We start from the raw sequence: 52320 nt of genomic DNA, 5'->3' as shown, positions 1-52320 counted from the left end.
CCCAGAGGGGTTTACAGGTCTGCAGCAGCTGCTACTTCTTCACATACTCACTCACGAGCCGTTTGACATTGTTGACTTCATTTTGGCTGAGATCGAGGATGTGATCACTGACGGGATGGGGGTCATGAGGCAGTTTCCTTATGCTCACTGGATCAGCTACATATGCTCTATGATTGTGCCAGCTGAGTCACCTGTCAGTGCCGTATACCGTCAGGATGAGGCTCCCCGGTTCCCAGTTTACCGTCCGACAGCTCCCCAGGACCGGAGGAGGGGCAGACAGGCCGAGAGAGCTGCCATGGCACAGTTGTCACCTGAGGCACAGGCTCGAGTAGCACAGGAGGACGAGGCACTTCTGGCAGCCGAGGCACAGCTTCCCGGAGGAGATGATGAGATACACTGGTCTGAGCTTGAGTCAGACTCCTCCGAGGACCTCGAGTACTTTCCTGCAGCCCCAGCTAGTCACGATCACGAGACAGGAGGGTCCAGAGAGCCAGCTCCAGAGTCTCCAGCAGCTGCCACAGTCACAGAGTCCCAGGTGACTCAGCCGTCCGAGCTCACCTCTCTTCTTCAGCAGCTTGTTACTCAGCAGCGAGAGGATCGGATAGCACAGGAGGAGGCCAGGAGAGCCCATGAGGCTCAGCTAGCAGCTATTCAGAGAGAGGCTGCCCGAGAGCGTGCTGCAGCCGAGGAATGTTTTGTCGGGCTTATTGATCGAGTATCACAGAGGACAGACGCTCAGTTCCAGCATATACAGCAGGGCATGATGGCAATGTTCGGGATGATTACACAGCTTTACACTCACACCGGACTCGCCCAGCAGCAGCCAGGCCTTCAGGGTGTTGGAGCACCTCAGCTTGCAGTCACTCCAGCTCCAGCCCCTACTGCAGCTCCATCTACTACGGCGACACCGGAGACCACGTTCTCGTTGTCCGCACTCCTTGGGTCTACCGGTCGTCCGCTCTTCTCACCACTGCCAGCGACTACACTCTTCCAGGACTCACCGTCGGCAGTTCAGTCAGTCGCCCTCCCCGTTGTACCACAGACACTACCTTCAGGGGGAGGAGGAGAGGAGTCTATACTTCAGCAGTCGGCACAGCCGGCAGCTTCAGCACTCACTACTTCAGATGTTGACACTTCTTCTGCTGAGCCGGCTACCACTTCTACGGACCCTCTTCCAGGCAGTGCCAGCACGAGAGCCTCCACGATAGCTACACCTCCAGTCAGCTCAGACCCTCAGCTCCCGTCCGTCACCGAGGGTTCTCCGTCCGACGACGACGACGATGACCCGGACCGCTTCCTCGCCGTGCCACGATAGCCGGATCAGTAGCTCGTCTTTTGGTGCTTTGATGCCAAAGGGGGAGAGAGTAAGGGGGAGTTGGAATCAGGGGGAGGATAGAGATAGAGAGATAGAGCTCGTAGTTGCAGGATCTTTGATGTTATATCTCATTTGATGTTAGTTCATGGATATGTACATTTGACTCTTGAGTATGCTGTGTTTTGAGACATATCTATGGATTTCGTTTGAGCCGTTGAGCTCCTTGGTTCTCTTTCGAGTTTACTTGAGTTTATCCTGTTTATCTTTCTCGCTCTCTCGTTATTTTTATGTTTGTGTTGTCATCAATCACCAAAAAGGGGGAGATTGTAAGCATCTAGGCCCTCAAGGTATGTTTCGGTGATTAATGACAATCATTATTGTGACTAATGAGTTTGTGCAGTTTATTGAATCATTACCGCTCATTTGGTCATATGTCAAAAGAGGCCCCTCATTTTTGTTATTCAAAAAGGCGATCTCGGTAATCAACTCAAATATATAACAAGACTAATGATCTTTCTAGTCCTAAGTGTCGTAAGGTTGAGAAGGACACTTAGGTTAGCATAGGTTTTATAGTTTTGTAGTGATCGCACTATTAAGAGGGGTTAAGGTCAAGTAACTTGAGCATGGACATGATCAATCAAAAATGGATGCACACTATGGTCACTCAGGTTCTAAAGAAGTTCAAATAAGTGGTTTTCAACTTATATCTCAAGAATATTTGGATTTCACTCAAGACTCAAATCAGAAAAGGCAAAATCAGAAAAAGTCTATACACCAGTTTAACTGACGCTTCCATTTTCCTATACGTCGGTTAAACGCAGTTATCAGAGTCTGGACAGGTTCTATACACCGGTTAAACCGACGATGTTTAAATTAACGTCGGTGCATTAGTCCAGAGTTGGTTTTTTCAGGATATTTCAAGTTCTATACACCGGTTAAACCGACGATGTTTGAAAAGAAACGTCGGTGCAATTGACCAGTGAGATGGTTTTTCCAGGGATTTCAGAAGTTGTACTCACCGGTTAAACCGACGATTGATTTGAGTTAACGTCGGTGCAGTTGTCCAGAGACTTGGTTTTTCAGTTGATCAGTGGACAACTACACTCACCGGTTAAACCGATGATACGTCGGTAAATTTGCCCAAGTTGTAAGCTAGTTTTCAGAATGGGCAGTTTACATTCATCGGTTAAACCGATGCTGGCTATTGGCGGTACGTAGGATTAACTGGCGCTAAGCAGTTTTCTGGCAGCTTTTCTCCAACGGCTCTATTCGTGTGAGCTGCCCATATATACCCCTCCAATGAGTCATTTTGCACTCTCTTGACACCAGGCAACATTCATACACTCATATATTGTTGAGATCCATCTTGAGCTTCATCTTCCACACATTTGTTCATTCAATCATTCAAGAAGCAAGACTAAGGACTTGGGTAGAGAGAAGCTTGTGTGCATCCGTTCTTGGTGATCGGTTCTTGCTCAAGTGAAGGCCCTAGCTTGTTACTCTTGGTGATTGGCAGCACCTAGGCGATCTTGGTGATTGAAGGTGTTTCTTCCGGAGCTTGCCAAGGATTGTGGGAGCCCGAAGAAGTTTGTACGTGGCTTGAGCTCCACCACGCCGGGATGGTGAACGGAGACTCTTAGTGAGCGCCCAAGTCTCGGTGACATGGGAGGTGACAAGACTCTTAGTGAGTGTCACAACGTGGATTAGGGGTGTGTGTCAACACATCGACACCACGGGAAAAAAATCTGGTTGTCTCTTGCCCACTCTTTCTTTTCAAGCACTTACTTTCATGCAATTATTCATGTGCTTGACCTTAGAGGTCATAACTTAGCTCTACCTTGCTTAGTTTGTTATCTTGTTGTATCTTTGATAGCTTGTGTAGTTTGCTTAGTTAGCCGGTTGGTGAATTGAGCCTTACTAGCATTGCATAGGTTAAGGTTGCTTTAAATTGTTTTAGAAATTTGAAAAAGGCCCAATTCACCCCCCTCTTGGTCCATCGATCCTTACAGAAGGGCCATTAAAGATTGTCAAGGTTATCTTCGGGAATTCTTATTTGGTGGAGACGATGTAAGGAGAACGTCTTCCAAGGGGTCTTAATGGAAGATACTTGAAGAAATACTACCGCAGCGTGTGGCAAGAAGCTTGAAGATGAAGACGGCCGGTATAGAGTATCGTCTTTAGCATTATTTTTAGCCATGTATTTTCTATGTAAATTCATGTAACTAGGCTAGTTTCTAGTACTTGCTTTTTGGCTTGCAAAGGGGGGCATATGTTGGCAGCCAAAATTGGCAAAGTGCGCGGTCGACCAGTCTGACCGGGCGGGCCGACCGGTCAGACCGGTCCGGCTCTGTGTAATACGAATCTGGTTAGATTTCCTTTGTAGAGTCCGTTTGTAACCCGATTTGGAAGGGGTATGTCCTCCCCGGCCTATAAATATAAAGGCCACGGCCGATTCAGGTCCTTCTACCCAATCGAATCAATCAATTTACTATATTTCTATTTTTCTCCAAACCCTAGCTTTTCCAATCGCATGCTGTTCTTTGCTCGTCTCGACGGTGTTAAAGGGCATCTGGGTGGCCTGCCGACCCCAAGACAATCCTAGATCTTCGAGCTCCAACGGGGTCCCTCCCGAGCTTGAGGTTCTAGATCTTCGCGAAGTTCTCTGCGCCCGACCGGTCTAACCGGTTGGTGTGACCGGTCTGACTGGTCGCCGGTGTGCTTTGTCTGGTTCTGATCATTGCGATCCCCGCGTTCTAGCGTTTGTGTGTTGACCAGATTTGCGTCAACAGACGGCATGGCCATCTTGGTCGCAATTGGCACTTCAACCATTGTTGCCGGTGCTGGGTGCCTCGCCAAGGGACTCCTCGCCGAGATGAGGAACTAGGCACTACCGTTGCTGCCGCGGCGCCATTGAGCAGCACCACCAGTGCTTCTTCTGAGCATACTCGAACATTGACGCCACCAACAACGTTGCATCATCCGACGCCCACACCACCAGAGGAGCCTCCACACCACCCTCTAGTCCTTCGTCGTCGCCACCCGAGCTGTACTATGTCAGCATTGGGGTCATCCTCAATGATGGATTTGGTCCTCAGTCCGGCCCCTCGACCAAAGATGAGAGCCCTGCCATCATGTCCTTCACTGCTGCCAACACCGCTCGTAGTGGTGCGCCACCATACTTTAACAATATAATGCAGGCCCCACCATGGCTGCACCTCCGGCATCAACCTCATTAGCGGTCCCAGCGGCATCGCCGGTGCCCGCATCACCACCATAGGTGGCCAGCACCTCCACGACATCCATGGCCCCCTCGCTCGCCCGCATCTTCGGTCGTGTGGTGGCCAGGGATCATCGGCCGGGGATCGATCCGGCACGGCACATGGAGCCCCTGGCGGTTCGGTCCAGATCGACCATGCAACTAAACTGGGTTAAATTGTTCGAACTGCCCAAGTTTTCTAAAAAAACGGTATAAAACTGGGTGTCCGAACCCTTGGGCATGGGCTTGCAAGCGCACAAAGGTGGGATGGCTGCACAAGGTGGGGAATTTGGCGCAAAAATGGGTGGGAGAGGGCCTCAAACCTAGGTTGGGGTGTTTAGAGTGGAGAAACAGACGACTACACCACATCACAGCTTGCGTTCATATGGAAAAGTTAACTCTATTTGAACCATTTTGAACCGGTGGTTCAACTAGTTGGACCAATGAGCCATGGAACCGAGCACCCTAGCGGTTCGATGACCGTCCGATCCTAATAACTATGGTCACAAGGCATGAGCGAGATCAGGCTGCTGTGAGTTCCTTAGGCACAAAGTGTTTCAATTTAATCATTTCTTTCTTTCAATAATATTGTAACTAAAGTTTTGTGTTTTATCAGGCCGAGTCTCATAGAAAGTTGTTGCACACTAACCGAAACCAGATTTACCTTGGCGGTCGAATCCCGCCAAGGAATATAGGTAAACCACCAAGGTAAATGTTCTTGGCGGCCGACCGCCAAGTATAGAGAGCCAAGAAAAGTCGATATACTTGGCAGCTTACTGCCAATGGTTATTTTCTTGGCGGTTTGGCCGCCAAGTTAACCTTAACAACGTTAAAATTTCAAATGTGCCAAGAAAATGTTCAAACCGCCAAGCAATTTGTTTTTGTGGCGGTCAGTCACCGCCAATTAAACTATTTTTCTTGGCAGCTAGCCACCGCCAACTTAAATTGTTTCCTTGGCAGCTGATCACCGCCAATTAAACTCTTTTTCTTGGCAGCTGGTCACCGCCAACTTAAATTGTTTCCTTGGCGGCCGTGAACAGCCAAGTAAGTAACTTTGCTTAGCAGCTGGTCTCCGCCAACTTAAATTGTTTTCTTGGCGGCTTTCAACTGCCAAGGAAAAGCATATTTAACTTGGCGGCTAGTCTCGACAAGATAATTTTGTTTTCCTTGGCAGTAAATTGCCAAGTTAATTCATTTTCAACAATTAAATCAGCAAGAATATGTTTGCACATAACCAGGAAAATACAAATAAAACCATTACTTCTGCAATCACAATTCAATTGAGCCAAATTGGATTATATGATTGCACCAACAATGTATGGATCATATATCCACAAGCATTTGCCTCAGTACAAGTCCAGTTTGCATAGGGCAAACATGTCATCACCACATCATCATACCTACATATAATCTAGATGGCAATATTGTATCATGCCTACATGTGTCATCATCAGACACTCACAAAATACTCAGCAAAAGCTCAGCTACACATAATATGTTAGCTTCTACCAAAATAGACCAAAACAAGTTAACTTCACATCCTGCAGGTCACAGTCAAGGTCATAGTCAAGGTCACAGCAGTAGTTATCAATGATCGCCTTCGACCAGATCCAGCTATGAGAATGCATGATCTAGAAACCTGTTTGTGTTTTCAATCCACTCATGAGAAGGAGGCTGCCCACGAGACCAACCACTATACATCCATTCACGGTTTGCCATTACTCTTGTTCTGTGTTAACTAAAAAAGATAGTATATTTCAGTGTCACAACAATTTTATACAAATATCAACCATAGAAAAATGTCGGGAAATAGAATATTTCAGTTTCAAAATAAGTAACACATATCAACAAACAAGTAGCAGAAAAGGATTTTTTTTTGCCAAACTAAAGATGAATATGCAGTTAACAAACAAGTGCATTCAAGACAATGTCTAACACACGACTGCTATTTCAATCAAAATGTATTCGATGAATACTGATATACTTACTGCTATTTAATCGGAGAGGTCTGCAGTTCGTGGGTGAGGGAAGCAGTGCGTTCTTCAAATATAGTCAAATTATCAACAAGATCCCCAATGTGCCACTCAAACAGATGACGAGCTCCTCAGATCCGGTGTCCCTTAAAAAATTGCAAGCAAGAAAATTCAGATTTAAACAGGCCCCCTACGGTCCCCTTGGCTTGCTCAGCTACTGGAGGATTCGGTGAAATCGAAATTCGTATTTTTCAGAAAACTAATCTAGCCTCCATCGATAGAAATCAGTCAAGATTCTAACTAATCTGGAATTGATTTTTCCTCACATCGTGGGAAGCAAAATGAACAGATTGATTCAAGCAAAAGAAGAAACAAGCAAGATAGCTACGAGCAAGAAGCAAGCAAGAAACGCGTACCAATCAGCCACGGGTACCACGGCACCGGTGCCGACCAGCAGCCATGAGTCCCACGAGGCAGTGACCCTGTTTGCGGTCGGCAGTGGCGGTCGGTGGCGGCCGCAGCGGCGATGGTCGGCGGCGGCCGCGGCGGCGGTGAGGGCGCCGGCAGTGGATTGCCGGGGGCGGAGTAGTGGACGGGCCACCTAAACCAACTGAAGCCGCGACGGGGCGGGCCAGGACTGAATCCCACTCGACTCGTTACTGGTCTCCAGCTCCACAGCCCCCATGATGGCACCACCACTCACTCCATATCGCCGCTGCAAGGTAGATGCTAAGGTCGGCGGCGTGGAGGATGCAGAAGATTTAGGAAGATCTGGGCTCGGCGAGTTAGGGGGCGAGCATGGAGGGCAGTCAGATTTGGAGGAGCGAGATTGAGCGAGTGGCGGCGGAGGCCTGTGAATTAGGGTTTCCTCTTATACAGATGGGTACATGACTTGTGGTTTTAGGTTCCATTGCGCGGGAGTGCGACACGGTTGGGCGCGGCCCGTGGGCGCGCTACTTTTTTTTCCCGCGCTGGAATTTTTGGAGCGCTAGATGTGGCAGCTCGGTCAGACAGGCAAAAAAAACACTTTTTCCTTGGCAGCCCGGCCAAGGAAACGCATGATTTTCTTGGCAGCTCATGAAAACAGCCAAAAAAAGATACTATTTACTTGGCGGCCCATAAAAACAGCCAAGAAATTTCATTTTTTTGGTGGTTTGTTGTTATCGCCAAGGAAAAGTTATATTCCTTGGCGGCTCAATTGCGGCTGCCAAGAAAAATCTCGACCGCCAAGGTAAATCTGGATTGGTGTAGTGGCAGCCATGGATTCTGGAAAATTCAAACATGAGATTATTGTCCCTGTGCCTACAAAGGTAAGAGGCATTGGAATTTCATTTCCTAGCCCTCAACTCATTTCAAGTCGACACTAGCAACAGTTAATCTGTTATTTTTTTAACTGTATTAACTAAGCAGTAACTAATATGCTTGTTGTCGGACAATTTTTCAGTCTAGTTATCTAGAAAAACAGAAACTGTTTTAGTGATCATTATTCTTAGTGTTCGTTGACGCTTTCCACATTGTGCAGATCGTTGATCCTAAAACTGGATAGGAGAAGAAAGTTGTGATATCTGTTGATGATGGAATTAGGCCAGGCACCACAGCATCTGGATTGGTTGGCGAAGCTTAAACCAGTTTTAATTTTGTTGGTCCAGAGGCAGGTTTAACAAGGGACATTATTCGGGCTCTGTTTCAGTTCGATAACTGTTTGTTTAGTATGTTAACTACTAATCTATCAATTTAATATTTTTTGCTAAAAGAATCTTACTACCAATAACTGTGACAATAAAGAAGTTTGAACATTGCTTATTTTCTGTTGTGTGTATAGTCTGGATTTCACCTCTTTTATTCATAGACGAAGTTCAAGCACTACTGGAATGATGATTTCCCTGTGGGTGACTAATTTTTTTGACGGGTTCTCAAAAACACACAGGGAAATTCATATTATTCTATCGGGTCTTGAAAAACTCACAGAACAAATATGTAATACACAAAAAAAATAATACATTAATATGTCAGGTAGGATAAAACTCACAGAAAAATTACTCCACACACAGTAAAATACATATTTACTCTGTCGGGATGTAAAACACACAAAAAAAATAAATTAAACGCACAGAAAAGTAGTAATTAACCTGTGAGTGTTTGAAAACACTCAAGAAAATGGCGGCATACCCTCAAATAAATTAACCTGGGCGTGTTCGATGCAATCTTCAGCGCTTATTTTTTCCTTTCCCGCCGAACGCTTCGTTGCTTGGCGCTCAGATTCTGCGATGGCGCGCTGACCGTGAAAAGAAAATGAGAAAGAATGAACTCTCAAACCCTAGAAACCAGTTACAATTGGTGCGCGCAGATTCCGCGATGGCGCGCTGACTGTCGCTATTGGTGCTCAGAAGAGTTCAAGGTGAAACGAAAGAGAGGGCAGGAAGCACACTTGAATTCTGAAGATATTGCTCAAAACCACGGAGGATCTAGACCATTCACCGAGACAAAACAAGTTCTGGTATGTGTGTGTACATTCTTTGATGTATTTGCAAGCATAACTTACAGGTTGTTGTAGCATGTGTACATCACTGCATATCTCATTCAACTGTTGCTGTAGGAAACTATGTATGGACCTGAGAAGGCAACTCCTCTTAATGTATATGCAGTGATGAAATCTGGTATAAAAAGTGTGGATAGCAGTGGTAATAGTGGTGAAATCAGGAGCCACAAAGCTCAAAAGCGCATGGTATGTATGTTCATGTTCTTCTCCACAGGTTCAAAAGATTGATGCTTTTGTTCTATTCATCTTGCTGCTACATGTTAAATATTGATTAATCCAAGTTATATTTTGATGTATATTGGCATGCCACTGATCTGGGCAAGTATTGATAGTCAAATTCCTTGTAGGATGACTATATTCAACGAGCTGGCAGGGCTGCACATCCAGGAGGAGCGGATGAGGACATGGAAGATGTAGAGGGAGAGGAAGAGCATGTGCATGAGCAACCTTTGAATGAGCAGGTGCTGTATGATGTGTCTTCTGATTCGAGAACCCATGGGCGTTTTGCAATAGCAAATGGTGCCGTTAGGGCAGCAGATGTGAGGGCTGCTGCAAGGGAGAGGGGTTTGCGGCCATCAAATCCAGTGTCCTTGCAAAGCATGGCCCGAGAAATAGCACGCCTCCGTCGTGCAAATGCAATGTTACAGCAAGCAAACCATGAGAAGGATAATGCACTGCAGCACTACAAAGTTACTACAGAGTTGGCATTGGTACATATATATGAAGCCCTATTTAATTTTCTACTACTGATTTTTATCCACACTTCATTTTGCACTACATATATGTTCTTGTGCTATGCCTGCAGGGACTGTATCGGGAATTTGGAAAGGAAATTCCAGAGGATGCATTGCAATGCCTGTCAGCTGCCCAAGCAATTGTGACTATTTATGTCACTTTCTTGCATTCTACCTCAAGGATACATCTCTCCATACAGGTTGAAAATATTAGCTGCATATTTATTCCAGTGCTGCATATTTTGCAAGAAATATTGTTACAGCTGTGAAACTATGTGCATGCCATTTCATGATTTTTGGAGAACCCTTTCATAGTAATCATGATAAAATAAATTGTTATTTGCAAATATTCAGCATTCGGTAGCTTATCTATGTTATCCACATGCTGGCAACTAGATCATCTCATGTTGGCTCGGAGTCCACTAACAATAGCATTGATGATGATGGCCATGATGCCGAGGATCTTGGCCGAACACATTGACAGCAATATTGAAGCCAGCAACCAGCAGAGCAAAAATAATGCATATGTGAGGATGCAGCTTGTTTACTTTTGTAGAGATGACAGCTTCATCTTTTGTAGAGTTGTCCCTGTTAACTAGGATAATGATAGTATGACTCCATCTAGCCATCTCTAGCTACGTTGTGCTAGAAATTTATGGCCATACTTTTGTGGGCTCCTTATTAGGTTGGTAGGAGTCTAGTAGTATGACCCAGTTTACTGATCTATAGCTGTGCTAGTTGAGTGTTGTGCTTGTTAAATGTTGGTAGGAGTAACCTTTATGGATGACATTTGGAACAGATGTTTGTATGATGATGGAATCTCTTATATATATATATATATATATATATATATATATATATATATATATATATATATATATATATGCTTGCCCTGGAATTTGATTCAAAGAATGGATATGGTTTGAAATTTGTATCAAAATCAATCTGATTTGGTTCGTGAACAATTTTGCTGTTGGTAAGATACTGACAGGAAAATTTACTCCTCACAGAAAAATTCTCGTTTTCCTGGGTATAGCATGCATTGTTCTGTTAGTTTACTTTTGACAAGAATTTTTTTTTGTTTTGACGGTAAGGTTTGAGTACAGAACCCAAACTTATCGAAATGTATTTTTCTGTCTGGTCTGTATCGACAAAAACAATATTTCTGTTGGTGGGCCGACAGGCATTTTTTATTTCCCTGTCAAGCTAGCCCTATCGGTATTTTTCTGTTAATTTTTTTGTCGGTTTTTCACCCACAGGGAAATCATGATTTCCAGTAGTGAAGGTGTCAAGATGCTAGAATTTTATTTGGGTCATCCTCTGCCTAAACTGCCCAGCAACATAAAAATGACTAGGGGTTGGGACGATGGTTAAAGAGGATGTGTGATTTCCCCTCTTCTACATAAATTCTAATGCTTTTTCTAGGTTCTAATTGCCTATATTTCTTATAGCTGCATTTTCCTTTGAATAATAGGTGGTACCAAGAAGGTTATTATCTCTGCTCCAAGCATGGACCTATGATTGTTGTTCGTGTCAATGAGGACAAGTACAGCTCAGATATGAACATTGTCTTCCATGATGCCCCGGGTGTGCAGGATGTAATCCGTGGAAGATTGTTGGTTCGGTGCATATATTTTGTTTAGGATGCTATTTTTTGTACGAAAAGCAGCACCTGCTCTTGTTATAGGAGACAATTTCCTCTACCTCCATGTCACTCGAAGATAATAGTGGATTTGTATGAGTTCAATAGATTAGGACTGCATTTGTAATATATACAACAGATAAAATATGTGAATTTATGATGTAAAGAATGGATCAAAATATGTGTACATATGATGCATATATAGAAGGATATATTTTGTTATGCTTCTTTTTAATTCATCATAGTCTCCTGTTGAAGGCATAGGAGACGTGGTGTCTCCTATGCGAGGGTCGTTAGAGACGTGGGTTATATGTGAAGGGTTATTGGAGACGCAAGTTGTAAAAACGCATCTCCAATGATTCTTCTGATAGGAGACCCCGCATCTCCAATGACCCTTCTCATAGGAGACCCTATAATTTAACATCAGAGATGTAAATTTGGAGATATGAAAAAACATATTTTCTATGTGCGTTAACCCACATCATCTATGAGACTTTCGTACATAGTGATATGTATATATGTGTGTGTGTGTGTGGGGGGGGGGGGGGGCTGCTGTTGTGGTGGTGCTAATTGTGTATTAATTACATCAAGACGACGTTGGATCGAGAGCTTCTCCAACACTTGTACCGTTGCAATCGTCTAATGGTAACAGTACATGATTATCCCCTACCCACATGATTTACTAGTTGATCGATATAGCAAACTTCGTTTAGCATAGTCGTTCCCAACGTCGACCACCAGCTACACGGTCTTAACCAACACGAAAAATGAAAAATGGCATCTGATGAGAAATCAACAAGCAGAGAACCGATCGACCGTCCAGAGCTCCGCCTCCTACCTTCCAGTATGATCTCGTTAATTTGTAAGCTGCAGAGAATCCAAAACCGACTATTACTAGATTGCTGGCAGCCTTCACCACATGTGAATTGTGATGATCAGCTACAAGCAGGGTAGCTGATGACAGGCTCACTGACCTCTGCAATTAATTTAATTGCTGCCACCCCTGATAAAAATAACATACAGTACACTGATCTGATCCATACGCTGGCCGACATAGAAAGCGTCAAGATGCACGCATGCGCGTATCGTACTTACAACCCTCCCAGATCGGATCGACCACATCATTATTTGTGGCAACTGTCAGGTAAAAGAAGAAAGCCAGCACCTCCTCTTGCAATCTAGCATGCAGCAGCAACTTGCAGCAAAAAGATATAACTCTGCTAAAATACTGCCGAAAGAAACAACGTGGGGGTGTCTCGGTATTGGTAACCTCCACTGTCCTGGGCACCGTATTATACTCCCAATCTGGAGCAACATGTTTTTTTAGATTATGGAATACTCCCTCTGTTCCAAATTATAAGTTATTTCAAGAATTTTGGAGAGTCAAAGTTTTTCAAGTTTGACTAAATATATATAACAAGATAATAACATTTATGATATCAATTAAGTACCATTACACTCTTTGTTAGCTATATTTTCATAGTATATCTATTTGATTTCATAAATCTTTATATTTCTCTCTATAATTTTGGTCAAACTTTGAGATATGTTGACTCTCCAAGATTCTTGGAATGACTTATAATTTGGAACGGAGGGAGTAGTATGGAGCAGCTTGTTTGCATTGTCTACTGTTATCTCATGAAATCTAACAGCGATTTTAATCCTCCGACGTATCTATCCTATCCTCATGTAGATATATAGATATCACATCCTAATGTCTACTACATATTACTACAGAAAAGGTTTTTAGGGCAGGTAAAAATATATTTTTAGGAATGGGTATGGTACTCATCTCTAGTTTTCACAGCTAAAAATGCTATTTTTAAGGGCGGGTAACACGTCCGCCCTAAAAATGCTTTTTATGGGCGGGTCATGGTGTGACCTGATTTCTTGGGGCAGGTTATTCCATGAGCCGCATTACAAATTCATGTCTAAAAAAATAAAAAATATCCCAAAAACTGAAAATAGCAAAATAAAAAAATACTCCAGCCAACCAGCCACCACTACTAGGCTTGTAGTGAAATATGCACACTTGCATCAACTGGAATTCAAACCGTCTACCTCAAGTCTCGCGCGCACCTTTCTTACCACCACACTATACAATCACTTGTGATTTTATGGGGTATGCTTTTCTTTTATATTAACTCTAGAATTGATTTGTAGGGCGGGTGACCGTTTCTAGGGGCGGGTGACACCACCACCCGCCCCTAAAAATATTTTTCTATTTTATCAAAAAAAATATTTAAATCTTTGCATATAGCAAATCAAATAAAAAGTGAAACTTCTATGCTATGGTTATTGTGAACTATAGAAACAAAAAAAATATGCCAAGTATATTTCACTTTATATAAAGATTAAGATTGTGAAAATCTTAAAGTATGACTTGAGTTATATGATATATTATACCTATTAGATAACTTATAATAATATTTTAGACCATTAAATAACCTTGAATGAAAATTTATCAACCGCAAAATTTTAGATCTCATCATTCAGTACAATTTTGATATAAAGTTGACTTCATCCAAGAGCATATGAATTATATGTGATACTATTTGTAAGGGCGGGCCATGAAATCACCCACCCCTCAAACGCCACCATTCACTAGAACGAGTGGTGACATCACCCGCTCCTAGAAATGCTCTTTTAGGGGGAGGTGATGTCATCACCCATCCCTACAATTGAGCTCTATTTTCAGGAGTGGGTGATAGCGTCACCAGCCCTAAAAATTGCATTTTTAGGGATGGGTCAAAAGCTACTGTGACCCTACTCTGTTTGTAGAAACAGATTACTTTTTGTCCGTCCCTAAAAGATGTTGCTAAAAATCATTTTTGTAGTAGTGATGTGCGTAGATCCTATAGGAGAGACTCCCCCTCAACGCAAAGCATATGCACGTGAACAATCAGAGTAGCGTAGTAGAGAAACCTCAAGTAAAACTGTTTTCCCAAAGTACGAAACAAATTTGAAAGAACAGGCCAGAGCTAGGCAGCTCGCAAGGAAGTCAGCCAGGGATCCCGGTCCCATCTCGTGGAGGTTGCATATGATATACAACATTTTTTTTGAATAATAATGCTGGATATATAATTAGGCACATGATTCAAATGCTATTGGTGCGGTGGCATCAGATGCATGAATCTGCAAGGGTGCGTAGCATGATAGCGTCTGTGGATGTTCAAAGCCAATATATCAAAACACCCGGCTACGTGACTCTCCCTTCGCTAGGAAACAAACCGGGGCCGGTCATAAACAATCTGCGTCCTGCGTGTCTGCAACGTGCGCGCCGTTGATCCCCGCGGCATTAAAGCCCCCTCTCCGGCCGGTGAGAGCGCCATAGATTCACAGCACGCGGACACGCCTGCTGCTCGAGCATATCGATATCTTTCTCCTCCGTTTTCCCACTCACCTCCTTCGCTAATAGCTTACCATCTCGATCACTTGGTACAGTTCGATCGATCAATTGGTCGGTCAGGTACGGTTAGAGCCTACAAGCTAGACAGATAGAGATATAAAAGAATGTCAACGCCGCCGGGCCTGAAGAGGAAGCAGCAGCTCAAACAGCACTACGGGCTACGGCCACTCTTCACCGGAGCCTGCGCGGCGCGATGGCAGGAAGAGAAGGTATATCTACATGCATATGTCTCGAAACTGCAGTATCTTCTGAGCTCTTTGTGTGATGAGCGTATTCTGTATTTTCAGAGCCTGAAAGTGCACTCCTGATAGATTTGCTTTCTGTCAGCGATCCACGTTATTAAGCTGCTCTTGTTCGTATACTGAATCTGTCAAATCGCTAGCGTTTCTGCTTTCATCGGCTCTATGCCAATCTGGAAAATATTTGGACAGATAAGGGGATCGATCGGAAAGGGAAATAACAGTACAAAGGTCAGAAATTGATGATAATACACACACACACACACACACACACACACACACACACACACACACACACACACACACACACACACACACACACACACACACACACACACACACACACACACACACACACATGTGTGCATGATATTTTTTTACCCCAAGTGTGAGCCGGGCTATAAACAGAATTTATTAGGTAAGCCGTGTCAAAGTTTTATGTCCACAGGCTTTAGAGATATCATCCACAGCAACATTCAACTTAATGTGCCCTTTCCTCCAAATACACACCGAGCAAATGGGCCTATAGAAATTACATATCCATGCTCTCTGAGTTATTGTGCCCTTTCCTCCAAATACACACCTAGTTATGGAATATTGTTGCTGCAGTAAGGACGAGCATACATGGATCAAGCATACGCTCACGCCTTATTTTCATGGCCACTTGTGGAGAAAGTACGGCCAGAAGGTCATCAAGGACGCTCCGCATCCTAGGTAATTTCATATTAGCTAGCTGCATTCTTATTATACTGTTTGCAATTGAATTTCAAACTAACGAGATGATCCGTACATTTGCGCAGCTAGTATTGATATTCTAAATATATTTTATATTTTTTATTTAATTATTATTCATAAACTGAAATCTTTCTCATCACACGCTACTTGTTTCAGTAATCAAGAATGCTTCTCTGCTGCTAGTGCAGTGATGTGGCCGCATAGCAAGCGCACATCCCTAATCCTGTCACGATTGCATATCTCCTCAATCTTAGCAACTATCATTCGCTGTAGCAGTTGTAACATGTTTCTTATCTGCCAGCCCTTACAGTAATGCTGCCCACTGCTTAGTTCAACTGACTCAGTTGTTCTTTTGCTAACTTCTCTACTTTATGATTTTTTTGGTCATCTGTTGCTACTATATTTAATTGTGTCGTCTGTTGCATGGCGCCATGTCTCCATGGCCTAGTTTGTATTAGGGAACAATCGATCAAAGTTTCTTAATTTTTAGAAGCCAATAACAAATCTCCATAGTGTAGAGCATAAAATTTCGTTTAGAATTTCAGCAACATGTGTTCATGTTCAAGCCTAATGAGCTTACTGTATCAATCATAGCCTGATCAATATTATCCTAGTTCCTGATCTACTTGTGCTGTTAATTTTTTTTGAGTTTGTGGTGTTAATTGTGAGGTGCGGTAGTGTCTTGTAGCAATGTCGGCAACAAACTTTTGGAGGGTGGTAGTCTAATATAATGCAAAGTCTAAAATTATCTTATTTATTTTAACTAATAATAATATAATCGTGAAGGTGTATTTGAGATTTTGGTAATATAATAAGATATACGTATGGTAAAATATGTTAATTGTTTGTGTAGCTAGTATCCTATAGGTACGCACGATATGTAGTTTGATATGCAAAACAATGAATAGATTTATATTTATAAATAGAAATATATTTTAATGGCACTGGTGGGTAATATATAAACATGTATATGGGTATTTTAGGCTATTTTTTCATAATGGCAGTTGTGTGTAATTAATTGTGTCGTCTGGTGCATGTCGCCATGTCTCCATGGCCAAGTTTCTGTTGGGGAATAATCGATCAAAGTTTCTTGATTTTTGAAAGCCAAAAAATCTCCATAGTGTAGAGCACAAAATTTCGTTTAGAATTTGAGCAACCAATGTTCATGTTCAAACCTGATGAGCTTACTGTACCAATCATAGTCTGATCGATATTGTCCTAGTTCCTGATCTACTTGTGGTGTTAATTTTTTTTTGAGCTTGTGGTGTTAATTGTGAGGTGCGGTAGTGTCTTGTAGCAATATCGATAACAAACCTTTGGAGGATGATAGTCTAATATAATGCAAAGACTAAAATTATCTTGTTTATTTTGACTAATAATAATATAATCGTGAAGGTGCATTTGAGATTTTGGTAATATAATAAGATATACGTGTGGTGAAACATGTTAATTGTTTGTATAGCTAGTATCCTATAGGTATGTACGATATGTAGTTTGATATGCGAAACGATGGATAGATTTATATTTATAAATAGAAATATATTTTAATGGCATTGGTGGTTAATTTATAAACATGTATATGGGTATTTTAGGCTATTGTTTTCGTAACGGCAGTGGTGGGTACATTTTTTTTTCTTCAACGTGGAAATTTTTAGATCTTGAGAGCGAACGTAGAGGCTCCATTTATTGGCCAAATAATAAGATAATAGATATACATGCTTTATTTGTCCCCTCATACATTAATTTACATTGACCCTGTTTGTTGTTTGCTCCGCGCTGCTACTCGTGCTAAAAAAGAATCTTCCATGCATGGAGCACTAAATGAAGTTTATTTGCAAAACCTTTTCATGGATGGGTGAAATTTTGCATGATATATCTAATGACGGTAATTAATTGATGATTGACTATAGTGATGCTACAGCAACCATTCTCTAATCGCACGGTCAAATGCTTCATTAGATTCGTCTCGCGAAGTAGCGCATGGGTTGGGGAGTTGGTTTTGTAAAATGCTTTTATTTAGTATCTCTAATTATTGGTCAAAATTTATACAATTTGTACTACTGATGAAACCAAATTCATGAATTCACCGCAGGCTATATTTCAGATGTTCTTACCGCGAAGATAGGCACTGCCAGGCCTCCAAGCTGGTGCAGCAGGTGACCCATGACTTCCCGCCACTGTTCGAGGTGACCTACATGTACGAGCACACCTGCAACGCGGCGCCCGTCCCAACCCCAGGCGTCGAGGCCGAGGTCGAGCCGCCGCCGGCAAGCGGCGGCGGGCTGGTCCTCATGTTCGGTTCTTGCTCCGGCGGTGGCCACCACCATCGTGACGCGGGGGTGCAGCTGCAAGAAGCAAAGCGGCAGCAATACCACCACCGATCTCCGAGACCGTCCTTGCTGACGAACCCACGAGATCATTCGAACAACAGCCAGCTGCATGCCTTCCCTTCGACTGTCCCGCCGCCCACAACGTCGTGATCGTCGTCGTCCCCGTCTTTCCCCATCATCCAATCGTCGCCGTCACCGGCACCGCTGCGGACAGACGATGACGGCGACATCTTGACATGGGACTGGGACTCGTCCACATATGATTTATTAGACGGCTTGCAGCTCGGCGATCATGTGCAATTTTCCGGAAGTTCGTTTTCGTGGAACACTGATGGAAGTGCACTGGATCTCCAGAGCATGGGTATTGAAGTGGAGGGTGTAACTTTCTAGCTGGAAAATGGAAACAACTAAGGCCCTGTTTGTGACCGCAGTCCAAAAAAGCACGGCACGCATAAGCGATAAGCGGTGCAGACCTCGCTTCTCGCGATTTTGGGACTCCACGTTCTAACTGCCGCTTATTCAGTTGCTTCTCGCGATTTTGGGACTCCACGTTCTAACTCCACGCGAAAGAGTTTGGCGGGATTAAACTGATTATTTGACTCAGAATCGAAGCAATCGCGGAAACAAACAGGGCCTAAGGACCATTTCTGGAGCGGCAGAAGGTGGAGCTCTTCGTTTTTGTTTCTCCATGCGAAAGTTGAAGGTGGAGTTCCATTGTGATATACATATCATGTAATTCATGATTGAAAATGGAATGGTCGTAGTCATTTGCATGTGAATGATCAAAGATCAGAACTTTTTATAATTTAAAAATGATTGAAAATGGAAATAGAATTATTTATGTTCGGCATTACAAGATCTTCAATCTATCGCTATGGTTGTTCTGTACGAGTAGTGATGATCGACATTTAGTGTAGAAAAAGAAAGAACCCACTTACCGGGCCACATACAGGCCACCTTCAAGCCCAATTCCCAAAGGATCGGTTGTGAGATCAACAATCATAGCGATTGACAGCCCAAAGGCCCGCCGCCTGCCAACCACGGATCTCGCTTCACCGTCGAGCGCGGTAGTCTGGCGTGTGTTGACTCCAAACCATGCAATTTTCTGATCAGCTACGGTCTGGGCAGACCTCTGACCATGCATACGCAACTTGCAGCCAAAATAAATGTCAAGCTGCTAAAATAGTGCTGAAAGAAACGTGGGCCGGAGGTGTCTCCTCTCTCGGTATGCTAATACCCCCACCCTGATCGAGCAACTTGCATTAGTTTGCTTGTGTACTGTCATCTTATTTTTACCGGAATTATATTTATCGCGTGAGCTGCAGCGATTCGAGCTATCGTGGAAGGCCGCCGCCGCCGCTACTGTGCTTATTCCCCGGCGAGCTGAGGCGGCCGCACTTCAGGAGGTTCAGGTTGCCGGGGGCACGGTGGTCACCGACAGTCTTAGAAGAAGGGGAAAGGGTGGAAGAGAAGACCAACGACGGTGGTGTGTTGCGGGCAGAGGCAGAGAGCCGCCCGCAGAGGGTAACGGCTTGGCATCCGGTAGGTTAGGGACCGGACAGGCAGGAGAAGCTCGGTTTGGATGTGATTAGCGGTGGCGTGGGTGGAGGAGCTGGGGAAACCGGAAACCAGAGGAGTTTTGTGTGAATTGTGATGAATCCGCCACAAATCGCATCCGCGATGAATGGAATTCCTCGTATTCCTACACACGGCTAGCCAACACAGAGCAAGTGAGCAAACGCAGCAGAGCAGGAGTAGAGGCAGCCTAGCGCTCACTCCAAGCTGGGGGCGTGGTACGGGCTCGAGAACATGCCTAATCGCCTCTTACCCGACCACGCTCACCATTCGAACCGGAGCTAAGCAAGCCATCTCGAGCTTCCAGCGATAGCAGAACCAAGATTTTAATATTGAGTAGTCCTAACAAGTACATGTGTTAATATTTTCTATGTTTTATACAAAAATTTGTTAAATTATTAATAAGTACTAAAGGGAATTACAAAATTTAGGGTAGTCCTAGTACCGTGCTATCCTGCTGGTTTCGCCACTGCCAACGACGAACCAGCCGAGCTCGGTATTCAGCTCGTGATGATAACCAGCCAAGGCAGCCGAAGTGGCTCATTGTCACCAGCGGCGGATCCAAAGGGTGCAGGGGCTTCCAGTTTCCTACCCCATGAAGTCCCCTAAAATCCTTCCTACAATTTTCAGTCATGAATGAAGAGGAGGAAGAAGAAAACAGAGAAGAAAGGAGGAAGAGGAAAATAAATTTTCTCTAAATTTGAATTCTAGATCCACTATTGGTTGTCGTGAAGGTGTCGTGAAGGTGAAGGTAGATATAGAGGAGAGAACGAAAAGGTGTAAAAGTAAAACATACTCGAGGTGGCGTAATTAGCCGTGAATCCCGTGTGGGCCAAACTGGGGTCTCCCTAGTTTACGGTCAACCGTACGGGAGGCTCCCGTACGGTCGATTTCCCAACAGCAGTTATTTTTCCATTTTTAGAAATTCTTTTGTCGTTTTCCGATTTTAGAAATTTTTTCTAAGAGAAATTTTGGAGAGAAAATTTTTTGACGAGAAAAAAAATTAGAAACAAAAATTTGAGAGACAAAAATTGAGAAATTTTGGAAAAAATTTTGCATTCAGAATAGAAAAAAATTGGTAAAAAAAGTTTGCATCCGAAAAAAAATGCTTAGAATAAAAAAAATTCATCAAAATCAAAAGAAAAAAAGTTTGGGTAAAAAATTTGGTCGGTAAATTTTTTTGATATATATATATATATAAAACCTACTCCGGCGTGAAGGGGAGCGGACTCAGGGGAGCGAGCGGCGGCGCTCCTTCGTCCTCCCTGGCGGCGGGATCCGGCTCACGCACTCCTCCTCCTCTCTCCGCCTCACGCACTCACGCGGGGCCGGGCCCCCTACTCCGGCGGCGGCGCACGGCCGCGCGGGGCCCGGCCCCCTACTCTGGCTGCGGCGCGCGGGACCGGGCCCCTTCTCCGGCGGCGGTGTGCTCGGGCCTGGGACTGGCGGATCCGGCTCCCTCGGCAGATTCGGTGCTCCCTCGGCGGCGGCGGCGCGTGGGGGCTGGCCCCTCCTCCTGCGCCGGATCCACGCCCGTGGCGGCCGGAGCCGCGGCGGGGGAGGCAGCCCCCTCCCGGATCGAGCAGCGGCGGGCACGGGGCAGAGCCGGCGTCGCGGCGGCGGCGCTCGACCTCCCCGATGGCGGCGGATCTAGGCGGCGGGGCGAGGCCAGCGGAGCGGGACACGGCGGCTCCAGGGAGTAAAGGGGAACGGGCTCGGGGGAGGGGAGGGAGCGCGGCTCCGGGGAGGAAGGGGGGCGGAGAGAGTGTGAGAGGGAAAGGAAGAGGGAACGGGGAAGGAGAAAGGTGCGGGGAAGGGGGAAGGAAAAAATCGACCGCTAGAGGAGGAAGTTACGGTCGACCTTAAACTCAGCATTGCGGCCAAACTGACAGCTTCCGTACCAAGAGAGGGCGGTGCGAGCCTGCGGCAGCCGATGCGCGAGCCACGAGCCCACCGGCACCCTGCCCGCTCAAGATCCCAACCTTCTCGTTCTAGATGGACCCACTCATCATCCACCACGTACCCCAAAGAAAGGCAAAGCGCCTTTGATACACGGATCCGGGCCGTTTGGTTTCTTGTAGCGCAACGAGAAAATTTTATATGCATGCAGTACTAAACGAAGTTTATTTGCAAAATCCTTTCATAGATGAGCATAATTTTTCGCGACGAATCTAATGATGATAATCAACCTCTAATTATGCGGTCAAAGACATTATTAAATTCAGCGTAAGACTATGGAGTTAATTTTATAAATTAATTTTATTTAACACTCTTAATTATTAGTCAAAATTTGTGCTACTATACTACCGAGACAACCAAACAGGGCCCCGATCCGCTGCTCCACCCGGGTCCCGGGCGCCTCCCCAGTGGCCCAGTCCCCCCAATTCGAATCGAACTCCGCCCCAGAACTCACCGACAGGTGGCTCCAGCGTTCTCCGGCCCCGCAGGTCAGCCGTACCGTCACGTTATCGGGGCGGGACAGGCGTGGATGGGTACCTGCACAAACCCGCCGCACCGGCAAATCTTTTCGAAACGGGGTGTCCGGGCTGACGCCGCCATTTCGCTCTGCGAAGAAACCGCGAGGGGGAGCGTGCCTGCCGAGCTGAGCAGGGGCAGGCGGAAGCATCCCTCGTCAACCCTGCCCCGCAGCCGCTCCGCAGGAAGGAGGGGAGGAGCACAGTGCAATGGAGAGGGCGGTGCCGGTGCGGAAGCCGCACACCTCCACGGCCGACCTGCTCACCTGGTCCGCCGCGGGCCCCGACGCGGCCGCCGGGGCCTCCCGCCCCAGCCTCAAGGTGCGCTCCCGCCTACCCCACGCCCGCCGGTCAATCGATCCCTGCTTGCTGCATCGGCGCGCGGCGCGGCTGACTTGTGTGGGTCGTGGTGTTTTTTTTTTTTTGAGCAGCCGGCGGCGGGGATCACGCCGGCGATGTTCGGCGCGCCGGTGAGCGAGCAGGAGGCGGAGGATCTGAGCAAGAGGTGAGATCTGGGGGGACTCCCGCTCCCCGCATTCCGACCTGATCCGCTCTCGATCTGTGCCGTTTGCTCCGTTTCCAGCTTGCTTTGTCCGACTCCGATCCGATCTAGCGACGTCCGGCGCTTGCTCTGCTTGGAGGCGTGCTCAGCTCGATCCGGTCGAGTTCAAGCCCAGCACCTACCAACCCTGTTCGGGTTGCTCGGGTTTTAGCGAGAAAGCCATTTCGTGAGAATGGGCTTCAGCCTTTAGCGAGAAGTGGCGGCTGCGGTTTAATGCGGGCGACGCCTTCCCATGGTGGCGGCTGGAGAGCAGTCGCTCGCACCTCGCAGGTGGTTGGTTGATGCCAGTGATGGACTGTGTGTGTGACGCGGCTACTGTCCAAATCCGTGGCATCAGCTGTCGATTGTTGGTGGTGCTACAATACAAGTTTTTTAGCACTGGCTGAGAGTGATTTCTGCGATGCAGAACACAAGCGTCTGATTTAAAATTTGGATATTTCTATCACGTTGTGATGCCAGGCTGTGCACACCGACATCCTTGACGTAGGCTGTAGTTTTATCGCTGCTTGTTTGGTACGATGTTCCTTTTGGGAGTTTTTAATGTATCACCAATCTTGTTTTACATGGAGTGTGTTACAATATTTCAGGCAACTGCAGTGAATCTTGTGTACATTTCTTTTTAGAAAATTTATGTTTTACATGAAAATATGTAGCCAATAATTCTATGAATGGAGTTCTTGCCATGAATGATGGCAGCCAAACAGCTGGGGACTTTCCTCATTTCCTGTTAATGTAACTTTCAGCATTACTTCCAATATTTCAGCACTAACCTTCCTGTTGACCTGCTGTAGTGAAAGGAAATTTTGTTCTGGCTCAAAGTTGAAAGAAATGAGTGGGAGTGGCATCTTTGCTGAAAAGAGTGAAAATGGTGAGTCAGAGGCTTCAAGTTATGCAAACAAAACTTCAGTAAGGATGTACCAGGTACTAATCCTATTTGAATCCTTCTAACCAAACTTCTCCTTTGCTTATCGGTATTGATATACAGTGGTTATCAATCCTAAATCATATTATATGTTTAGTATGTGGACAGAACGCTAAGTTGAGGCATGTTTTATTCCATTTATGTTAGGGAAAGGCACAATGATTGATATTTCAAAGGAACTGCATCTGCTATAGCACATATTTCTAATGTTGTCTTAAATTTATGTTAATGTAACTTCCATGCTCATAACCTTTCATGTTCCCCATTAGCTGTATAAGCTTATGTTTCTCTGATTACCTTGTGTTGACTAATTGTAAATCACATGAGTATGGCTTTCTTACTATGTGATTCACCTTTTATTGGCAGCAAACTGTGACTGGAATAAGCCAAATCTCATTTAGTGCTGATGGAAGTGTTTCGCCGAAGAAGCCATCTTCTATACCTGAAGTGGCTAAGCAGCGAGAGCTTAGTGGTACTCTAGAAGATGCTGATGCTAAAATCAATAAGCAGCTTTCTGAGGCCAAGACCAAGGAGCTTAGCGGGAGTGACATCTTTGGTCCACCTCCTGAGATTCCTGCCAGGCCATTGGCTGCTCGTAACATGGAGCTACAAGGAAATGTGGACTTCTCACTTCCACATAGGAGCGTCCACACATCGGTTAAAGTATCTCATGTAAGTGATTGACTTCTTGTTGATGTTTTTATGTACATTTTATTTGTTTCTTGGCTGTATATGTGCTACCCCAACTTGCTTGGGAAAAAAGGCTATGTTGTTGTTTTTGGCTGTATATGTGCTACCATTTTAAACACCTACAGGCCTATTATACAAAAGTTGGCTCTCTTCTCTTGAGATATGTCAAACAGATATCAGCTCCTACTTTATATGTTTTATTTATACATTGCTGAATATGTACAATCTAGTATATCATTCTGCACTGTTCTTTATATGGTTTTATTTGTTTTATGTTGTTCGAATGATTCAATTATTTGAGTTGCTAGCTATTTTAATAAAATTGCAATATGCTGGTAGTTCACACTGTTACTTTTTATACAAACAATCAAATTGGTCTATGGTGAATGCCTGACCAACTGAGAATTCGGAGCTGTGCTTATAGAGTGTTGTTTGAATCTTCCTTGAGCCTGATACCGTGCTGATTTGATATGCTTAATAGTTATTTCTACTATCATCATTGTATAGGATAATCTGATAATATTTAATGGGAAGTTTTAGAATTTCGGTTGCGTTTATGTTACAAGGAATGTGTTTGTAAGGCTTTCATATGAAATGCACCAGCTAATCTAACAGCACCGCATTGGACAATCTCTCATCATTTCTAAATACTGTCCTCTTACGGCTTGAAGTTCATGGAAAACCAGCTAGCTGCTTTTCATCATGTTAGCATGAACATCTTAGGTCTCTGAGTCTATTTGTACTGAATGGCTTTTGCAGCCTGCCGGAGGACCAAGCAACATCTCCTTCAGCGAAGAGCCTGTGGTGAAGACAGCAAAGAAAATCCACAACCAGAAGTTCCAGGAACTGACAGGCAACAACATATTCAAGGAGGAAGCCCCTGCCTCGGCTGAGAAGTCTCTGAGTTCCGCGAAGCTGAAGGAGATGAGCGGCAGTGACATCTTCGCTGATGGAACACCTGCTCCTCGAGAATACCTTGGTGGTGTCCGGAAGCCCCCTGGTGGCGAGAGCAGCATTGCACTGATCTAATTGTTGTCGTCTGCTCTAATCCGGACTGGCTAGCTCCCGGATCCCCCTTGACCTCCCAGTTCTTAATTGTGCTTGGGGATCTTAATTTATGCTGGGTATCTTTAGTCTAATATAATATAATGTATAGTCAGCAGAATCTGACTCGATCACTTGGCTCGTATCTGATACGCCTGTGTTATCTCATCTTCTGTTTGTGCTACTTATATGTATTCCTCCCTCCGAACTGAGAACTTGTGCAATAATTATTTTGAACTCATTTCTATTTCCCTCATTGGATGTTTAGATCATTGCTTGTGTTAACAAATATGATGCAAGTCTGTGTAATGCAGCTGTGCCTTCTGCTATCTGCACTCAGAAACATTCTAAGATATCTGAAAACTATAGTTGCAATATCCGGAGTAGGTTTCTGCAAATACGTTTGCTCCAAAATATAAATATTTCCAGACGTTTTTGATGCATTTCTAAATTCTAGCTAATGGCAGGAGAAAAGGAGAAATTTTGACTCCACTGGAGATCGAACCCAGAATCTCTGGTTTCGTAGACCAGCGCCTTATCCATTGGGCCACGGAGTCATCGGTACAATGGAAAGGATTAAACACATCTTGTCATTATTAACCTTGCATCACGTTTTTAAAAGATCACCAACATTACTGAGCACCTGCGGTTTTTACTTTACACAACTATCGGTAGGGGAATACATACATTCTAGTAATATCTAAAGCCGCAAAATCAAACACTGCAAGATTCAGCATAGTAAAGTACAACATATAGAAGTGCGGGTACAAATAATCATATAGTGAACAAAATATAAATAAAATGAACGTACTAGAGAAACATTGTGAAGATCTTGAACAGAACCACAAGCGACCCCCCGACCCCCGCGTCGCTCCCAGCGACTCGGGGGGCCTCCGCGCCTCCGTCCGTCCCTCCACCTCAGGCCGCCTCCGGTGGCCGCCGCCGCCGCCGGCGACCGTCCGGACGGCGGCGGCGGCCTGCTTCCCCCTCCCCTCTCTCTCTTCCTCGCCCGTCTCCCTCACTCCAGCCCTCAAACCTCGACGCTCTGACGCCGCTCCGCCGGCCGCCGGGGCCGGTTACGGCCTCCTCCTCGCCGGATCCGCGGCTCCACGAGCCGGATCCGTCGCCGCCCTGTGGTGGCGTGGCTGGGGACTCCTCCTCGGCTTCTCGTCGACGGTGGCGTGGCGCCGCTCGCCTCGGGGCTCGTCCTCGGCTTCTCGTCGACTGGTGCTCCGCCGCCGGGGCCGGATCCGGTCGCCCTCTCGCCGGATCCGGGGTCTGCTGGGCCGGATCCGGCCGGGTCGCCGCCCCCTGCCCCCTCTCCGTCTGGCCCTGTTCTGGCGGCTTGATGGTCGCGGTGGCCACGCCGCGCCGACGCTCGCCGCCACGGGTGGCCGTGGTGGCCGCGGCCGGGGGACGCGGGGGCACGGTGTGACCGTGTGGCCGCGCCGTTCGGTCGCTCGCCGCCGCGGGTGGCCGTGGTGACCGCGACATGCTGGGCGCTCGCCCCACGTGTCCTCGCTGCTCTAGGTGGCCGTCTAGCCATGGCTGCCGCTTCGCTCTGTGATCGTGCCGCCGCTTGCTCTGTCGGCCGTCGGCTCTGGGTTGGAAAGGGGCAGTGGCGAAAGCCTTGGATCCGCTTGCGGACCGATGACGACGACGCCCTCGGGCGCCGTTTACCTTCTTGAAGGTGTCATCTTGCTGCCCTTTTCCTACCTCTCCAGCGAGCTTTCTCGGTGAAAACCTAGATCATGTTGATCGGACAACGACGTCGCTTGTGGCGTCGTTTTCTTCCTGGAGACGTTGTCTTGGAAGCTTTGTTGGTGGCGGTCTTTGCTCTCCTCGGAGAGCTTCTGCTTCTGCACCTGCCTTCGTTTCATTTCATCTGCATCGTCCGGGTCGCGCTTGGTCGTCGGCTTCTCTTCACTGGCGGATGCTTTGCCGCTGTCATCGCGTTGGTTGAAGTTCGGGCGGATGCTTTGCCACCGTAGTTGGTTGTTTGGGTGGATGCTTGGCCACCTTTGTTAGGGCGTTGACCTTTGCCCCTAAACGGTGTTTGTTTCTGCTTGCAGGTTCAGTTATAGGGTTGTGGCTTGAGGTGTGGACTGTGCTCTTTGTCTTTCCTGTGTTGCTTTGCTGATGTATGTGTTGTCGTTGTGGGTCCTTGTTTATGTGTGCGTTTTTTCAGTGTTTCTTTAGTTTTAGTCCTTTGTGCTCTTGTGTTGGTCAAGTTCTGTTTGGCCACATCAAAATTATGTTTGTAATTGTTTTCTTCTTAATGAAAAACGTGCTCAGACACGGTCGCGAAAAATGAACGTACTACTATAAAACTGTTTTTTGAGTTGTTTCTTATAGTTTCAAAAGTTGCCTTACAATGCTGCATGCTTTGTTTTTATGTAGAAAAAAAATAGACTGTTTATTTGACCATCCGATGGGGAACGTCCATCCACTGGCAATACCCATTACAAAAATCACAAAAAAGAAATAGAATATGTACTTAATTTCGTTTTTAGTTGATACACAAGTCTTCCTCCGATGACGAACACACAAAGAAACAAACTGAAGCCATTCACAAACAGAACAAGTCCGAGGAAGTTTGTCACCGCCACAAACAAGAAGCGTTGCATCTTCCGTCAGTTCCCATCAGGGTTCCTCGTTGATCTTGGTTGGCGGCTGCACGAACCGGCCCCAGTACCAATGGCGCTCCCAGACGGCGCCCATGGCCTCGAGCGGCACCCCCTTGGTCTCCGGCAGGAACGCCACCACGAAGGCGGTCATGACGGCGACCCAGGCCGCGTAGTAGATGAAGGTGGCGTACTTGAGCGCGCACAGCGTGGAGAGGAACGTCTGCGTGAGCAGGAACGTGGCGCCGAGGTTGACGGCCACGCTGATGCCCTGCCCCGCCGACCGGATCTCCACGGGGAATACCTCGCCGGGGATCACCCAGGTCAGCGGCCCCCACGACCACCCGAACGACGCCGAGAACACGCACGTCAGCGCCAGCACCGCCAGGGAGTAGGGCCTCGCCATCGCGGACTCGCCGTCGCCGCCGATCTGCGAGCCCATGATCCACGCCACGGCGACCTGGCAGACGATCATGACGAACCCGCCGGTCAGGAACAGCGGCCTGCGGCCGTACCGGTCGACGGTGGCGGTGGAGGCGAGCGTGGAGCCCAGGTTCACGGCGCCGAGGATGACGGCGCCCATGAGCGCGCCGTCGCTGCCGAAGCCGGCCGTCTGGAACAGCACGGGCGCGAAGAAGGCGATGACGATGACCCCCGTGAGCTGCTGGAACAGCGGCACCGCCACGGCCATCGCCAGGTGGTGGCGGTGCTCCCGCCGGAGGATCCTCCGGAACGCGCCCTCCTCGTGGGCGCGCGCCGCCTCGACGGCGCGGGCCACGTCCTCCAGCTCGGCGTCCACGTCGGCCTTGGGACCCCTGACGCGCCGGAGCGCGGCGCGGGCCTCCTCCGCGCGGCCGCGCACGACGAGGCTGCTGGGCGTGTCCGGGATGAGCAGCGCCCCGGCGAGGATGACGGCGGCGGGCGCCGCGGCCAGGCCGAGCGAGAGGCGCCAGCCCCAGGTGGAGACGCGCGAGGTGCCGTAGTTCACAAGGTTGGCCGCCAGGTTGCCGATGCTGAGGAAGAGCTGGAACCCCGTCGTGAAGGCGCCCCGCCACTTGGGCGGCGCCGTCTCCGCCAGGTACACCGGCGCCGCCTGCCATTGCCAGCATGCGAGGACATCACGTCACGTCGTGATGAGCTCGTGCGTCCAAGTTGTGAAGCACGTAGTATGACGTATGCAATCATCATGATAGCTAGATCACTCTACTTGCATAACAACAGGTGTGGATTAAATTAAAGGTGATACGGAAAGGACAGGCAACTACTCCAAGAAAGCCGGATGGATGATGCCTCACGAGTTGCATTGCATTGCATTGCAGCTACCGATCGAAAGGTGACGCGACTGTGCATCCACTATTCAATCAGCTGGACGGGCCGGGCTTGAGAGCGATGGGTTGGCTCAAAACCAGCCACGGGCTCTAGCTACCCTCGAGGGACAGGGACAGGGACAGGAAGCAAATGAAGCAGGACGAGCGTCAGCACACGCCGCAACAAACCCTTCCAATCTTGATGACCATGGCCACTTACAGGCTACAGACCTACTCTCCGTTCGGTTGCATGGTATTTGTAGGAATTTTTTCCCGAGAGTAAAATCATCAGTTCTCAAAAGAAACGTTTTCAACAAAGTTTTGGAGCTGGATTTAACTCATGTCGATAAGAACACTACGGCTCGAGTTTGCATTGTGATAGATTTCCAAAAGTAAAATCTTATTACTGGAACTATAGTAAAGAATACTACAACAAACTAAATTCCACACAGCATAAGACGAACTATATATTCCTAAGACGTCTTGGTTTCTTTAGATGTAGTATAAGATCTGTACATATGTATTAGTAAGGGGTAGGTTGGGTGCGTTCGTCGAAGCTCCTAGAACTGATTCTCTGCTGAATCCAGCAGGAGCTTTGCCAAACTGTTTTTTAGAGAGATTCTCTACTGATTTAGTGAAGTGATTATGTGAAGTAAACTAAGAGGTTGGGAGCTGAAAAAAGTAGCTTCTCCTGATTCTATGAAATGATTCTCCATCATGATTTCAAGAGTTTACGCTAGTGAATCAAAGAGAATCACTTTCAACTACAGAATCACTTCTCCCGGATAGCTCTATCTATACCTAGAGAGGTCCACAACAGACATTAGAGCCACATGGAGTTCATGAGTTTATCCGTCACTTCTTTATTGCACAACGCATACACTTGAATTGCTCGTCGAGATCCTGAGTAATGGTTGTTACTTTTTTTTGTTGCAAAATGAAAGCTTACTCTTCGTTCATCAAGTGGAGCCACCTAGCTAGCTTTATTTATAGTGCAAATGTGCAATGGGCCAATGGGATATTGTTTGCTAAGCTAAAAGGGTATGTTACATATTACTACTATCTCAAAGCAATGTTTGTATCTCAGTTTGCATAAAGTTATAGCTAACGTTTTGCCCCTGAAGAGCCTTTACGATTCTGTGTACGTAGGGCCCATAACCAGGCTCCAACTTAATGCCAATTTGCCATATCTCAGACCAAACCAAAAATGAAACAAAAACGGAGGTACTAGTACTTCGGTACTTCCGTTCCAGTTTAAGCAGCGCGAAAGAGAAGTAGACTCTCTCCTTCAACTTGAAAGCAGCTTATAATTGTACTAAACAGAATAGTTTAATAAGATTGATGAATTTGAGATAACCGTTTCAAAGATTGCAGTAGTAGTAAAACTCTACCTGGTTGGTGAAGCCGATGCCGAAGCCGAGCAGCATGCGCCCGACGATGAGCATGGCGATGTTGACGGCGGCGGCGTTCACTGACGCGCCGGCGAAGAAGAGCGCGCCGCCGGCGAGCATGACGGCCTGCCTCCCGACCGCCCTGGTGACGCGGCTGGCCACGAGCGAGGCGGCCAGCCCGGCCAGGTAGAGCGAGGAGGTGAACGCCGTGAGGGCGTGGCTGTCGTAGACGCAGTACTGGTCCCGCCGCGCCGCGGCCATCCGGCGCAGCACCCCCGGGAAGAAGGCGGACAGGAAGGACTCCATGGCCGTGACGCCCCCCGAGATGCCGATGTCGTAGCCGAAGATGAGGCCGCCGGACGCCGCCATGAGGCAGGTGACGACGACGGAGAAGGTCACGCGGCCGCCGTAGTCGGCGGACGGCGCCGCGGCCGCCACGGCGAACCCGCCCCCGGCCATTCTTGCTGCTCGATCACTCGCACGCGCGCGCCGGCTCACCTACTACAAGCCGACGGCTACCACCTGTCGTCAGGGAACAGCTAGGCTGATGCACTGCAGCACTGGGGCAGTGAGGCAGGGACCAGGTGCTGCAGCACTGCTATATATACAAGTGACCGTTCTTCTTCAACGCGAGCATATATTTTATGTTAGGTGAGCGCCCTCATTGCCTCACCAAATTATTCAATTCTCGAGCAAGCTCCCAGTGATCTTGGATCTGTCAGTCAGAAGCTCGTAGCTACCCCGCGGATCGCGACGTGTGAAGCAAAAGAATGAAGCGCCTGCCGAGGTTCTGCGATGCTTGACAGGGGGATCCAATCGGCTGGCTGCCGTTCGGAGCGACAAAACTAAGCTTTCTCTGTTTGCTTGGCTGCATGCATCCACAAACCTCTCCATGTACTGGATTTTTGTTTTTCGTTTCATTTACACTTTTCGTGTGTCTCTGACTGCTAGTGCATCTGCCATCAGTGATTCAAGGAGGTCCTCATACCACGTTGCTTCAGCACAAACTAACCAGCAACCAGGTGTCCACGCAGCACAGCACCAGAGCTCCCGGCCGGCCATGTATGTGTTGACACTCAAAATTGATATGAGGCCAAAATAGCCATTGTGCAAGACCTGAAGTAGGCAACATATTAACTCTTATTATTTTGCAAGTTTGGCATGTATAATCATTGTGCAGGATATGGAGATCGTTTTGGAATATTCTGGATATGATTTCATCAATGAGACAAAGATGGACACAAAAAGGCATCAAGATGAGGTCAAATCATAGGTTTGAATGCACCAAGACGAAGCCCTCATCGAGACGATCGAAATGGACATATGGATCACCTAATTCAGAGTCCGGGTGTAGGAGTTATGGCGCCAGGAAGTTCGCCTATCTGGGCAAAACCGGTCTGACAGGATTTGGGAACCGGTCTGACCGGTTTTGCCTGCTGTGCAGCGCGAGGAGTCCGGTCTGACCGGATTTGGTGACCGGTCTGACCGGTTTTTAGCAGATTAGTCCGAATTAGAGTTATAATTTGATTCTAGGTCGGTTTGTAACATATTTTTGACCTCCCACGGGTACAAATCTTCCCACCCTATAAATATAAAGGGCTATGGCCGATTGAAACACACCCAATCGAACAAAACATTATGCATCTACTTTTTACCTATAAGCCCTAGTCTTTTCCAATCTCTCTTGCTGTCTATCGTGATCTCCACGGCCATTGATGGCGTCCTAAGCTCGCTGGTCGACCTAGGGCACGTCCGGCGACGTTCACGTCATGACGGGGTCCCTCCCGGGCGAGAGCTTCGACTGCCTTTGCTAGTTTGCTCGTAAACTAGTCGTTCTTTGTCACGTAAGCGTGTTGGTTATCCTTTACTGGTTTGCTCGTAAACATTGCCGCTCTTCACCACGTAAGTGTGATACTTATCCCTCGAGACGACCGATTCCAGCAAAACCCTAGAAAGCGGTCTGACCGGTTTGCTCAACCGGTCTGACCGGTCTACGCAGCCTCGTTACTCTTCGCACGTTCGAGTGCTCACGTGTGTTGACCGAAACTTGCGTCAACACATTTTGGCGACTCCGCTGGGGACGATAATTCTGGTTATTAAAGCAACCGATTTTTTCTACCCTAGCCCTGTGTTAATTGATCTACTATTTTGGTTCGCCCTTGTTATTTCATCTGGTCTCTTTAGACCGATTGCAAATATAATTGTGGTATTGCATCAGGCTGCTCAAGCCGATTGCACTCTACTTTGCTTACTGCTGCATATCAAAGATCAAAAGAAAAGGCAAAGTGTTGGTTATTGATTGCTTGGATTATCAAGTATATCTGGATTTATTGATTACAAGACCAGAAGCATCAAGACCTACTAAGAAGTATGCATGGCGGGTTATTCATATGCACCACAACAATATTACTACACCACGCCTGAGGTACATCATGCAAGTATATCACATGTTTCTAATGATTATTTTGCTAGTACCACAAATTCTCATGTTGATGTTGCTAGTCATAATAGTGGTATACATATTGCATCGGCTAGTAATTATTCAGATGGTTTTAATTATGCTGCTTATAATTCTAAAAATTGCTTGCAACAGCCCATGCCAAATAATATTCATAATCTGAATTTTGATGCTACTAGCAACATACAACATACATATTTTCATACATCGGCAGCAGAACAAGTTCACATGCCGATGAACAATTATCAAGGCCAAACTAACATGGTGAGTTCGGCCGATCTTTATGAGATATCATGTGCTAATGATTTTAATATTGTTCAGCAAGGCGTTTCATATGCTTATTCATCGGCAGCAAATTCACAATATTTGACTCAAAGCATGCCGATGAATGAGAAAATTGGTCATGCTGATTTTAGATATCCGGCCAATTATTCTCAACCATTATATGATAGAGTGGAAGATGCATATATAAATTCAGCACCATATACAAATGCTAATACTCATATTTCGGCTCCAGATGTTTTCAATACTTATAGCCGAATTAATGAGAATTCAGCAAGATCACATTTATCTCCACATATTAATTCTTCATGTGTTTCATCTCATGCATCATCACATAGTGTCGGTACTACTCATTCTTCATTACCGAAAGTTCATGCTTGTGATTTTGCACAAAAGGCTGCACCGAATAGTGTTTCTACTGTATTGCAAAAGGCAAATATTTTTTGGGATGCAGAACATGCTGAGCTTAAGAATGATGTGATTAAAGACTTAACAAGGATAAAAAATTTGAGGATAAGCTTAGCGAAATTGCAGAAACACAAATAAGATTATATAAATCTTGTTTCCAAGAAACAGAGCAAGGATTTGTTCAAGTAATGGAATTACCATCCATTGAGGATATATTCAAGGAAATGAGATTTGCAGCTAGAAAGCCGGTTACATCATCAGTTGATAGTGGAAGAAAGAATAATTCCGATATGGGTATCTGTAGCGCATCTAGGCCGATAGATGCTAATAGTAAGTTTCGGTGATTAATGACAACCGTATGCGACTAACGTGTGTTTTAAAGGAAAGCTCAATAACTGGATTAGTCTCATATGAAATATGAAAGGAGACCCCTCAATTCAAAACAATTCTGCGTACCAAGAACTCAATTTGAAAGATTAAGGACCTTTCTAGTCTCAAGTGTCACAAGGAGTTGAAGGACACTTGATTTAGTTAGGTTTAATATTTTCTAGTTCTTGATCGCACTATTAAGAGGGGTTCATGAGTTAGTAGCTTGATCAAACTTGAGTTGGCCTTAGAAATCTTGCACACTCACTCAAAAACAGCAAAAGATGGTCAATAGAAGTCAACACAACTCTTGGAAGAAGAAACAATCAAAGTCACATTCAAATCCAAGTCAAAACAGCTGAAAACAAAGAAAATTAGCAGCACCGGTTGAACCGGTGCCCTAGCATCGGAGCATCCGATGCATGGCGGAAGGACCGATGACCTGTCGGTCTATCTTCTCTGGATGAAGGCAGAAATCAAGTTTAGCACCGGTTGAACCGATGGTCGAAATCATAAGCACCGGTGCAATGAAAGTCCTTTGTTCCAGAGAGCATGTTTTGGTGGACTTCAACCTCTCTTCAGCACCGGTTGAACCGACGCTCCGAAATCAAAGCACCGGTGCAATGAAAGTCTTTTGTTTCAGGAAGCATATTTTGGTGGACTCCAACTTCTCTTCAGCACCGGTTGAACCGACGCTTCAGAATCAAAGCACCGGTGCATTGGATGTACTTTGTTCCAGAACGCTTGTTTTAGTTGATCAGTGAACCTCTTCAGCACCGGTTGATCCGATGCCCCTACGGAGCATGCACCGGTGCAATGACGCAAGCGTGGATACTGTGTCAGAACTCCAACGGCTACTTCTTTGACACAGAGAGACTGGTTGAACCGATGCCCATATTTTCTATACCGTCGGTTCTTCCGGTGGTCACGGTTTTTCTGCAGAAAACTTCCAACGGCTATGTGACCTCCTCCACTCTATATAAGGGTACCCCCTGGTTCATTTCAGTTACCTTTGACACCCTGAAAACCTGAGGCCACCCTTGAGAAGAAGAGAAAGAGCTTTGAGCAAAAGAGAGAAGATCTAGTGCTTAGTTTGTGCTTCAACCTTGAAGAACTCATCCTTTGCAAGTGTAGCAAGTGTGCTTGAGCTAGGGCCAACTGAGTGTAGGTCAAGTGAAGGCTTAGGAGCTTGTTACTCTTGGTGTTTGGCAGCACCTAGACGATCTTGGTGATTGAAGGTGTTTCTTCCGGAGCTTGCCAAGGATTGTGGGAGCCCGAAGAAGTGTGTACGTGGCTTGAGCTCCACCACGCCGGGATGGTGAACGGAGACTCTTAGTGAGCGCCCAAGTCTCGGTGACATGGGAGGTGACAAGACTCTTAGTGAGTGTCACAACGTGGATTAGGGGTGTGTGCCAACACATCGACACCACGAGAAAAATCCGGTTGTCTCTTGCCCACTCTTTCATTTCAAGCATTTACTTTCTTGCAACTTTTCATGTGCTTGACATTAGAGATCATAACTTAGCTCTACCTTGCTTAGTTTCATATCTTTGTTAGCTTGTGTAGTTTGCTTTGTTTAGCCGGTTGGTGAATTGAGCCTTACTAGCATTGCATAGGTTAAGGTTGTTTTATTGCTTTAGAATTTTGAAAAAGGCCCAATTCACCCCCCCTCTTGGTCCATCGATCCTTACAATTGGTATCAGAGCCTCGTTGCTCATTTGGATCATTAGGCTTCACCGCCTAGACCTATGACCAAGATGGGAGGTTCGCCGCCTCACTTCGAGGGCAAGAACTTTGCCTATTGGAAAGTTCGTATGGCCGCATACCTTGATGCGATTGCCCCCGAAGTGTGGTTGGCAACAAAGACCGGGTTCACCGGAACTCCCACCACGGAGCAATTAAAATGGAATGCAAAGGCTAGAAATGCAATTTTCGAAGCCATTAGTGAGGAAGTCTTTGTTAGAGTAAATGGCATGGATTTAGCAAGTGATATATGGAAAGAGCTAATTGAAATTCATGAAGGCTCCACAAAAGTCCGTGAACAAAAATATCACTTGTTTAGAGCAAAATATGATTCTTTTAAAATGCTTGCTCATGAAAATTGCAATGATATGTATTCCCGCTTGAATGTCATTGTCAAGGACATTAATGCTCTTGAAGTTTCCAAAATTGACAGTGGCTCCATCAACCGCAAGATTCTCATGCTCCTTCCAAAGCCCAAGTACAACATTATCAATGCTATGCTTCAAAAGGAGAATCTTGATACAATAGAAGTGGGAGAGCTTGTGGGCGAAATTCGCGCTCATGAAATGAGTATCCTTGGTATGACCGAAGAGCCAACAACAAGCAAGTCAATTGCTCTCAAAACCAAGGCCAACAAGCACCGCAAGCTCAAGATGGTCAAGCAAGATTCAAGCTCAAGCAATGAAGAAGAAGATCATCATGAGAGCTCATCCGATGAAGAAGATGATGGAGAACTTGCTCTCATGATGAGAAAGTTCACACGCTTGAATGACAAGATCAACAAGAAGGGTTTCAACTTTGACCCCAAAAGAAGAATGTTCAGGCCATGGGGAGATGTCAAGAACAAAACTTGCTATAATTGTGGAGAAAAAGGCCACATCTCTCCCGATTGCCCAAAGCCGGACAAAAGAAAGAAGGACAACAAAGGCAAACATCGCCATGATTCAAGCGATGATGAAGAAGATGAGAAGAAGAACAAGAACAAGAAGTTTGGGAAGAAGAAGAGCCATGACAAGAAGACCAAGCTCTTCCCAAAGAAGAAAGGGCACACCAAGAGAAGCTTCTTGGTGGAAAAACAAGAATGGGTGACCGATGTCTCATCAAGCGAAGATTCAAGTGATGAAGAAGACATCGTCACCATCACCCTCACCAATGAAGAACCACCACTACCTCCGCCTCCTATGTGCCTAATGGCAAAAGGTAACACCAAGGTATGTGAGGTAGATAGTGAAGATGATAGTGATGAAGAGCTTGATCCTTATGAATTCACTAACCTCATTAATGAGTATACATCCGTCATCAAGAGGGAAAATGGCAAAGTCAAAGTTCTTGAGAGCACTCATGCCAAGTTAGAGCTTGCCCACTCCGATTTGCTTGGCAAATACAATGAATTGCTCAAAAAGCACAATGAGTCACTTGTACTTGCTAAGCAAGTTGAAGAGAGCCACAAAAAGCTTAAACAAGAGCATAGGGAGTTGGCTCACAAATATCAAGAACTTGAATTTGCCTATGAAGCAATTGACCCAAGTCTTGAGAACTTTGCTCATGAAACTATTGAAAAGGTCAATGCTTCTACCTCATGTGATGACCTACTCATTAATGCAAATGCCACTAATATTGTGTCCAAGCTTGCTCCTTCTAGGGAAAAGGAGTTGATGGATCAAGTAGCAAGCCTCAAGAGTAGTGTGGAGAAGCTCTCAAGAGGAGAATACATCCACAAGGAAATTCTCTTCAACAATGCACGTGACTATGGCAAGAGAGGTCTTGGTTCATTTCCGGAGCCAAATCAAGGCACTACTCCTTCTCCGGAGATCAAGATTAGCTTCATCAAGGAAGTTGGTTCATATTGCCAACATTGCCAAGTCACCGGGCACCACACTAGGGAGTGCACCTTACCATCACGTCCTCTTCCCACTTTACCTAAGAATTACTCATCAATGTTTCAAAATAACTATTTTCTCTTGAGTAAAGTGAAGGGCAAGGTGAAGGCCAAATTTATTGGCAAAATTGCTAAGGAGTCAAAGAAGAAGCTCCCCAAGCAACTTTGGGTCCCAAAAGCTCTTGTCACACATGTGCAAGGCCCAAAGCTTGTTTGGGTTCCTAAAACTCAAAAGTGAATTCTCATGTGTGTAGGTGAACTACAAAGCCGGTGGAAAACATTGGGTACTTGATAGCGGTTGCTCTCAACACATGACCGGCAATGATAGCATGTTCACCTCTCTTGAAGACCCCGGCGATCATGAACATGTCACCTATGGTGATAACTCAAGGGGGAAAGTCTTAGGTTTGGGTAGAATAGCAATCTCTAAAGATTTATCTATTTCTAATGTCTTGTTTGTAGAAGCACTTAGTTTTAATCTCATTTCTATTGCTCAATTGTGTGATCTTGGACTAACGTGTACCTTTGACAAGAATGGTATTGTAGTAACTCTTGAAGAAGACAAGTCAATGGTATTCACAGGGTTTAGGCATGGCAACATCTATTTAGTGGACTTCTCTTCAAAGCAAACAAGCACCATGACATGCCTCTTCACCAAGTCTTCTCTTGGGTGGCTTTGGCATAGAAGAATTGCTCATATTGGCATGAGCAACCTCAAGAAAGCCCACAAGAGAGGGATGATCACCGGCTTGAAGGATGTCACGTTTGACAAGAACAAGCTATGTAAAGCATGTCAAGCCGGGAAGCAAGTCGCAACACATCATCCCATCAAGACGATGTTGTCTATCTCCAAGCCGCTCGAGCTACTTCACATGGATCTCTTTGGTCCAACTACATACAAGAGCATTGGTGGTAACCTCTATTGCCTAGTAATAGTTGATGATTTTTCACGTTACACTTGGGTTATGTTTCTAGGCGATAAGGGTGAAACTCCGGAACTCTTCAAGACATTTGCAAGAAGAGCTCAAAGGGAGTACAACTCCCCAATTGTGAAGATCCGGAGTGACAACGGCACCGAGTTCAAAAATATGAAGATTGAAGAATGGTGCGATGAAGAGGGCATCAAGCATGAGTTTTCCGCCACCTACACGCCTCAACAAAATGGAGTGGTGGAAAGAAAGAACAAGACACTCATCACCCAAGCTAGAGCAATGTTGGATGATGTCACACCCGGTTTATGAAGGCAAACCGAATGCATCTCATATGTGCGCCAGGATCAGTTTACACACATATGATTAAACATAAAGTGAATATCACAACTAGTGCAAACGTAAAGAGAGTATTAAAGACTTTATTACAAAACCGAATGTCTTAAATGAATAATTAAACATCTATAGAGTAGCAGCGGAAACTTCTTCAGCACAGGCAGATGACTGGGAGACATACGCCTAGAAATCCTCGAAGTCTTCTGGAAACTCCGGGCAGTTGTTATTACGGTCTGAGCAGCAAGTATGCAAGGGTGAGTACACTTATGGTTGGTACTCAACAAGTGGTAGAGAAACAACAATAATATATGCAAGGCTATTTCAAGGAATAGCTGACATGGTTTAACTGCACTCAGCAATTTTAGTTGGTCATATTTTATTAGCAAGCATTAACTAGATATAAGTATATACCATTAAACCCATAAGATAAGTATATACGAAGATATACAACATAACCATAAGTAAAAGCATCGATTTAGATCAACTTCAAGTTCAATTATCATGTGAGGGTCCAAGCCGCTCTTGACCGTGAGCACGGCTAACCGGTTAGTTTTAACTCTGCAGAGGTTGTACACTTTCACCACAATCCGCGTAAAAGCTCCGAAGAACTTTAAACCCAACCATGCAAGTGCGGGCCAAGCACCATATCACACTTCCTTAGGTATGATTGCATAGGAACGCTACGAGGCCTTTACAAAGATCCCCTAACCGATGACAACCCGCTAAGGTTTCAAGCCAAAGTGGTCATAACACTGTCCTAATGAGGTGATACCTTACCAAAGGATCATAAAACAATACCAATTGCCCCAAGAGGACTGAGCTATATCCCATCAATGCATCCCCTCTTGCCCTTTCGGTAAGATTGTCACAAGCTAGAGTTTCTAATTAATCAGCCAAGACCAGAGCCATATAGTAATTGTGGTTGTACTGTTTTCTTGGGTGGTTCTCCATGTTCCAATTAACTCATATGATCTTGATTAACAATATTAAACCATCATGAACATGAAGTAACAAGTATAGCATTTGTAATATTATCCACCCATATCCAAGATAAAGCAACTAGCATAGCTACCCAACATGAAATTAAACCCAAGTTGATCAAGGAATATGGTAAGCAATACTAGGTATGTCCTTAACTCAGTTCCCATCATATTATAGACACATGCATGTACATAAAAGTAAATGTGATAGATTTGGTGATTTAATGGGTCAAAACATGATCAAGGGTCCACTTGCCTTCCTCAAACTGCTGCTGATCCGGTCCTCCGAAGCCTTGATCTTGCTGCTGCTCCTCGAACTGCGGATCGTCTAACGCATCACACACGCACATGCAAGCAAACAAGTACAAACAATAAGAAACAGTACACCAAACAACAAAAACAGTACAAAAAGAGGTTACTAAACTATTCTACTCGTTGCAACGATCGCATGAGCGTAAAGATCATCAAAAACGGATCTAAAACGAGAAAGTTATGGCTAAAACAAGATCTAAGGGCTAAAACGTAAATAAACCTTATACTCAGGGGCTAACTCATGAAAACAGGGACTGATTCGTAAATATTTTTCAACAGCAGTGGACGGCGGGTTAATTTTGGAAAAACAGAGGGGCTTAAGTGCAAAAAGACCATGGTTGACCGGTATCTGATTAGTTGACTGGGATCCGATCTAATTTGAACCGTCCGATTTAGATCTGACGGCTGGAAAGGGCTCGAGGCTGCTGCGGCGGCGCTGGACAGCCGGCGGTGAGCTAAGCGGCGGCGTGCGGCGGCGGGACGGCCGGAGTAGGCCAAAACGGCCATCTGGGCTCCTATTGGCTCGGTTCTTGGACTGGGAGCACGCGCGCGAGCACGCGAACTCGATTAGGGGGTTTGGGAGGGCGCTAGGACAACGGAGCGGGCTAGCGGCGGCGCATGGCAGAGCGGCGGCAGTGCTTGCTCCGACGAGCTAACGCACGCGCGAAGAAGCAAGATAGAGGGAGAAAAGGGATCAAAGAACATCACCACCTTGACGCGATGCTCCTGGCAAACTCGAAGGCGGCGAGGGCGCGACGGAACGGCGGCGCTGCGTTGGATCGAGCTCCGGCGGAACTTCAAAGGCGGCGGCGCGGCTAGGGTTCGCGGAGGCGGCGGATTCGGTTCGATGGGGGTCAAGGGGGGTCTAGGGGTGCTTATATAGGGGCGGAGCACGGCCTTGGCGTGCGGGCCCAAGGAACAAGGCGGAGCAGAGATCCCGGTCGGATTCGACCGTGAGTCCTGCTCGGACGGGGGAGGGAGACGCTCCCGACAGGCGGGACCCCCTTGGCAGCGAGACAGGGAGGGGGGAGGGGGCGCTGGGCCGGAACGGGCCGGGAGCGGGGAAACGGGCTGGCGGGGGAACGGGCTGGCGAGAAGTTTTCTGGGCCGCGGAGAGAGAAAAAGAAAGGGAGAATGGGCTGGGCTGAAAGAGAGGGGGAAAAGAAAGCCTTTTCATTTTTCTGAAATGAATCAAACTCTTTAAATTTAAATTCAAGCCCAAGGATTTGAATTTAAACTGAACAACAAGAAAATAAAGATGCAATCCAGCATGAAATGCACACACCTATTTTCCTTATATTTATTTTATGGCTAAATATTTTATTTGATTCCCGACATATGCTCTAAATTCAAGATAAATTAGATGAAACCTTATCGAGCCCACAATAAACCTAATCAAATTTACTTAGGTTCCTAATTTGAAAATACGGGTGTTACAGATGATTATGGCACGTCCGAGAAGTTTTGGGCGGAAGCGATCAACACGGCGTGTCATGCATCCAACCGAGTGTATCCTCACCGACTCCTCAAGAAAACTCCATATGAGCTCATCACCGGAAGGAAACCAAATATATTATACTTTCGAGTCTTTGGTTGCAAATGCTTCATCTATAAGAAAAAAAGGCTCGGTAAGTTTGAAAGTAGATGTGATGAAGGTTTCTTTCTTGGTTATGCATCAAACTCCAAAGCATATAGAGTATTCAATCAAACCTCCGGGTTAGTTGAAGAAACATGTGATGTGGAGTTTGATGAATCTAATGGCTCCCAAGAGGAGGTTGTTGGCTATGAAAATATAGGTGATGAGGAGATTGATAAAGCTTTGAAGAATATGTCCATTGGGGATATCAAGCCGGAAGAGGTGCATGAAGGCAATGATCAAGGGGGAGGACCTTCCTCATCTACACCAAGCACCTCCAAGGCACCCAAGTGGATAAAGATCAAGACAAAGATGATACACAACCTCAAGAAGATGTGCCAACGCCAACACCCTAAGTCCAAGAATAAGAAGAGCAAAGTGTTCCACCACAAGTCACCCATGATCCACCCCAACAAGCATCCACGCAAATACCGCTAGTGAAGCATGGTCGCATCTCCAAGGATCATCCAATTGGTCAAATCATTGGTAGTCCTTCAAAGGGAGTAAGAACTCGCTCCAAGCATGCTTTATTTTGCGAACATCACTCGTTTGTTTCTTGTATTGAACCCACTAGCATAGAGGAAGCGCTTGAGGACTCGGATTGGGTGATGGCCATGCAAGAAGAATTGAACAACTTCACCCGCAATGAATTTTGGGTCCTCGAAGCTCCTCTGAAAGACAAGAACATCATCGGCACCAAGTGGGTCTTTCGAAACAAGCAAGATGAACATGGGGTGGTGGTACGCAACAAGGCAAGACTTGTGGCAAAAGGGTTTTCTCAAGTCGAAGGTTTGGATTTTGGTGAAACTTTTGCTCCGGTCGCAAGACTTGAAGCTATCCGTATCCTTCTTGCTTACTCTTCACATCATAACATTAAGTTATATCAAATGGATGTGAAAAGTGCATTCTTAAATGGCGTTATTAACGAACTTGTTTATGTTGAGCAACCTCCCGGGTTTGAAGATCCGAGGAATCCTAACCATGTTTATAGGTTGCACAAGGCACTCTATGGGCTCAAACAAGCTCCGAGGGCTTGGTATGAGAGGCTTCGTGACTTCCTAATCATGCAAGGCTTCAAGATCGGGAGGGTGGACACCACGTTGTTCACAAAAGACGTCAACGGGGATCTTTTCATTTGTCGAATTTATGTTGACGATATTATCTTTGGCTCAACTAATGATTTACTAAGCCATGAGTTTGCTACCATGATGTCTAGGGAATTCGAGATGTCCATGATTGGCGAATTGACCTTCTTCCTTGGTTTTCAAGTCAAACAAATGAAGGAAGGGACATTCATCCATCAAGAAAAGTATACTAAAGATATCTTGAAGAAGTTCAAGATGGATGAGTGCAAGCCAATCAAGACTCCCATGGCAACCAATGGGCATCTCGACTTGGATGTGGACGGTAAATCGGTTGATCAATCCCTCTATCATTCTATGATAGGGTCTTTGCTTTACCTTACCGCATCTAGGCCCGATATAATGTTTAGTGTGTGCTTGTGTGCCCGCTTTCAAGCTAACCCAAAGGAATTACACCTTTCGGCTGTGAATAGGATCCTTCGGTATCTCAAGCACACCCCTAGCATAGGCTTGTGGTACCCCAAAGGCGCTAGTTTAGATCTCTTGGGATACTCGGATTCGGATTTTGCCGGAAGCCGTGTGGATCGCAAGAGTACCTCCGGGGGTTGCCACTTGCTTGGGCGTTCTCTAGTTTCTTGGTCGAGTAAGAAGCAAAATTCCGTGGCTTTGTCCACCGCGGAAGCAGAATATATAGCGGCCGGTGCATGTTGTGCCCAAATCCTATATATGAAGCAAACCCTTTTGGACTTTGGTGTGAAACTAGATAGGATCCTGCTCCTTTGTGACAATGAAAGTGCCGTAAAAATTGCCAAAAATCCGGTTCAACACTCTCGCACAAAGCACATTGATATTCACCATCACTTCTTGCGTGATCACGAAGCCAAAGGAGATATATCCCTTCAAGGTGTGAGATCCGAGGAGCAATTGGCGGATATTTTCACAAAACCTTTAGACGAGAGTACTTTTGTTAGGCTGAGTGAGCTTAACGTTCTAGATGCTTCTAACGTCATGTAATTGCCTTGTCATATAGATGCATTTCATATGTACATGTGCTAGGGGCTTGTCTAACCTTGTTAAGATAGTGATGAACATGGGTCTTGCATGAGCCGGTGGTCTTGATTTCGCTCATGGCATGAAGAATGGTTCATCATGAAGAAGCTTAACGAGGGTTCAAACTTGACAAGATAGATTTAAATTTTGCAATGCATGTGCTTGTCATATAGAATGCATCCATGTTTAATTTCTCGCTTTGCATTGGCATTGCATCTCGTTAGTAGCATCACAAGGGAGCAAATCACACTTCGAGAAAGATATTCATGCTAAATATGATATATCATCACTACAAGCGTGATAAGATCAATGTTGTGTTTTCATGCCTATTGAGTCACGTCATATCGAACTTAAAGTTTCTATCTCTAAGTTCATAGGCAAAGTGGCTCATACATTTGGTTTTTGTGTTTAAACCTCGCTTGGTTCTTAATTTGTCTATGTTTATATAAAAGCTTGCGAGCACTTAGTATGAGTGTTTAAGGGGTGAGGTTGTCTCTCGAAAATGATCCAAATTGAGTGTTTATGGCTTTGGTTTTGGAAATTTGGATCAGAAGTAGAGTTAGTAGTTCAGCAGAAATTTACCTTAACCACCGGTTAAACCGACGCCCTGTGTTTATCCGTCATCGGTTCAACCGGTGCTTAAAGTCTTCGTGGCTCGGCTTCTGCATTGCCTCTGGAACAACCTCCTATTTTAACACCGATGGCCACCGGTGCTTCCGATGCATGGCGGATGAACCGACGCTTCAGCATCGGTTCAACCGGTGCTACTGTGTGGAGTTTTGGCCCGTGCAGTGTCTCTGGACCTTACTCCTGCCGTTGCACCGACGCCCATCGGATGTTCTGATGCCCCAGTAACGGTTCTTCCGGTGCCCTTTTGACCACGTTTTTCCTCTCTTTCAGATCTGGTCAACTTTACACCGGTGTTTACACCGACGCTAGTTTCTCAGCACCATCGGACCTTCCGGTGCTTAGGGTTGGTGGGCCGCTCGATCTGTTTTTCTCTTAACCCTTCCGCGGGCCCACGCGTCAGTTTCACACAACAGTTTTCTTCCTCCTCGCGAAACCGCCGCCGCCCCTGTACCCGCGCCCGTACGCCGCTCCGCCGCCGCCACTCCTGCGTCGCCCCTCCGCTGCCGCACGCGCACCGCTCCTGCTCCACTACGTCAGCACCCGCGCACGCGCCGCGCCTGCGCCCGCGCCACGCTGCGCCGCCGCCGACCACGATCCCCTGCGCCGCCGCAGCACCTTCCCCTCCCTCGCACACGCGCTCCTCTACTTCTCTATCCTTCTTGTGCCACAGCCAGGGATCTCTTCCATCCTCTACACCCTTTGCTCAGGCGCCCTCAAGGTGTTCGAAGAATTACCTCTTAGGTTTTTCTTCGCTTTCTTCCCTGATCTGCAAGGGTATGGACTTTACACTCCTTGGCAAAGTGAAATTCCATCAATACATCATCCTTTGCACACATGCACATATACGCACACACTTTTTTTCTTGATCCTGCAAACCCCTTAGCGTGGTTTTTCGACGAATATCCACTAGAATTCATGCTTGAGGCTCATATCCTACCATACTACTTTTGTGTCAGATGGCAGGAGACAAGAAGGGCAAGGGAAAGATGGTTGTGCAGAAGAAGAAGAAGCGCACCCGTGAGGACCGCGAGCGAGAGCAGGCTGAGGCAGTGGCAGACGCAGCTGACAGGCAGGGCTCACTCAGAATCAGGGATCCTCAAGCTCAGGGGGAGCCACAGCGGCAGTTACGTCGCTCAGGACGTACTCAGACAGCTCAGGCCACACCTGAGTCCCGCTCATGTCCATGGACTCGAGGTGGTGGCACTCAGAGGGGAGCAGGCCATGCACAGCAGCAGCAGCACACCGGCAGTGACACTCAGATAGGAGGTCAGGACAGTGGTGAGGAGCTGCCCGAGGTTGAGTTGTTTGATCTCAGGGGTATACCAGGACCTAGAGTCAAGAGACTGAGATATGTCACCCCAGAGCAGTGGTTTCCCGAGCAGAGAGACATTGGAGTTGATCGTCGCTTTTACACTCTGCTCCAGGAGTCTTTTTACCACACCTACTGCCAGTTGGACATCAAGATTAGTGAGCACAAGATGCTTCACTGGGTAGCTATGCGTGTAGCAGCAGGTGGGACTCCAGTGCTTCCTCTCTTTGAGAGATATGTTGGATTGCCTGCTCTACTCAGTGAGAGGTCTAGGTACATTCGAGAGTGGGTTCGAGTCTTCTACGCCACTCTATTCATTGAGGAGGACCGGCAGTTTATTGACTTCATGTTCCAGGAGAGGCACTATCGTTTGACCCGAGCACGACTGGCTACCTTTCTTGGAGTTCAGATTGCCGAGGAGCCACACTTCGTACACTATCAGGCTTATGGCAGCACGGTACCTCCTCGACGTCCTCATGAGTCTCACGTTCCATCTGACAAGGAGATCAGTGTTCTCTTTCAGCAGCCTTTCCTGCCTGGCACACCGAGGACTCCGGACAGGCTGACTCCCCTAGCACACTCTATCCATCTAGCTTTGAGGAAGAGCTTGTTGTTTCGGATTGGATACAATGAGGGGATCACAGCTCTGCAGCAGTGGCTTCTACTTTATATCATGACAGGTCGTGACTTTGACCTAGTCGACTTCTTTATCTGCGAGCTAGAGGATGTGATTCTGGATGGGATGACAGTTCACCGTCGCCATCCATTTGCTCATTGGATCTGCTGGATTCTGGCTCAGCTAAGTCAGAATGAGCACATGGATGAGCTGGAGCACTCGAGGACACAGTTCAATTTTTACTCACCTGCTACTCCTCGAGACGGTCGTCGTGGCTCGAGAGGCCAGCGTCGAGCACAGCGGGTTCTGGATGAGCGTTTCTTGGCTGAGGGCAGAGTTGCAGATGATCCGACAGCAGCCGAGGACGCTTCACTAGCAGCAGTAGAGGCCCAGCTCCCACACTACCTGATCACTGACTCAGAGGACTCGGAGGATGACGAGGATTTCATTCCCACTGTTACCGTCCCTCGAGGAGCTCATGATGATGAGGCAGGATCTTCTGGTGCAGCACGTGTCCCCGCTGCTCCAGTCTCCACTGCTCAGGTCACTGAGCCCGATGCACTCGCTACCATTCTTACTCGGCTATCAGATCAGCAGGACAGATTTGCTGCAGCTCAGCTGAGCATGCAGGCCGAGCAGGCTCGTCAGCAGGAGGCCCAGACACTTATTCTTGAGGGCATTCGGCAGCAGCAGGAGGCCATGAGGCTACAGCTACAGCAGCAGTCCCAGATATAGCAGCAGATGTTCACATTCTTCTCATGATGCTTCGGTCAGCTGTATCGTCACACTGGACTGCCTGAGCCTCAACTCCCTACACCCCAGCAGCTCCAGTTCGACCCCACTGCTCCTCCTCCACCTGTTGGCGGATTTGTGCAGACACCCTTGTCATCTTTCCCGATGTCACCACTTCTTCAGACCGGGTTGTTTGCCAGTCCTGTTCCTACTGCCGCTCCGGTTCCTGCTCCTCAGCCTAGTATTTGGACTGCCGAGCAGCGTGCAGAGTTTCATAGACAGCAGCAGATCCTACACCAGCTCCAGCACCCCTCGGTTCAGTCACTCACGTTCGAGTCACCTTCACAGCCTGAGGTGCTCCGTCCGTCCGTCGCGCGCCCCACTTAGCCAGACCTGACTCCCGTCACGTCTGCTCCTCCGACGGACTCCACGGTCATCGCCGCGCCAGCTTCTACCGCTACTCCAGCTACTTCTGCTGCTCCGACGACTCCGGTCGAGCAGAAGTCCTCTTCGGTCGACGACGACTGGACGGACGACGACGCCGACGACTCCGCCGCTCAGTTCTCCACCGGACCCAGCCGGAAGACCCCGCCTTCTCCAGCTCAGGATTAGATTGCCTTCCTTTTTGGTGCTTTGTTGCCAAAGGGGGAGATAGATAGGGGGAGTAGAGATAAGGGGAGCTTGGTGGTTTGTGGCGTGATTGGATCTTCATGGATTTTGTGTGTGGACATGTTATTTGGATTTTGTGTATGCTCTGAGTTGACATGTCCCTACATGTGCTTTATTTCAAGTAATGCATGCTTGTTTATCTCTTTCATTTTTTTTCTTATAGTATGTATCTCTACTTTGTGTTGTCATCAATCACCAAAAAGGGGGAGATTGTAGCGCATCTAGGCCGATTGATGCTAATGGTAAGTTTCGGTGATTAATGACAACCGTATGCGACTAACGTGTGTTTTAAAGGAAAGCTCAATAACTGGATTAGTCTCATATGAAATATGAAAGGAGACCCCTCAATTCAAAACAATTCTGCGTACCAAGAACTCAATTTGAAAGATTAAGGACCTTTCTAGTCTCAAGTGTCACAAGGAGTTGAAGGACACTTGATTTAGTTAGGTTTTATATTTTCTAGTTCTTGATCGTACTATTAAGAGGGGTTCATGAGTTAGTAGCTTGATCAAACTTGAGTTGGCCTTAGAAATCTTGCACACTCACTCAAAAACAGCAAAAGATGGTCAATAGAAGTCAACACAACTCTTGGAAGAAGAAACAATCAAAGTCACATTCAAATCCAAGTCAAAACAGCTGAAAACAAAGAAAATTAGCAGCACCGGTTGAACCGGTGCCCTAGCATCGGAGCATCCGATGCATGGCGGAAGGACCGATGACCTGTCGGTCTATCTTCTCTGGATGAAGGCAGAAATCAAGTTTAGCACCGGTTGAACCGATGGTCGAAATCATAAGCACCGGTGCAATGAAAGTCCTTTGTTCCAGAGAGCATGTTTTGGTGGACTTCAACCTCTCTTCAGCACCGGTTGAACCGACGCTCCGAAATCAAAGCACCGGTGCAATGAAAGTCTTTTGTTCCAGGAAGCATATTTTGGTGGACTCCAACTTCTCTTCAGCACCGGTTGAACCGACGCTTCAGAATCAAAGCACCGGTGCATTGGATGTACTTTGTTCCAGAACGCTTGTTTGAGTTGATCAGTGAACCTCTTCAGCACCGGTTGATCCGATGCCCCTACGGAGCATGCACCGGTGCAATGACGCAAGCATGGATACTGTGTCAGAACTCCAACGGCTACTTCTTTGACACAGAGAGACCGGTTGAACCGATGCCCATATTTTCTATACCGTCGGTTCTTCCGGTGGTCATGGTTTTTCTGCAGAAAACTTCCAACGGCTATGTGACCTCCTCCACTCTATATAAGGGTACCCCCTGGTTCATTTCAGTTGCCTTTGACACCCTGAAAACCTGAGGCCACCCTTGAGAAGAAGAGAAAGAGCTTTGAGCAAAAGAGAGAAGATCTAGTGCTTAGTTTGTGCTTCAACCTTGAAGAACTCATCCTTTGCAAGTGTAGCAAGTGTGCTTGAGCTAGGGCCAACTGAGTGTAGGTCAAGTGAAGGCTTAGGAGCTTGTTACTCTTGGTGTTTGGCAGCACCTAGACGATCTTGGTGATTGAAGGTGTTTCTTCCGGAGCTTGCCAAGGATTGTGGGAGCCCGAAGAAGTGTGTACGTGGCTTGAGCTCCACCACGCCGGGATGGTGAACGGAGACTCTTAGTGAGCGCCCAAGTCTCGGTGACATGGGAGGTGACAAGACTCTTAGTGAGTGTCACAACGTGGATTAGGGGTGTGTGCCAACACATCGACACCACGGGAAAAATCCGGTTGTCTCTTGCCCACTCTTTCATTTCAAGCATTTACTTTCTTGCAACTTTTCATGTGCTTGACATTAGAGATCATAACTTAGCTCTACCTTGCTTAGTTTCGTATCTTTGTTAGCTTGTGTAGTTTGCTTTGTTTAGCCGGTTGGTGAATTGAGCCTTACTAGCATTGCATAGGTTAAGGTTGTTTTATTGCTTTAGAATTTTGAAAAAGGCCCAATTCACCCCCTCTTGGTCCATCGATCCTTACAGTATCAATTCGGTTATGGTGAGAACCGAATTGAATAATGATCGTCCCGAATCTATTGTATTGAAAGAGAAAAGTCTAGCTGTACAAAAACCCTGCCAAATTCAATAAAACAGCTATGCTTGACTTTTCGGAAGCTAAAAGACCCATATCTGTAAGTAGCCTTGTCAAGTGCAATAGTGAGCAACAATTTATGACGGAACAGAGTTCGGTCGGTGATATACATCAAGATACTAGAGACCATTATCTCAGGAGCAATGACAAGACATTGACGTGTCAACATTCAGAGTTGTCTAGTCACGCTGGAACAGCCGGTTAGACCGGGTCAAGTCGACCGGTCAGACCGGTTCCTGCAGGAAGTGCTGTAGGTGGGCATCGGAAGGAAAGGCATGATATCATCCACATAAAGGTTCCTCGCCTCTCCAGCATATTTGACAAGGTACGCTTTTCAAGTAATTTACCCAATTCCAGATCAGATCATATGATTTCAGTCGATATATCTACTAGAGATATGATTGTGAGTAATCCTAGAAGATCGATTGAGGAAGGTAATTTACTTGCTATCAACAAAATAATTTCAGATAGTGTCGGCCAATGCATTGTGAGAATTAGAAAGGCCGATAATAGTAATATTTTGGCATTTAGACTCGCTCCATCATTGTTGCCAAAAATTTTCTCTACATGGTTTACGTGTGGTCATTCTGGGATTAAAAACAAGAAACCAAAACCGAAAAGCATTGTGAAATCCGATGATGATATAGTGATAAGCTCTAAAGCATCGGATGTGAGAAGCACAAGGAAAGGTATAGCCGAATGGATTAATGAGAAATCTAAACCATTCGTTTGCTCAGCCTTAAAACCTTCTCCACAAAAGCGTCGGTTAGAGAAAATAAAATATACTTTCAATTTGACTTTGTGTGATGATTTATTTGATATATTGCTTGAGAAGAATTTTATTAAAACTTTTGGTCACAAAGTCTTGTTGTCATCTCTTGATGCAAAGGAGCGACATTACTGCAAGTTGCATAATTTATTTGATCACAGTATTTAGAATTGCAATATGTTTCGCCAAATTATACAATCGGCCATTAACTCCGGACGATTGAAATTCGCTCATGCACAAGAGAATGACCAATTAAAATTAATTGGTCTTGATGATAAGAAGTTACAAAATTGGCAAACATCGGCCAGTTCATGTTACAAGAAAAATATTGGTGAGGAGGAAGATTCTAAGCCCTCAAGTGATATAGAAGACGTCGTCCAAATTGAAGATGTTTTGGAGGACGATGAGCTTAATAAAAATCTGGAAAATACTAGGGGCAAGCAGGTTCTTCACAATCGGAACAAGAACGGATTACTCCTGTTGTGTTGACAAGACAGGTCAGACCGGTTTGCTCAATCGGTCAGACCGGTACCAAACAGGTCAGACCGGTTCTGATCAGGGATGTCCAGAAATATTGAAATCAGAGCGTCTTAAGATGAATGGAGCTAAAGACCGTAATAAGCACAAGGGCAAGAAGCTGAAGCTCAGTTTTGATGAACTTCTGGCTAAATACCTAAAAGAGAATGATGCCAAACTTACTAATCGGTCAAATGATGTTAAATCATCAAGATTACCTCCTAACCATAATTCTGGGAGTTGGAATTGGCAAAGGAAAAACTTTCATTCATCAGCATCATATCCTCCTTCGGGGCCATCGATGCCAATTCCATACGCTCTACATCCCGCTAGTTTTCATCACTATTCATCATGGGAATGGGATGATCCATGGGCACATACTCCTTCATATTTTAGACCATATCATGTAGAGTATGCAGCACCAAGAGAACCATCATCTGCAGGGTAGCCGTGCGTTGAGAATGACCGATTTAAGCCAAAGTATCGGTCTAGAGTTCAAGAGAAGAAAAAGGTTGTCAAGCAGATTTATGTAGTGAAAAAGGATGGTCGCAAAGCTACAAGTTCAGATCTGAATACAATTGTTGAAAAGCCAGTTAATGTGTTAAAGACTTCGGCTATTAATGGTAATGAAAAGGAAAATTCAGCTGTTGATATTCCATATACCAAATCGGGGCAAAAGATGTTAAAGGAGCCGAAAATCAAGAAGAAGGTGCCGATGTCCAAAGCTCAAGCACAGCCGAGGTATTTACTCGGCTGATCAGGTTGGCAAAAGAAGAGGC

At 46.2% G+C, this 52320-nt stretch overlaps 3 protein-coding genes, 1 long non-coding RNA gene and 1 other non-coding gene across 8 annotated transcripts; 2 read left to right on the top strand and 3 right to left on the bottom strand.

Moving 5' to 3' along the window:
* Window positions 1-5814: 5814 nt before the first annotated feature.
* Window positions 5815-7386, bottom strand: LOC120682814. Its single transcript, XR_005678614.1, has 2 exons — window positions 6961-7386; window positions 5815-6690 (listed from the first exon to the last, which is right to left on the bottom strand). It is a non-coding gene; the product is annotated as an uncharacterized LOC120682814 (long non-coding RNA).
* On the top strand, window positions 7117-11681 carry LOC120682813. Of its 4 annotated transcripts, none has more exons than XM_039964834.1 (7): window positions 7118-7854; window positions 8067-9041; window positions 9141-9269; window positions 9431-9793; window positions 9889-10017; window positions 10206-10344; window positions 11292-11681. In XM_039964834.1, the coding sequence occupies exons 2-6, from the start codon at window positions 8847-8849 to the stop codon at window positions 10296-10298; spliced, it is 909 nt and encodes a 302-aa protein (XP_039820768.1). In that variant the 5' UTR covers window positions 7118-7854; window positions 8067-8846; the 3' UTR covers window positions 10299-10344; window positions 11292-11681. The 4 variants fall into 4 exon arrangements, 3 of the variants coding, with proteins under 3 accessions (XP_039820769.1, XP_039820768.1, XP_039820770.1); XR_005678613.1 differs by having other exon boundaries at window positions 7119-7854; window positions 10214-10344; XM_039964835.1 differs by lacking the exon at window positions 10206-10344 and having other exon boundaries at window positions 7117-7854.
* Window positions 11682-22250: 10569 nt separating this feature from the next.
* On the top strand, window positions 22251-25695 carry LOC120682596. Its single transcript, XM_039964561.1, has 5 exons — window positions 22251-22542; window positions 22653-22726; window positions 23575-23704; window positions 24072-24377; window positions 25155-25695. The coding sequence occupies exons 1-5, from the start codon at window positions 22432-22434 to the stop codon at window positions 25422-25424; spliced, it is 891 nt and encodes a 296-aa protein (XP_039820495.1). The 5' UTR covers window positions 22251-22431; the 3' UTR covers window positions 25425-25695.
* Window positions 25696-25923: 228 nt separating this feature from the next.
* Window positions 25924-25996, bottom strand: TRNAR-ACG. The gene has a single exon. It is a non-coding gene; the product is annotated as a tRNA-Arg (tRNA).
* A 1807-nt stretch (window positions 25997-27803) lies between these two features.
* LOC120682938 (sugar transport protein MST1-like) lies at window positions 27804-31372 on the bottom strand. Its single transcript, XM_039964947.1, has 2 exons — window positions 30762-31372; window positions 27804-29156 (listed from the first exon to the last, which is right to left on the bottom strand). The coding sequence occupies exons 1-2, from the start codon at window positions 31218-31220 to the stop codon at window positions 28083-28085; spliced, it is 1533 nt and encodes a 510-aa protein (XP_039820881.1). The 5' UTR covers window positions 31221-31372; the 3' UTR covers window positions 27804-28082.
* Between the last annotated feature and the right edge of the window lie 20948 nt (window positions 31373-52320).

This window comes from Panicum virgatum, chromosome 7N (assembly GCF_016808335.1).
Source record: "Panicum virgatum strain AP13 chromosome 7N, P.virgatum_v5, whole genome shotgun sequence".
NCBI classification, from domain to species: domain Eukaryota; kingdom Viridiplantae; phylum Streptophyta; class Magnoliopsida; order Poales; family Poaceae; genus Panicum; species Panicum virgatum.
The sequence above is the reverse complement of the archived record's forward strand: the minus strand, read 5'-3'. Positions and strand labels throughout refer to the sequence as shown.

Coding starts and splice junctions, on each gene's coding strand:
- LOC120682813 (XM_039964834.1), top strand. CDS start 8,847: ATGAACTCTCAAACCCTAGAAACCAGTTACAATTGGTGCGCGCAGATT. Junction 9,042..9,140: donor CCGAGACAAAACAAGTTCTG/GTATGTGTGTGT, acceptor CTGTTGCTGTAG/GAAACTATGTATGGACCTGA. Junction 9,794..9,888: donor TTACTACAGAGTTGGCATTG/GTACATATATAT, acceptor CTATGCCTGCAG/GGACTGTATCGGGAATTTGG.
- LOC120682938 (XM_039964947.1), bottom strand. CDS start 31,220: ATGGCCGGGGGCGGGTTCGCCGTGGCGGCCGCGGCGCCGTCCGCCGAC. Junction 29,157..30,761: donor GCATCGGCTTCACCAACCAG/GTAGAGTTTTAC, acceptor TGGCAATGGCAG/GCGGCGCCGGTGTACCTGGC.
- LOC120682596 (XM_039964561.1), top strand. CDS start 22,432: ATGGAGAGGGCGGTGCCGGTGCGGAAGCCGCACACCTCCACGGCCGAC. Junction 22,543..22,652: donor CCTCCCGCCCCAGCCTCAAG/GTGCGCTCCCGC, acceptor TTTTTTGAGCAG/CCGGCGGCGGGGATCACGCC. Junction 23,705..24,071: donor CTTCAGTAAGGATGTACCAG/GTACTAATCCTA, acceptor TTTTATTGGCAG/CAAACTGTGACTGGAATAAG.